At 37.6% G+C, this 60,948-nt stretch overlaps 2 protein-coding genes and 3 pseudogenes across 2 annotated transcripts; 4 read left to right on the forward strand and 1 right to left on the reverse strand.

Moving 5' to 3' along the window:
* The first annotated feature begins 1,657 nt into the window (after nucleotides 1-1,657).
* LOC148692894 (uncharacterized) lies at nucleotides 1,658-2,732 on the forward strand. Its single transcript, XM_088680255.1, has 2 exons — nucleotides 1,658-1,779; nucleotides 2,042-2,732. Exons 1-2 carry the CDS (start codon nucleotides 1,658-1,660, stop codon nucleotides 2,730-2,732), a joined length of 813 nt encoding a protein of 270 aa, XP_088536381.1.
* Nucleotides 2,733-16,373: 13,641 nt separating this feature from the next.
* On the forward strand, nucleotides 16,374-21,853 carry LOC137742628 (uncharacterized; annotated as a pseudogene).
* A 7,777-nt stretch (nucleotides 21,854-29,630) lies between these two features.
* Nucleotides 29,631-30,440, forward strand: LOC137743040 (uncharacterized; annotated as a pseudogene).
* An 11,373-nt stretch (nucleotides 30,441-41,813) lies between these two features.
* LOC148692895 (uncharacterized) lies at nucleotides 41,814-42,480 on the reverse strand (annotated as a pseudogene).
* Nucleotides 42,481-49,125: 6,645 nt separating this feature from the next.
* Nucleotides 49,126-52,537, forward strand: LOC137743498 (ATPase complex subunit). Its single transcript, XM_068483401.2, has 7 exons — nucleotides 49,126-49,369; nucleotides 49,491-49,531; nucleotides 49,621-49,684; nucleotides 50,116-50,310; nucleotides 51,223-51,294; nucleotides 51,823-51,998; nucleotides 52,102-52,537. Exons 1-7 carry the CDS (start codon nucleotides 49,232-49,234, stop codon nucleotides 52,217-52,219), a joined length of 804 nt encoding a protein of 267 aa, XP_068339502.2. The 5' UTR covers nucleotides 49,126-49,231; the 3' UTR covers nucleotides 52,220-52,537.
* Nucleotides 52,538-60,948: the final 8,411 nt, after the last annotated feature.

Raw genomic sequence — 60,948 nt, forward strand, 5'->3', positions numbered from 1 at the left:
CAAAATATTATTTCCTATTTAATATCTTAAGAATATTTCTCCATAAACCTTGGTCAATAGGATGCTGCGATGTGTAGGGTAAAACCCTAACACTATGGTCGGCCCTCTCCCCTACATATATCCCATATTCTACCAAATTTTGGAGGCTTTTGTTATCCTTTTACTCTCCACAGAGAAACTAACTTAGGCATAAAAGATCCATTGGCCTAACCCCCCACCACCTCGTGGGCACATGAGGCTTAGGTCTTTGATCAAAGATGTTAATTGTTTTGCAGGTGCATTTTCATCAAGACTAAAGACGGTGGAAATTTGCATCGACAAATTGGTGCTTTCATTGAGAGCTGATTCAAATACTCAAAGAAGCCTCTTGCATTTGGTTTCTAGAATTTCTGTTACGTTGAATTTCTCACACGTCGTATCAATTAATTTTTCCTAGAAAAGTTTCTTGATCAGTCCCTGAAGAAAGGATACAATGGTAGGAAATTCAAAAACCATGACAAACGGAACCCCATACATACAAGGATTTAGACCAAAAAGTAGAGATGAGGACATAGCCCCACGACGACGATCTTTAAGGCTCAACGCGATGGCAGTAGGAGCCTCACAGTCATGGAGCCGCACTATCACCGTTGCCGCGATCCAGCAGCCACGGCAAGGCCACCAGGTTATGGCCCAAGCTCCTACAACGCTGCCCTTGCAGCGTTCTAATCCCCAAAACCCTGGGCAAGAGGCCCAGGTTCAATCTGTGGTCCACGAGGAGGAGGCCAAAAGCCTTGCAGTTGCCATAGTAGGCCCATGGCATGAGGCACAGCCTACCGCAGTAGCAAGCCAAGTTGCACTGTAGGTCCAGGCCTACGGGAGCCTAGCAGACTTGGCCCAGTCAACAGGAATAGCTCATGGGTAGGCAGCCAAAGCCCAGCTCCCTGCCAACCGAGCCTAGCCTATTCTCTGCCGAGCCCAAGCTCGTGAAGAGCAAGGTGCAGGCCCAACGTCAACCAACCTATGTGTACACTCCGACAACCCAGTAGGGTTGGCTCGTTTCGTGAACGGCTCCAACGACCCGGCCCGCGACCCAATCCAATCCGAGGCCATCTCTGGCGATTCAGATTCTGACCATCAGTCACGCGATAGACTTAGGGTTATTTTCACCTCACTTTTCTGTAGGAATACCCGCTTTGGGCTCAAGCTTTGTACATGCAGTCCACTACACTTCCACCACACATGGAGATGCCCATTATCCAGACTCTTCAAATCCAAATGGCAAGCACCATCTACCCCAGTGAGTCACTAATTTGACGAGCTTCCTCGCGCAGCAAACCACCTTGGTGAACCAGCTCCTTGAGCGCATCGAGAGGCAGTGCACCCTTGACGAGGTATCCCGAAGCAAGACAAGAGCAGAAGAATGTGTCTCATTCCAACGATACCCCGGCAAAGAGTGGTTCAGCCTACCACGAACCTTGCGTTCGGGTAGTGTGCACTCTCGTTTGGGCCCTCGGGGAAACATTTTCTCCCGCAGAGTAATGTTTATTCCAGACTCAACTCACGAGTCAGTGTGCATTCGAGGTTGGATTCACACCAGGACATTACATACGAAGCACCCACACGAGGCTAGGCCCACAAGGAGATCCTCTTATGAGGCACTAGGGTAGGCAGCCACATGGCAGACCAAGGAGAGCATGAGAGCAGTAAAGCTCAAGTTCCATTAGTAGCCCCTGCCAAGCGCGACGGCGAGCAGCACAAAATGAACCACTTGCAACGCAACCGCGGCATAGACGAACAGTACATATTGAAGAGCAACATGGACTGGTAGATCCATACCAGGGGTAGTTAGAGGCTCTATGACCCCACCAAGTGCAAATCTATGAGGAAGTACAAAGGTTCGTAATAGAGCAACTACGCGGATTCGAGTGCATTAATACTATCGACGATGCCCTTCGTAGAGACATGGCCAACATAGGCAGGTCACCATTTACAGACATGCACTTAATGCACTACCGAAGTGCCATGACTCTTTACGCCAAAATGACGTTCTCATATGCAGAATCTTTGCCACGACGCTCCAAAATGAGGCGCAATACTGGTTCTATACCCTCCCGCCAAGCTTAATTCGAAACTTCAGCAAACTTTTCTTGGTTTTCACTAAGGAATATTCGTCCTACCGCTCGATCAAAAAGAAGTTTGACCACCTCTTCAACATGAAGAATGACCTAAATGAGTCACTCCGCACATGGGTCAAGAGGTTCAAGGTAGAGAAGGTGAAGATCGTTGAATGTGAGGACAGCATTGCATGCTCAACCTTCCGAAAGGGGTTCCTAGCAGATCACCCATTTTTTAGAAAATTGATCATGGGTAAGAACTTGACCCTGGTAGACTTTTATGCTTTGGCAGAAAAGCACTCCCTCTGGGATGAGGCCAAGTGCTCCCACAAGCCGCTTGAGCAGCCGCGCAAATACGCAGAGCCAACTCAGAAGAAGGCAAGAGATAAACCGCTCAATAATAAGGACAAGCCAGGAAGTAGATGTAGAGACCGGTTATTCGCAAAGGAAAGCTCAGTGCCCAAGACGTACACCAAGTTCTCAGTCCTGATTAACCAAATCATTCGCGGCCTCAAGGATAAGCCGTGGTTCAAGATGCTGCTATCCATAAGAGGAGACACCACCAAGATGGACGAGACAAAATACTGCGCATTCCACAGAGGCCCAGAGCACACAACCAACGACTACACCATATAGATGAAGTTCCGTGATAAGCTTGTGAAGAAAGGCAAGTGCCACAAGTATATCGACAGGCCAGCTGCCCAGCCAAGGCGAGAAGCAACGCTGATGCCGAACCTCATCGAAGACGATATAAATCAACTATATCTTTGTTGAATTCGAGCATCTGGAGGCCACCAATAGTTCCAAGAAAAAGAAGATCCAGCAGGCGAGATTAGTCTTTCAAGTTCAAGCCATAAATGTTATACTTGGACCAATCGTCTGCTTCACCAAGCAGGATGAGAAGCGAGTAGACTTTCCCCACGACGACACCTTACAACTGTCAGTCATCTAGAAGATGGGCTTGGAAAGCATGATCAAATGCAAAGGAGAGGTCTTGACCGGATTCAACGAACTCACCTCAACTGCCATTAACATTATCACGCTCGACGTAACCAGCCCTCCAATTGTCTCATTGCAAACCTTCATGATCGTCAGCGACCCATCTCTCCATAATGGGATATTGGGATGACCTTGGCTAATGAAAATTGGAGTTGTGACCTCGATCAAATATCAGAAAATTGAATTTTGCATCCCGAGATGAGCTATCGTAGAGATCAAAGACGACCATGCCATGTCTCGGTGACACACTATACAAGTTCTCAATGAGACGAGGAGGAAGTCTTTCGCTCCAACAGTAGCAGCTGAAGTATAGAGAGACAGTAACAATTACAAGAAGCAGGTCAAGAAGATGGCGTTAAGGTCAACAATGCCCTAACAGATGAATCAAGATGGAAACCCAAAGAAAATATCGAGAACATCATTCTTCACCCCTACCAGCTAGAGAAGACGGCTAAGATTGGCTCATGTCTGAGCCCGAAAGAGAAGGGAGAACTCACGACTTTCCTTAGGGAAAATCATAATGTTTTTGCATGGTTACCCTCTAACATGCCCGATATCGATCCAACGATAACTTGTCATAGGCTGCAAGTCGATCTCGCAGCCAAACCTATGATCCAGAAAAGGCGACATTTCTTACCCCAGCGAGTAGCGATTATTAAGGTAGAGATCGACAAGTTACTGAAGGCCAGATTCATTGAGAAAGTGGCGCACTCAGCATGGCTGGCCAACGTCGTGCTGGTGATGAAAAAAGACAAGGGCAAATGGGGAGTATATGTGGATTACACCAACCTCAACAAGGCGTGCCCTAAAGATAACTACCCAGTTTCTCGAATTGACCTGCTCGTTGACTCAACATCCGGGAACCAGCTGCTCAGCTTTTTGGATGCATACTCAGGTTACAATCAGATTGCCATGCTCGAGCCTGATAAGGAGAAAACTGCATTTATGATCAAGCTAAGCACATACTGCTACAAGGTTATGCCTTTTGGCCTCAAGAACGCAGGAACAACTTACCAATGGCTCGTAAACACGATGCTCAAGAAGCAGATCGGAGTAACCATGGAAGTCTACGTCGATAACATCATGGTAAAAGGCAAGTAGCAATCACACCACATTGGCAACTTGACAGAGACTTTTGACATCATCCGAGAGTACAAAATGAAGCTAAACTCAACCAAGTGCACTTTTGGCGTCTCCTCAGGCTGATTCTTAGGGTACATTGTAACCCAGCAAGGAATTAAGGCTTCTCCAAGGCAGATCAAATTGATCCTGGACATGAAGTATCCCACAACGTCGATGGATCATCTAACTACCAGGGATCGAAAGCATGCCTAGTTCTTACTACCCTGGTCGGTTCGATGCTCGAGCAGGCGATCGCTCTAAGCTCAAGGCATCAAATAATGAAGAAGATTATGAAGTCCTACTAGTAGGTTTCCGATTGGCAAAAGACCTAGCCTTGAAGAAGCTCGCGATCTGTTCCAATTCCCTGCTGATTACCAACCAAACCTCAAGGAAGTACACAACAAAGCATCCAAGGATGGCTTGATACCTCGAGAAGGTACGAAAGCAGCTAGCAATGTTCTAGGCGTACACATTTACTTAGGTTCCACAAGCAGAAAATACCCACGTAGACGCACTAGCAAGCCTAGGTTCTGCCTTAAACCATTAACTCAGACGTTCCATCCTAGTCGAGTACTTGGAAAAACTGAGTATAAATCAACGCAATTCCAAATTGGCAAAATCCCATTATTGACTATATATTCAACGGAATGCTCCCTGAGGATATATTGTAGTATAGGAAGCTCTAGATGAAAGCAGCATGCTACTACACATGGAACGACATGCTTGTTCATAGATCATTCTCAAGACCACATATCTTCTGCCTATCGCTTCTTGATGACCTAAAGATTCTTAGCTCAATCCACAAAGGCTTCTGTGGAAACCACTATGGAAGTCGTTCTTTGGCTCAAAAAACTCTTAACGCCAGCTGCTACTGGCCTACCATGCATCAAGACGCCAAGGAATATGTACAAAGGTACGACAACTGTCAAAGCTTCAAGCCCTTGCTCACACTACCTGCTAACGAACTCCACTCGCAAACAAGCCCTTGCCCATTCATGCAATAGACGATTAACCTAGTAAGACCAATACTGCCTGCCACTAAGGGCAGATGCATAATGATCGTAGTGACCGACTACTTCACGAAATGGATCGAAACTGAGCCCATGACTACAATTACCCAGAAGGACATAGAGCGCTTCATATGGAAGAGCATCATCTGCCGCTTTGGCAGCTCTCTCTTCATCATCACAGACAATGGTCCGCAGTTCGTGGACAAAGACTTGGCGAATTTCTTCAAAAAATATGGCATCAAGTAGCATATGTCCACGCCCCGGTATCTGCAGGGCAATGGGCAAGCCGAGGCATCCAACAAAACCATTCTCGACTGCCTCAAGAAGTCCCTCTCAAACAAAAAGGGCAAATGGCCAAATAAGCTTCCCGATGTTCTGTGGGCGTATTGCACCACCAAAAGACGAGCAACTAACGAAACTTCATTCTCTCTAGCGTATGGTTCTAAGGCAATCATTCATCCTAACGTCATGGTGGTAAGAATCAGCACTGTACTGCCGAATTTAGAGCAGAATGAGAAGGAGATGGCCACAAACCTAAACTTGGTAGAGGAAGAGCGTGAGAAGGTTATCACCCGCATTGCAGCCTATCAACAGCAGATCCTCTCCAGCTATAATAAGAGGGTAAAGATCTGGTAGTTCTAGCCAGGAAACTATGTCTTCCAAAAAGCCTTCATAAGCACCCGTCGGGAAAGCTCCAAAAAGATGGCTCACATCCAGAAAGCTCCGTACAAAATTAGTCGAGTAGGCGGAAAGGGCAGCTACACCATCACCACTATGAGCGACAAAGAGATCAAAAAGCAATGGAATGCCTACAACCTGAGAAAGTACTACGTATGACCTCCCACCATTCCTTGGACCTTGTTTAACACACATAAAGTTCAAAGACTCAAGCAGCTCAACGAACAAAACCTCGCATACTAAGGATTATCACTTATTATGTTATTACTGCATACAAGCAAAGTTAATACATTTCTTTATTTTTTAAGGAATTATTCACAAGTCTAGACCAAATGCATAAACAAACTAATCACCCTGTGACAGCAGAAGACGCCCCTGCGCTTACAGACATTGCATGTGTGGGAGAGGGTAAACTGATCCAGGATATCCAAACGTGGATGGGTTTTATGACTGCTCAGTCCCCCCTGAATGCATTAACTACCTGCGACAGACAACTCCCAGAATTGGCCACAATAGTTTTTCTCCTAGAAAGGCTTAGCCGACTAAAAGATTCAATTTCGCGGGAGCCCAGGTCTTTAACCAAAAGTGATGCTAAGTGCAGGATTCCTGTCCATGAAAGAATTATTGTGACTAGATAGTTTGTCCTCGATGTGCAAATCTTTATGAACATAGCTTGGCTTTAAAGTGTTGCAATGCTAGTTAAGCGACCTGTGGAGTCAAGTTAAAACTCGAAAGGATATGGCCTCTGAGGCAAGATTTTGCCAACACTTTAAGCCTAAAATGCCTCCGAGAGCTAAGGACGATGCCTAAAGTGGTCACGCGAGTCGTCTGTTTCTGTAAGTCAGAGCCCGGCTGATGACCAACCTAAGGCAATTTGTAAGACGAAACTTACACCTGTTATGACTACGCGGACATGTCTATTAATTTAAAAGTAGCGTTTTCTACGGACTGTCTACGGTTTAAGTTTTGCAAGAGTTAAAGCTCAAATGTACAACTATAGCAACTACGCAGATTTCCTCTGCTTTCGACGAGAAGCATGTGTCCGACCGCTGACTCTATAAGTTAAAAATTTCGCAACATGCCCTGGGAGGGCTAAGGCTCATGTAACCGTTAAAGCCGAAATGTATGACTATAACAGCTACGCGGATTTCCTCTACTTTCTACGAGAAGCATGTGTTCGGCTGTCAGCTCTATAAGTTAAAAATTTTGCAACATGCCCCTGGAAAGCCAATGCTCGTGCAACCGCTAAAGCTGAAATGCACGACTATAGCAACTACGCGGATTTCCTGTGCTTTCTACGAGAAGCATGTGCCCGACCGCCGACTCTATAAGTTAAAAATTTTGCAACATGCCCCAGGAGGGCTAAGGCTAGTGCAACCGTTAAAGCCAAAATGTATGACTATAGCAGCTACGCGGATTTCCTTTGCTTTCTACGAGAACCACATGTTCAGCCACTGGTTCTATAAGTTAAAAATTTTGCAACATGCCCCTAGAGGGCCAAGGCTCGTGCAACAGCTAAAGTCGTACGACTATAGCAGCTACACGGATTTCCTCTGCTTTCTACGATAATCACATGTTTGGCCGCCAGCTCTATAATTTAAAATTTTCGTAATTTATGCCCCGGAAAGGCTAAGGCTTGTGAAGCCTTTAAAGCCGAGATTCGCAACTATAGCAACTACGTGAACTCGCCTGCTTCCTTTGGAAGTTATGACTTCGATTGTTGGCTCTATAAGTTAGAAATCTTGCATGTTTTCCTTTTGCAGGTAAAGCTTTTTGAGCATTAAAGCCAAGAGGAAAACCTAAATGACGACGTGAGATCGACTACTTCGTTGAAGCAGCTTATCCAGGCACCTGTCCTAAGGTAAAGTTTTGCAAAAAGACATGACGAAATAAAATGATGAAGCGAAGCAAGGAAAGTTGTTTATTAAATTTCTAGCAAATTGATAAACTGACTCGGAGGCTAACAAAGTTCAAATAAAGCGAAACGAAAAAGAAAAGAAGAAAATTCCTAAGTCTAAGCAAAAAGACTACTCATCACCAGCCTGCACAGCCACTCTTCTCTTGACTGCCACACTTTTAGCAGCCACACCGCTCTTAGCAGCCAATGCTTCCATTAACTCATCTTCAGTCGCCCCTACCTGGACTGTCTAACCCTCCATTGCTCCACCAAAGGTAACCTCAAACGAGAAGTCAAGCAGATTAACTGGAGAAATAGAGAAAGTCTGAAGTCCTTCTTAGAAAACTCATAATCTAACGACCTACCCTGAAGATGGTCTATATAGCCAAGCTTGTAGAAATCGGCCTGACAAGAAGCAAGCGCCACTTCGTGGCAGACTTTCTCATTTTTCAGCTGCACATTCTCCTCAACAAGCCGTGAGCACCCTACAGCTTATTCAGTTCCTTTTTCAAGTTCTCACTAACAGACAACGCACCTTGCAGATCCACTTCCTTGAACTCAAGCTTACTGGCAACATCATTGAGACGAGACACTTCAGCATGCATGAAGATAAGCTCATCGTCCTTAGAAAAACAAGTAGATCATAGATTCGAATTGACACACTCAAGGTCTTTGATCACTAGTGAAACACGATTGACTTCCTTATCTGCAACTTCCAACATCGCCTGAGTCGCATTAAGCTTAGCCTTCAAGTGAACGACTTCCTAATGAGCGGTTTTGAGCTACACAGAAGTGAGGGCAGAGACATCAGCCCCCTTCAATATGGCAAGTTCAAATTCGAGCTTCTCTATCTTTTCAGCAGTCGGGCGAAGCTAAGCCATCAATGCCACTTCGACCTCCTTAGTACAATTGACAGCATCCTGATCAACGCACATAGACTCAGTGATAGGAGCATATTTATGCGACTTTGTTAGCCTATTTCCTTGTATTTAGTGAGTTAGTTTCTATTTATTATAGTGATTTAAGCTGTTTTTGTGTGTTTGTAGGTTTAATTAGCTAATGCGGCAAGAAAAGGCAATTTGGAGCATTTTAGAGCAGTTTTGGGCTTGAAATGGATAACACATGCATGGAGCAAGATGGATGGACGAATCTGAAGTTCAAGAAGGGTTAGGAATGTGCTAAAGAGTTGAAGAAATTAATTCAAGACTTGGAAGACAAGGAATCAGCTATAAAGAAGGAAACATTATCCAAGTTACCTTATTTTGTCTCAACTTTCCTAATCTTTTCCTACCTAAGTTCTAGCTGCAAAGGGGATTCCTATTATATTGGGACCCTTAAATATATGATTCTAGAAGGCTTAATCCTATTCCTAAAGGGATGCCGCACCTATCCTTTCTAGAAGACCTTTTCCTTGTCGCAAATCCCTTTCCCTTTCTCTTTAGGTCCTACCGCATATCCCTTTCCCTTTTCCTCTTGGATTCTGACATTTATTTACCATTTTTCATTGAGGATTTGGAGAGCAAATCATTCCCAAAATTAATTAATTAATGCCTTGCCTTTTCCCTTTTCTTTTATGATTGTTGCCGCACAAAAAGGGATTTCCTGACCATAGACCATTCATCCATCCTTCACCAATAATTCACACCACCCATCCATCATACACAATAACCCAATTTCAGCCACAACCACCCTTGTGCCGTAGCCTTGCAAGGAGAAAGGAGAGGAGACCCTTTGAGCCGTGCCTACCATTTTGGATAATTGGAACGTTCTTAGGTGTATTCTATCTTTTGTTTTCAATGTTTAATTAAAGTTATCTTTGTTTGATTGCGAACATGAGGAACTAAACTCGTTTTGGCTAGATGATGCGAAATATATAAGCACACAAATTAAAACCCTCTTTTGACAATTGTAGTATATGTATAAGTAGGGATCGTTCTAAACCGGGGATTAGGAGGGATTGCTAAATCACTTGAAAACTGACTCAAAAACGTAAAACAAAGGTTAAAACACTAAACTAGACTCAAAGAATGCAAAACTAAACACTAAAACAAACCAAAAGACTCAAAACAGCAACAAAACACTCAAAACTGCCTTAAAAACACAATCTGGGCAGTTTTGAACACCTAACACTAATTTGGACGAATTTGGGTTATAACTTGAATCAAAACCCTTAGAAACACAAACTAAGACACTTTCTAACTAAATTGAAACACTAAAGTAAAGAGGGATTTAGTTTTGACGAAATTAAAACAAAGAAAACAGATTGTAATGAAAACAGATTGTCAAAACGAATTTGATGAAAATATGGATGGAACGCTAGCTAGAAGGTTCTTCTCCACACATGTCACACTTGCATACAAGATGATTTTCAGTTGGTCTTTCGATGAATCATGAAACTCAACACCCCGGGTTAATTAGGTTCGCTTAAATTAACCTTCAAATTCTCCTTAAGTTAATGAATTGGATGGGAAAGCGCATACAACAATTCAAAACATTCTCCAAAAGTCCTTTACGTGAAAAGCACAATAAAGATACAATCAAAGATCATTAAGCAACATGAAAACTATAAGTGTTGACGAGGCATTCGTTACTATGATGAGCATGAAACTAGTGCCAAGAATTCATTTAACGCGATCGTTTATAAGCGACCTCCACTACTAGTGAATATAAGTTTGTAACTATTAGGTGAAACTCCCTTATATTCTAGCATCATATTCATGCATGAAAACTAAGCGTGCACTCTCAATAAACATACACGAATAAGTTATCAATCAAGTAGTTAAACAAATTGAATCCACAACTCATGAAATTCCAACTGAAGGTAATCAATTTATATTGCAAGCATATACATGGTTTTGAATCACCCCCTAGCTAACTAGGGGTTTAGCCTCTCATGTTCACAGAAAGAGAAACAAAATTGAAATTAAACATAGAGAACAAAAGATTGATTACACCTAGAACGCCCAACGATTCTACTTTGAATTTCTGCACGTTCAAGCTCCTCTTTCTTCTTCTCCTTGCTGCGGCACAGAGGTCTTAGGGTGATTTTGGATGTGATTTTGGTTTAGGAAGGGATTTAGGATGGTGAAGGGTTGCGGCATAGAGGTGGAAGGTGGCTGCAATGGTGTGTAAGTGTATGGAGGTGTAGAATGATGGCTGGAATGGATGGAAGGTTGCGGATTGAAGGTGGAAGAATAATGGTGGCTGCGGCAATGTATGGAATGATGAAAGAATGATCCTCGGGTGCGGCTTAAGTCCAAGTATTAAAAGGGTTTTCAGAAATTAAAACCCTAACTTATTTTGGTTAACTAAAATTAAGTCAAAGGCTTCTAGAATTAGGAAATCAAATCAGAAACTAAAAGGAAATTGGCTAAAATATGCGGCTAGGGTTTTATTTGAAAGGGGAATGTGTTTAAGTGCAGAAAATAGGAAATAAGGACCCCCCTTGCATGGCAAGGGAAAATGAAAGGTTAAGAGGTGCGGCTTAATGCTTTAGGAAAGGTGAAGTGTCCTAAAACTGAAGGGAAAAGGGGTCTCTTGAACGGCAAGGGATGGGGAGAAAGGGAAAGGTGCGGCAAAGGTCCCTAAGGGGTCTAGGGCCTTTGTTTTGTGTCCTAAAGTGCATACGAGGCCTTCAAAGTGGCTGGAAAATAAGGACTTTTAAGATTAGGAAAGGTTACCAAAATGGGAAACCTTGGCTTAACTTTCCTACTTCAAGTAGGAATCCTTGTTGGAGTAGGAATCCTCATGTGAGTTGGAATCCATCTTCAATTAGGAATTCATATTTCTTCAAGTCTTCAACTCATTCATTCCTCTTTTGCTCCAAAAGACTCCAATTTGCATCTTCTTGCACACTTTGGCCTTATAATCTGAAAACACACAAAAGTGACTTTAAACACTAAAATAACTAAGGAAACACAACATAAATGCACGGAACAAGCCAATTAAGTCGCATAAATATGCTCCTATCACTAGACGAGAATTCAAAGCCATGAACACATGATATGAATTGATTTCATCCAATTATTGTTTCGTAAAACATGAATGTGATTTGCTTAACTGCTTGATTGATAACTTATTCTTGTATGTTGATTAAGGAGGCCTACTTAGTTTGCATGCATGAATTTGATGCTAAATTATAAAGGATTTTCACCTAATCGTTATGAACTTATATTTGCGAGCAGTGGAGGTCGCTAGTCACGATCGTGTTAAGTAAATTCCTGGCAAGAGTATCATGCTTTTCATAGTTACGAATGCCATGTCAATGCTTATGATTTCCATAGAACTTAATGATCTTTGATATGTATCTCTATCATGTTGTTCATATAGGGAACTTGATAAGAATAATTTGATTGCGTCGTTGAGTCCAATTTAATGAAATTAGGGAAATCTGATGGTTAATTTGTGCAGTTCACGATTAACTTGGGGCATTGTCATTCATGGTTTATTGGAACAATAATTGGAAATCGATTTGTATGCATATATGTCATGTGTGGAGAAAAACCATCTACTAGCCATTCACCCATTAAAACACCAAATTTCGTCCAAAGTTGTTTAGAGTCTTTAAATATGTTTGCCTTTACTTTAAATTCATCAAAACCAATACCCCTTTTAATATTTTGTGTTTACTTAGTTAGAAGTTGTTTAAAACTATTTCTTTTAGTGTTTTGAGTCTAAGTTAAGTTGAAATTCGTCCAAAATTACCTTTAGTTTATGTTTTGAGTCAATTTGCTTGTTTTGTGCTGTTTTGAGTCATTCTAGTCTAGTTTTCTATTTTTGAGTCTAGTTTAGTGTTTTAGAGTTTAAATTTGTGTCGATTAGCATCCATTCTAATCCCCGGCCTAGAATGATTCCTACTTATTCATACTATAACTACATAAAAAAGGTTTAAATTTGTGTCACTAGCTGGCAGGATCAAAGCCTTATGCATTTTAGCAAGCAATGAGGACCTCATCGAGTAGGCAGGACGCTTCGTAAAAGAGTCTGAGTGAACGACAACTTTCCCAACACTGTTAACAAATTTGGTGCATGCATCAACATCCTCAAGCAGGTCAGTCTTCAGCAGTACACAAACCTGGGGAAACTCCCCAACCACAGACTCAGTGGATCTCTCACAACTTCCTGTGCAAGCAGACTTCCCTTTCTCAGCAGACGAATCAGTTGCAACGAAATGAGGAATAGGCCCAGGCACCACCTTAGCAGCATAATCCACATTCTCGCTCTTTATAGAGGCGAGCCTCTCAGAAGCCGAACTGGACTTAGCTCCCGACGCAAGCTTTGACAAAAACCCAAACATTATGGAGCACCACCGAACCTTTTTGCTGGCCACCTTTAGAGCAGCGAGTTTCACAAGCTCAAACTTAACGATCTTTTTCGTCCCCTTGGGAGAAGTCAGATCGATGACAAGCTTCTCAGTAGCAGACAAACCCCCGAAAGAAGTCATTGGCTTATCCTCAGCCGAAGGCTCATAAACAGGTAAGGACTTTTCTTTCCACCTTCATCAGTAGCAGCGATCTGACGAACAAGCACCTCATCTTTTATCCGTTTTATCTATTCCTTCAAAGGCAGCTCGTCTTTCTCCTGACAAAGAGAACTAAGCAGCCAGCGCTACTCACGGTACTTAGCAGGAATGCCCAAGGTGATGTGCACTTTCTTTATATCCGCCGAAGTTCTTGGAGTTGACCCAAACTCCGAATCTACACAAAGTAAGAAGGACGATCAATAAACTGAAGTCATAGAGCGGCTCAACAAAAATTCAAGCAGACCAGGAATGAAGCAGCTCACTTACCACTGATAAAGACAGTCGGAACACGAAGCTCAATAAGGAGTTAGACTTCCACTCTCCATTTACCTCCAAAGTATCTCTCGCCAACTCATGATCACCTTTGCAGGAAACATTAAGTAGCCTATGGCGAGATCTCAGCTGCCCCACGCCTTCTTTGTGGCTGATTTCAAAGAAGTACCAAAACTCATTTATGGTTAAGCCAAGATCAAATAACCTGCTCAAGTTTGAGAACCCTACCATCGCACGAACTGCATTGGGGAAGCACTGAGGAGACGCGTATTTCATGGAACAGATCACCTCCTGGAAAATACGCGAAATGGGAAAAGTAAATCCCAGCATGAAGTAATACAGATGGAATTTGATAGCCCTCTTCCTGGCAGTGGCACCCTCGCTGCACGGTTCATGACCGCTATCATCTTTTACTCGCTTGATGCGAATCCCGGACAAAATCGTATGCTTGTACGTCTCAAGAAAATCCTAAAATAGCTCATTGAAATTGATCTTGACATGTGCAGCCTTGAAATAGCCTACCTTGCCGGAAAAAACCACATTAACGGGACAAAGGTGGAGGATACTCGTCACTTTTGCGATTGAAAAAAGACATCTCAGAGTCCTTACAAAAAGTACGAAGAAAAAATATTTAGAAGGCTGCTCGCGAGAAGACAAAAAAAAAAAAAAGTAAATGACCTCAGAGCCCAGCACCAGGCCGCACAACCTAACCCTCTCTCTTACGTAGCACGGCCCAATATGGGGAGAAGCTCGCGTCTTTTCTCCCCTCTCCTTCACGGGCCTAGCGCACCACAAAGGGCCCAAGGCCTCTAGGCCTAACATACCAGTAAGAGAGACCCGGCCTATGCTGGTCTCTCTCTCCCTTACGCTCACCAAAGCAGACCCGAGCCTGTTCCTCCATGCTTAGCCCATGCCAAGCTTAACCAGATGGGCCAAAGCCTCACGGCTTGCCCAGCCCAGCGCCCTAGTGCACTGGCCACCTAGGCCCTAACCGAGCCGATCACCTGGCCCACGCCAGCCGATCCCCATGTCGCGCCACCAGCAGCCCCGTGGCACCTTTGCCACGTGTTTCACACATCCTCAGCCCCCGCCGAGCCAATTTTTCAAGTCCCAAGACTCCCAAAAAGTCAAGAAGAAGGAAATTCAAATTTTTCTTACCTTGGTGTGGCACGAAGAAGAAGTACAACAACAAGAAACAACTCTTTACAAGGGCAAGAGAAAAAGAAAGCTAGGGGAAAGGGAAAAAAATTTCCTATGGCTTCTCTCTTTTCCTTTTTGGAATGATGATTGTTCTCCAAATTTATTTAATCCCCTGTTTAAGGCAAAATTAAATAGGTATTGGGGGCAATTGGTTTCCTTTTCCTAGAAGAAGTTTATCTCCAAATCAAGAAATGAGATCAAGTTCAAATTGGGAAATAACCCTACAGGCTCATGCAACTTGGGATTTCTACACCTACTACCTTTTTTCTATGTGCAGCCCAGCATGTGTGTGGCCATTTGTGGAGCCTAAAATAATCCCAAAAATTCTAGAGGTGACACGTGGACTTTTGCTCAAAAAAAAAAAACAAGATTGCCCTCAATAAATGGGCAAGCTTCTTAGATACTCCCACGTGCAGTTCACACCCCTCAAGGTCCAGCAGCTGAATACAACTACCCACAGCTCAACTGCCCTTGGCAAGGAAAAGTCAAAGCATTAAAGATAAGGATTAATTACCCAAATCCTATCTTTAATACATTCCCAATTGAAGATTGACTCCATTCAAGTAAGTAATCCCTATTTAATTCAATAGGGGATAATTACTTCATTATCTCAAGATATTATTTCCTATTTAATATCTTGAGAATATTGATCCATAAACCTTGGCCAATAGGATACCACCATGTGTAGGGTAAAACCCTAACACTATGGCCGGCCCTCTCCCCTATATATACCCCATATTCTACCAAATTTCGGAGGCTTTTGCTACCCTAAAAAAGCCCTAAACACATTACTCTCCTTAGAGAAACTAACTTAGGCATCGAAGATCCATCAGCCTAACCTCCTCCCACCCCCCCCCCCAACCTCGTGGGCGCATGAGGCTTAGGTCTTTGATCAAATGTGTTGATTGTTTTGCAGGTGCATTTTCTTCAAGACTAAAGATGGCGAAAATTTGCATCAACACAATACTTGAGGATTCATCAATGTGAAAATTCTAAAAGATCCATCAATTTAAAAAGAAAAATACTAGATACAAAGATGATGGGCAAAATGTGCCAAAAATTATGTTGTATGCCAAAATGTGCGCTTATTAGGTCTCCTCAATAAATTATTTGCCCTGAATGCGTTTTTGCTCACAGTGCTAAGACAAGGCTTGAGAGAAAAGGCACATGCTAGCGTTTCATTGTTTGATGCTGCCAACAGACAGAGTGATTAAGTGTTAGTGTGCGTGTGTTTTGTGCATTTCATGAATTTCTAGACCAAAAAATTATGCTATGAGTGGGATTGGTTCAGTCTGGGTTTTAACCCTCAAGTGCTTAATTAATTTTTTAGTCCTTACATTATAAAAGAACTATCATTTACTTTTCCCCTCTTTCCATGAAATGATTTTTTTTTTCTCTATTCTTCCTTTTATTAAATTGTAGGAAGAGCGATAATTTCTATAATTAAATACTGTCGCCGGCCATTATATAGAAGTCAAAACAAAGCCATAATCTCTTATTATATATGGCCGTGCTTAGTCTAAATTAAAACTCAACTGAAACTCTCCAATTAGCAGCATTCTATCCAAAACCTAGCCATGAACTGTCTCATATCTTTGCTTCAATGCCTTGTACTAATTATTTCTCTCTTTATCACAATCTCAGTTTCTGCTACACCTTTAAACATCCCGCTGCTAAGTCCGAATGCTGGAACATTTGTACAAGGAAATTATTTTGCACACGACCACCCAAAACCTTTGTCTGCATTTGATCCAGCTACAGAATTTGAAACATTTTATTACAACCAAACACTTGACCATTTCAACTTCAGGCCTGATAGCTTCAATACTTTTCAGCAAAGATATTTGATCAATTTCAAGCATTGGGGAGGCTCCAATATCAGCGCGCCAATATTTGCTTACCTTGGTGAAGAAGAAGCCATTGATGCTGATCTATCTATTATTGGCTTTCTTAGTGAAAACGCCAATCAGTTTCAAGCTCTCCAGATATTTATCGAGGTACGTAAGAAAGAGTTCCATGCATATCGCCATTTTGAGTTGTTTGTATTTTTAGAAATGTTCTCTTGCCAGACTTATTCACATCTACTTGATTATCAACTTAAAAAGTGCTTATCGCAAATATGGGGTAGGCCAATTTGTCATGGCAGTACGTTCACTTATTACTGGGTTCGACCATTTCAATAGATTAGAGTAGTTTAAGATATCATACTGTCAACATAAAAATATAAAATGTTTATCAGGTGAATTCTTACCTTTTTTATTGTTACTTTGAACTTTTATTTTTCTCTTTATAGCACCGTTACTATGGGCAATCAGTCCCATTTGGATCAAGGGAAGAGGCATTTAAAAATGCAAGCACTATTGGGTACTTCAACTCAGCTCAAGCAATGGCAGATTATGCAGAGATCCTCATACATGTAAAGAAGCAACTCCGCGCTGAACATTCTCCGGTGATTGTTATCGGTGCATCATATGGTGGAAGTGAGTGATTCCATTTTGTGAATGTTACGACTAATTAATTAATGTATAAGTAAATTTTTTTGTTAATGTTTTAATTTTCCCTTTCTTACACTTGATGCAGTGCTTGCTTCATGGTTTCGGCTAAAATATCCCCATGTCGCTCTAGGAGCTCTAGCCTCATCAGCTCCAATTCTGTACTTTGATAACATTATTCCACCAGAAAAAGGATATTACTCAATTGTTACCAAAGATTTTCAAGTAATATATCTCTTTTACTTTGTATATTTTGTTTGCAAACATATGACTTTGGTTTTATCGAAGAAATTCCTATTCAACCCAACCCTCCTATGCTAGGCTTCTGCTACAAAACATTTTAAATCGTATATTCAAATTAGTAGTTAATGTATTTGTCTTAGTAAACAAACGATTAATTGTGATTTATGGGCATGCATGTGCAGGAAGCCAGTGAAACTTGCTACCAAACCATAAAAAAGTCGTGGTCCGAAATTGATGATATGGCTTCCAAGCCTGAAGGCCTCTCATTTCTTAGCAACAAATTCCACACTTGCAGGTAGGTGCTTAAAGATTGTTAGCTATATAATTTTGAGGGTTATAGGTAATATTAATTTAAGGAAATTGTTATTAGTATTTTAAAAAATTCATTCAGTTTTCTTTCAAAGTATATTTATTATACCAGGGAATGTATAGTGACTTTTTCTTTGACATTTTCATGGGGATGAGATGGTCAAATTAGTTAATTCTCCAATACTTCTGTCATTACTCATTTGCTTTTTCTTTTTTATAATTTTGCATGGTGGTCTATACAATGTCCATAATATTGAAATAATTCCACTCTTACTCTTTTGTTTTCTTGTCACATCATGGGTAGATATGATGGTTTCATCGAAAATGTTTAAATTTAATCATTCATTTAAACAGTGTATAAAGTCTAATGATTAATTTGTCCTTACGTACTTGTTTCTTTGTCATTTACATGCTAGAATTTTCATAATAATAAGAAATAATTTTAACAATTTTGTCATTAATCTTTTGTTTTTCTTATCATTTACGTGAATTGAAAGTTTACATAAACAAGAAACATTGCTGATAATTTAGATAATTAGGTTACTCATTTCCCTGTTTGTTTAATTTCTTTTTTTTTAGTCCGTTGACCACGTCGTCTGAGCTGAAGAACTACTTGGATGGTTTGTATTGTGGGGCGCGCAGCTCAATACAATAGTCCACCAAGTTATCCAGTTACTGTTTTCTGTGGCGGCATTGATGGAGTGTCTTCTGGAAATGATACTCTAAGCAAAATATTTGCAGGTGTTGTTGCATATAGTGGAAATAGGTCATGCTATGTTAATGAACCCAGAAACCTATCTGAAACAGATGTAGGGTGGAGTTGGCAGGTAATTAAGTATAGGGTTCTTTAGATATAGACCCTTGAAACTCCTATTTTCCAAATAAAAACCCATCTAAATTTAAACATTCAAATAAAACCCAAATTTCAAATAGCCTACCATGTAGACAAATATATGACCAACTATTACAATACAATTACAACTTATGCCATAGAATCCTAATTTGGTCAATAAATGTTATTACTCATCCTAATTATGATGAGCAATTAAATCCATATGGATATTTTACCTTTCTTGTATCATAAATATTAGCAACATATATAAATTAATTTACCAAATTTAAAAGAGAAAGACAATCTTGTACGGAAAAAATAATATTGTTTGAATTATGTAATTACCTACATACAAATTAATTTACCTACTTATAAAATATTATACTAATAAACCTTCATTTTGAATCATGTAATTACCTACATACAAATATTATACTAATTTACCAACATTTAAATTAATTTACCTACTTATAAAATATTATACTAATTTACCTACATTTAAATTAATTTACCTACTTATTAATATTATACTAATTTACCTACTTATTAATATTATACTAATTTACCTACATTTAAATTAATTTACCTATTCCAAAAAAAAAAAAATTTGTGATATTAGATAATGTTCGAATGTTGTGGGTTTGTGCTTGTAGGCAATTAAATAAAGTTTTAATCTAATGCACATAAATCATGTAGGTAAATTAGACCATTTTGAAAGTAAACTAGACCCTTTAAATTTTGGTTTGATGTAATAGGTAAATTAGACTATTTTGTAGGTAAGAATTGTGCGGAACATACAACTTTTGTTTTGTGTATTAGGGATTGGAATATTAGCCGAAGCTGTTTTAGGTTTATTGTTGTGTTGGTAGGTAAATTAATTTATATATGTAATGCACAAAATTATGAAATTAGTATTATTATTTTTCAATTGGCACGTTATAACAATTTGAAAGTTAATACATTGAATATACAATGAATGGCATGAATTATTTTGTAAAATATATAAAATTAATTAAATGGATATAACAAGTAACTGATCCAAAAACCTCATCCAAGTATTAATAGGGGTAGTTTAGGTATTCGAAAAATACACAATTTGAAAAGTCAAACTTAATTAAAGAATTTGTTTAATTGGAGAGTAGTCAATGGGCTTTATTCAAGAAAACAAAAGGAGATGGGTTTTAGTAGAGGAAAATATAGTTTCAAGGGTTTTAGTAGAGGAAAATATCCTCTCACTTTATCTCAATTGATTAATTATGACCTACTTAAAATTTATTAACAATGATTTCAATGACAAAACCAACTTATAGTTCAGTAAGTTCGACTATACCAATTTTCATATTAATGATCAAATTTAAAGTTTCACTCCGTCCTGATTTAAAACATTATTTATTAATATAGCATGTATACATTGTTTGTCAGATAACGTGATACTCAATTGTAGTTGTCATCTCCATAATATTTTTGTCTAAAATAAATAGATAAACATTTATGGTTTTTGGTCCAGATAAGTTAATGTTCTAGATATGCTGATTATGCCAAAGGTTAATTACTTAATAAAAATCTTGCTTCGAAGTGATCATAAACATTGACATGCACACATGCTAGGTTATTGCTTAACTCGGTTTACTCGTCCATATATGGTTGTCATTCAAAGAGGATCCCTAAAAGAAACTCGACTTCGGGGAATATTGCTTTTTTCTTTGTTAAATGTTGCTTCACATATATTGTTGCAACTTCTATAAGCAAGTTTATATATATATATATATAGATATAGATATAGATATAGATATAGATATATTATAACAACTTGTACAGATACAAACTATTATTCAATGAGTACGTATGAACCTCATTATTCATAGTTAATAAGCATTATTAGTACCCTAGTGCAAGTATTTCAAGTTCTTTAATTCCCATATCATGATTGATAGCAATATTCTACATTGTTTATACACATAATATTTTGCATTCAACTTGGCTAAATCTATGTAATTCTGAAATGACTAAATCAACTTGGGTAAGTCTAATTCTACAAAAATGCACATAATATTATTACGAATAACATTTGTTCTCTTTGTATTATTGATTCAGATTTTTAATATAAATGAGTCACATACAATAATATGACTCAACATTTTATTAGAAAGCGCATCAATGTGATCAGTTTTGTTTTTTGATTTCTGCATTGTTGTTTCAAGAGATCATAAAACTGCCACTAATCATATATGCGATGATGGACGGATATACTTAATGTGTACTGTACCACGCAGACATGTAGTGACATGGTGATTCCCATAAGCGTCAGCAACGATTCCATGTTCCCACCTTACCAGTTCGATCTACAAGAATACATTGAAAACTGCAAGGCAATCTATGGTGTCCCTCCTCGTCCTAATTGGGTCACTGCTTACTTTGGAGGCCATGTATGTTTTTCATCTAATAATAACAACTTTTCAAACCATTCTTTTAATTTCTTCATATATAATGCTTCAATATATATATATATATATATATATATATATATAGGGAATTGTTATTGGCACTCAAAAAATCTCATTTTGCACTTCAAACTTTCTATAATTAGAAAGAAAAATACACTTGTAAGGAGTGTAGAATAAGATTTTTGAAGTATTATATATATATATATATAGTTATTGCCTATGCTGACAAAAATTCTGCTAAACAGGATATAAAACTGGCACTTTACAGTTTCGCTAGCAATATTATTTTCTCCAATGGGCTACGAGACCCGTTCAGTGGTGGCGGGTAAGCACATGAAAATTCCTAAACCGTTCGATTTTTAAATTAACAACGGATAGCAAGTATGGTAAGTTAACTACTTGATTTTATTAACTCTAATCGCAGGGTTTTGGAGAACATATCAGACACTGTCGTTGCAGTCCATGCAAAGAATGGTAAATCCCGAAACACTATTTCCACTAGAAGGGTTAAAGCCAAAAACAAAAAACAAAATAAAAAAAATAAAAGAGACATCAATAGTTCTTTATATTAACACAAAATGAACATTTATTATACAGGATCTCATTGCTTAGATGTACTTCGATCAAACAACATTACTGATCCAGACTGGTTGGTGGAGCAACGAAAAACTGAGGTGAAGATCATTGAAGGATGGCTGGCCGAGTACTATAGCAAGCTTCGGGCATTCAAACAGTAATTAGACATCAAACGATTAATTAAGATAGTAGAAAAAGTTGATTATAAGGGTAAATATCCTTAGGCCAATTATCTCTTCTTTTTTTAACAAAAGGTATTATCTATGCTAAGATGGAGGAGAGGTGAACTTAACCTTACAATGGGCTAATAATAATGTGATTCATATTCGTATTTCACGAGAATCAAACCTAAGACCTCTTACTTACAGGTGAAAAGAAATATCACTAAACCATAGTACTAAGTGGGCAAGTATTCTTACGCCAAGTATCTGTTTTATTCCTTAAGAAAGTCATCCACTAGAGGTGCAGTCATGTGCTGTATCCTCAAACTTAAGAATTCGAGAAAGTCATCCACTAGAGGTGCAGTCATGTGCTGTATCCTCAAACTTAAGAATTCGAGAAAGTCATCCACTAGAGGTGCAGTCATGTGCTGTATCCTCAAACTTTATCTCAAGTATCAGTTTTATCGCGAATGTTTCTATTGTTTTTATCCAATGTGGTTCTTCTAAAGATTACAGGTATAAAAGACATACACGCTCAAGCAAATAAGGAATATTCAATAATCTGTGTAATCTGTGATCAGTAATATGCTTCTTCAATTCAATCCAGCTACACCCAGGCTCCTTAATTACCTGCTCAACATCTTCCCTCATGCCCAAGGAAGTATATATGCTTGACAACAACACATAAGCTGATGATTCTTGTGAGCCCAACTCCGTTAACCTCTCTCCAACATAGGCTCCCAATTCGTAATTACGATAGTTCCGAAAGCACTTAATAGAATACGCCATAAACCCATACAATGATCAATAGTTGTTGACTCTATAAACTCTTTGGCTTCATCTAAGCACGGCTCAATACATCAACCATGCAAGCATAATGTTCCACCCTTGGGGCTATGCCAAATTTATTAGACATCATCTTAAAATATATCCCAGCCTCTCTCGACGGATCCCATATGGCTGCAAGCAGAGACAATATTCACAAATGTAACATAGTCCGGTTTTGCGTCCTCCAACCGCATCTCCTCAAAGAGTTGTAGAGCCTCGATGCCCTTCCCATTTTTTGAAAACCTGATACCATTAATTGCATTCCAAGTTACTGTATTCCTCATTGGCATTCTCCTAAACACCAAATTGCCGTCTTCCAAATTCCCATGCTGAGCATTTCCAATTGGTGCTACAAGATTGAACCCATATTTGATGGTACGGGCATGGATTTGCTTTCTTTGTTCGAAAGCACTTAGACTTAACATGTTTTGACGACTAACCATAGTTCATTGGGCATGCTTCCCTCCCTTTTTTTTTAAGAAAAACTAATGAAAAGGGCTTGAAAACTTTGAGTTTTAATGATAAAGAAAAAATAAAGGGTAAAATGAATAGTACCAAGATTGACTTTTTAGTGTAAAAATGTGGTTTTTCGTTAAAGTGAATAGTACCATAGGCTTTTCGTTAAAACTCCATTTTTTTTAATGTTTAATTTTTTTTCTTTAATATTTTCTTTTTCTATATAATTATAAGAACTTTCTTTATTATTTGTGATTTCTTTCTATCAAAGAATCATATGAATGGTTGATTTCTACGTAATACACTTTACTTTTGATTTTATCAAAAGAGTTTTACCAATTCCATCAAAATTAACTTTTAAATTTTAAATTTTATCAATTTTATTCATAAAAAGTTTGAAAGAAAAAAAAAAGTTCTCTGTACTGCTCAATGGACCATGACTTCTTTACTTTATAAGGCTTAAGAGGGCTTTGTCAAGGTTTGAAACCCTAGACTCTTCATTATTTCGGGGGAAGCACTTAGTAGAGGTTCATCTTCTCTCTTCCAAAAAGAATTTTTGGGATTCAACAATTTTGGCAGATCATCTATCTTCATCACTCATTTGTTATATCATATGCAAACGATACTATAATAAAGCAACTAGTAGGAAGTGTTAGTATAATGTCTCAACCATGGGTAGACAGGGAACTGCTTTAGCAATCCACTACGCATCAAGAAGAGGAAAAAAGAGGGGGATAGATCCCGCCTAGATCAAGAGCGGGATCTTTTAGAAACAAAATTGGGACGGGAGTGTGTGTACTATGTGTGTTTATAAATTCATCGGAAACCATTTTTCCGAATCGGAGTTTTTCTCTTTGCTTGTGATGAAACATCATAAACACAATAAAATGTAAATCGCATCACCTATTACAACATAAGCTATCAAAATTATGCTCATTGGGCCCCTAGATTTAACATATTTGCTCTAGGTAACGCCACAGGATGGCACGAGAAAAAGAGAGAATAGGCATGTCATTGTTGGAGGCTGCCAATAGACAGTGATTGTGTTAGAGTGTGCAAGTGTTGCACGTAAAACTAACTTCTTAACAAATTGATTGTGCATAGAATGAGACGCTGATTCAGTTAAGTTCATGCAATGTACTTCTCCATGTGTTATCCAAGAGAATTTATGGTGTAGAGAGAACATTGCCACGTAGGGGTCGAGTCTGTGAAAGATTGAATTTAAATGGAAATTCATTGAGATTCAATTTAGGTATTTTGGTTCCAGTTCCTAATCAACCTAACTATTCAAATAAAACCGTATTTGTTTAAATAGTTTGATCGAGGTCCCTAACATCATTTAAGAGATTTAACTCCTGCATTTATGCATTTAATATCCCACAAATTATGAAATTTAAACAAAATCAAATAATATTTTTACAATATAACAATTACTTAAAAATCAATAATAGAGTAATATTGTTCGTCACATAGTTCTAGATAAAAAAATGTACCCATGTAATTATTAATGTATTTTAAGAAATAAGTATGATATATTTTAAAATATAAAATAGATACATATAATTAGCATGGGTACCTTCACAAAAAAAATATATATATATATATATATATGGGTACCAATTAAATTAAAATTATCGGTACATATTAAAATTCAAAATTATGGGTACAAAATTAAAACTAAAAAGAATACTGGAACAAATTACAAATAGAAATATATGAAAAAAAAATACTAAAAAGATATATTTGGAAATGATAAATAAGTTTTTCGTTTTCTAAATTTACAAATGATAACTTGTAAAGAATTTAATATTCTAATAATGACATGGAGAAAAGTTAAGGGACCTTAATCAAAAACGAAAAAAGAATAAGGTTTCAATTAATGAGAATAAAAACAAGGGATACTACCTAATTTATCCTTGAATTTAAGTAAGATTTTCAATAAGCCACTCAGTACTACGGTCTGGTGGTATTCTCCCAGAAATTCAGTTTACTACCCTCATGTTTCATGGTTTTCAACATTTAGTACATCAAGTTTTGTTTGTCCCAGAGTCATACCTAAAGTGTAAATTTTGGGAGAATCTCATACATCCATTAGTCAAACTGTTAAGTGTCTCGTTAAGTGATGACATGGCGCCCATGTGAACAATGATTGGGTGTCACGTGTCATTAAGGGGTCCATGTGGATTTTTTTTTGCTTTCTTTCTCTCTTTCTTCTATTCAGAGGAAGGGTTCAGTTAAAAAAAATGCAAAATTCAAAATTCAGAGAAGGGGGACAGTTAAAAGTGAAAAAGTGAAAAGTGAAAACCACTTTTCACTTCCCCAGAAATCGCGATCCCCCATCTCCGTCCGAAACCTTATCAACGCGTCGTCACTCCACTTCGCCTTAGCTCGACCTCGCACGTCGTCGTACGTTGCACACATCTTTGCACATCAAAGAAGGGGCACCGTTTCTGGGCAAGGTTGTCTTAAAGCCATCGCTGGCAATGGGGTGGGAAAAAAAGAGGATTGAAGTAGCTGAAACACCGGTTTATTGTAAGCAACCTACCTTTTTCGAAGTGTAGATAATATGAGTTTAGGTTTTTCGATTTTTCAATTTTGAATTTTAGGGATTAGGGATTTGTGAGTTCCAACCCCATTTTTTTCTTTATGGTTTCTAGAATTGTGTTTTGTAGTGGGTTTTCTGCATTGTTAATTATTTTCAATGTGCATGTGGTTTTGTCTTCATTCGTGGTCTCAGTTGCAGTCTTTAAATAACCCTGTATTCATGGCCCCCAAGTCCCTATGTTTTTGTTTTCACCTTTTTTCCTCATGGTCCTACTCGTATTTTGGGTTAACTTTTTGGGTTTTAAAACCTTTTTCCTTGACTTTGCAGGCATGCCTGAATTATTTAGCCTTAAAATTAACCATGGTCGGAAGTGGTTTGAAAATGCATATACAGAAGGGTTCGAGGCTTGGTTTGATTACGTAAACAAAGACTTCATGTCTTTTTTCGAGATCGATGAAATGGTTAAGGAGCTAGGATATGATGGGTTTATATTGTATCACTATAAGATTCCTGGGATGTCTTATAGGGAGGAATTAAGGCTTATTGAACGGGACCAAGATGTGGGTCAAATGTGCAAGTATGTTCCAGAGACTAAGGAAATAGAAATCTACCTAGAACATCTAAGTTCGAAGCAAGCTGCCTTGAAACATAAGCTTTTAATGAATCTAAATGAGAATGGCATATTAAAAAAAGGTGTCATTATAGACGATATTGAGGAATCGAGGGTGGCGATTTCGATTACAATGGGAAGTGGATCAAAACTGAAGAAGGGTAGAGCAAAAGGGGGTGTTGATCACTTAGAAAAACGGCTATGTCTTTTGAATGACATAGCCTACAATGGTGATGATGAACATGAGGCTAAAGATGGTTCTCTCAATGCTGATAATGAAGGTGATGAAGATGATGAAGGTGATGAAACTGAATAAGGTCACAAAACTGAAGAAGTTAATGAAGGGGCCGAAGTAGAAGCTAATGAAGGTAAAATTTTTGAAACATTTATTTTTGCAATTTTAATTTCAGTATTCAATTATTTTTGCAAAGTTTAGGTTTTTAACAAATATGCATTTTTGTGGCAGTAAATGCAGAGGATGATAGTACAAAAAGTGAGTTTGTGGATAGTGACTATAGTTTGGAAGATGATGATCATTGTGCAGTAGATGATACAGTTATAGAAAGTGTCATTAGAGATGCTGAATGGGGTGAAGGGGTTGGGAACCAACATCTAGAAGATATTATTGATGCAAGGGATGTAGAAGACATTCCCCTGGATGATGAGAGACAAGATTCAAATGGCCTGCACAGTGTGGACGATTCAGGTTCAGAATGTGATGAGAATATCATTTACCCTAAGTTCAATGAAGAAGCTGATGCGAGAATTATACGCACACAAATTAAACCCTCTTTTTGACAATTGTAGTATAGATATAAGTAGGGATCGTTCTTAACCGGGGATTAGGAGGGATTGCAAAATCACTTGGAAACTGACTCAAAAACGTAAAATAAAGTTTAAAACACTAAACTAGACTCAAAGAATGCAAAACTAAACTTGAAAACACTAAGACAAACCAAAAGACTCAAAATACTTTAAAAACACAAACTAAATTGATTTCTAACTAAATTGAACAATAAAGTAAAGGGGGATTGAGTTTTGGACGAAATTAAACTAAATGCACATATTGCAATTTAAAGCAGAATGTAAATATGAATTTTATGGAATTGAATGGATGGGAAGCTAGCTAAGGGGTTCATCTCCATACATGTTATACTTGCATACGAAACGATTTCCAATTGCTTTTCAATAAACCATGAATTCTCAATGCCCCAGATTAACCGTGAATTGCACTAATTAACCCTCAGATTTTCCTTAACGTTATTGAATTGGATGATTGCATACGACAACCCAAAACATTCCCCACAAGTTCCCTATATGAATTGCATAATAGAGATACAAGCAAGAATCATTAAGTTCTTTGAAAACCATAAGCATTGACGAAGCACTCGTTACTATGAACTGCATGAAACTTATGCCAAGAATTTACTTAACGCAATTGAGATCAACTTTTACTACTTGTGAATATAATTTCATAACGATTAGGTGAAATTTCCTTATATCCTAGCATCCAATTTATGCATGATAATTAAGCGTGCACTCTCAACCAACACACACAAATCAATGTAATTCACATAGATAAGTAAATTGAATTCACAACTTATGAAACGCAATTAGAAGTAATCAAATCATATCGCAAGAATAAACATGTATTTCGAATCCCCCCCTAGCCAAGGGGGGGTTTAGTTCCTCATACGTACAAGACAAAGAGAATTGAAATTAAACATTGAAATCAAAGGAAAAGAAACACCTAAACATTCCAACAACTCAAACTTGAATTGTATGAACGTTTAGGCCCTCTTCTTTTCCTCTTTGTTGCGGCACAAGGTCTAAGGATAGGTTTTGGGGTTGTATTTGTATGTGGAATGGAATGGGGAGTGGTTGGAGTGGCTTCAATGGAGGAGAAATGCTGGAAATGGAAGGTTATGCACGGCAATGGTTGTGTGATGGTGTGAAGTGTGTATGAATGCTGGAATGGTGGAGGAAGGCACGGCACAAAGGGCTCTCCTCTTGTTGGTGAGGGAATGCATGGTTTTATAGGGAGAATGGGAGGATATGTGGCTGAAATAATGAAGGAAATGCATGTGAGTGACAGCTAGATTTGTTGGTGGAAAGCTGGAATTGCAAAGGGGAATGCATGTGGCTGCAAGGTGAGTGAATGATTATGGGTGCATGTGGATGTGGCTAGGTTGGAAAGACATGTGGAATGGCTGGAATGAAGGGGGAAACACGGCACAAAGGTGGAGAATGAATGTGTGGATGCATGGTTGAATGATTAAGAGTGAATGCATGTGGAATGACAGCTAGGTTGCTTGGTGGAAAGCTGGAATTGCCAAGGTTATGCACGGCAAAGGCTTGTTTGGGTGCATGTGGCTGATTTAAAGAAATGGGAAAGCATGTGGCTGCAAGCTAGGGTGAATGATGATGAATGCATGTGGATTAAAGAGGAATATGGAAGTTAATGTGCTGCAATGATGAAGTGGGAAGCTGGAAATGCAAAGGGGGAGCCACGGCAAACAAGGGAAGTTGCTGGAATTGAAAGGTTTTGCACGGCTAAGGCTTTGTTTGATTGGGCTAGGCCCTTTGTTTTATGTCCTAAAGTGCATACAAGGCCTTCAATTTCGTCCAACACTTTGGCTCCAAGCATAAGCTATCCATCCTTAGCCCAAAAGTGCTCCAAAAGGCTCCAAAATGCACTTCTTTGCTCCTTTAGCCCTTAGAACCTGAAAACATACGAAAATAACTTAAAAGACTTAAAGAACTAAGAAATAATAACGTAAATGCACAAGAACAAGCCAACTAAGTTGCCTAAATATGCTTCTATCAGAAGCCGATAGGGATGATCCAAAGTTTGAAAAGGGATTGAAGTTCAGAGATGCAGCACAGTTAAGAGATGCAATGTGGTCTCACTCCATTAAGTATGGTGCACCTTCTATTAAGCTAAAAAGGAATGAGAAATGGAAGATTAGTGCAAGGTGTGAGAAAAATTGTCCATGGAGATTGTATGCTTCTAGGATGTACAATGAAGATTCAATGCAAGTGAAAACCTATGTTGGGAAACATGTATGTCTGAGGATTTGGAGGGAAAATCCTAACTACAAAGTGGCATGGCTTGTGAAAAGGTATATGGACAAGTTCAGACTCAGCCTAAGCATGCCTATCACTACATTTATGGAGACAGTGAAAGAGGAAAGAATGGTTGAGATCCACCTCAAGACAGCCTACAGAGTGATAACATAGTGTTTGAGAATCCTTGAGGGGAGTAACGTGGATCAGTACACAAAGTTGTGGGGTACTATGATGAGCTTAGGAGGACAAACCCGGGTAGTACATTTCAAATGAATGTGTTGCCCTATGATGATGTTCATGTGATATTTTAGAGGATTTATATTTGTTTAGGGGCTTGCAAAAATGGATTTAAGAATGGATGTAGGCAGCTTGTAGGGTTGGATGGTTTTCACTTGAAGATAGTGTTCAAGGGCCAATTACTGTCTGCAGTGAGAATGGATGCAAATAACCAAACTTAGGTTATTGCATATGCCATAGTAGAGCTCGAGAATAAGGACAGTTGGGTTTGGTTTCTAGAACTGTTAGCTGCTGATTTGGAAATTGTGAACCAGCGTGCTTGGACTTTCATTTTTTACAAACAAAAGGGTTTAATACCAGCTTTTGAGAAGGTACTACCTAATTGTAATCATCGATTTTGTGTTAGGCACTTATACACCAACTACAAGGCAAATGGGTTAAAGGATGCCTTGTGGAATGTTGCCAAGGCAACAACGATCGCTAATTTTAAAGAGAGTATGGCTGAGGTGAATATGCTGAATGTCAAAGCTTATAAATGGTTGTTAAAGAGACCAGCCTTCCATTGGAGTAGATCACACTTTGAGACACACACTTAGTGTGACATTCTCTTAAACAACCTCTGTGAGAGCTTCAATTCTTTTATCCTAAGGTATAGGGACAAGCCTATTATTACCATGCTGGAAACTATAAAAGTTTTATTGATGAAGAGGATATGGTTGAGAAGAGATGTAATGAGGAAGGATAAAGAAGCTATCTGCCCAAAAATCCAGAAGAAGTTGGAGGAGTACAAACTGAAAAGCTCACACACTATAGCTACATGGTCTAGAGGAGAAAATTTTTGAAGTGCATGAAGGCAGAGGCAATATATTTGTGGTGGATTTGAATGGGTGCACTTGCTCATGCAAAAGATGGGATTTGACAGGCTTTCCTTGCATATATGGTTGCTCGGCCATCTATTATGCAAGGAGACAGCCTGAGGAATTTGTTTCTTCTTAGTACAAGAAGGAGAAGTACTTTGAAGCTTACGAAAACTTGATTCAACCCGTCCAAGGCATGAAATTTTGGGAGCCATCTGAAAACAAATTCATTCTTCCTCCAACTTTTAAAAGACAGCCTGTGAGACCAAAAAAGATGAGACATAAGGAGGGTGATGAAAATGAATTCAAGTTAAGTAAGAGAGGGCAAAAGAGTGTGAAATGTAGTGTTTGCAAGGTCTCAAGACACAACAAGGCCAGATGCCCAACCACTCATCCTCCTTCAGTTGCTAGAAAAGGAAGAAAAAGCAAGAAAAATGAGGTATAATTTTGATATTTTTTGTTGATTTTTCATTTCTTGAGTGAATTTGTTATTTGTGAGGTGTAGTATATGTCGATGCTAATGCTATATGGGTTCATTACTTAGGCCTCAACAGCTAAGGCATCGCAACCCTCTCAGTCATCACAACCATGCACTCAAGAAGCTCCACAACCTTCATCTCAGCCAACTCAAGCCTCTTAAACCACTTCAAAGTCTATGGCAAGAGGTCAGAAAAAAGAGGAGGAATGTTTCAAGATGCTGCTTTAATGCTTTAGGTTGTTTAAGGGTTCATTTTGTTATAGTTGAATATGCCCTTAGTTTTTTTGGAAACAACTTTCCGATAGATGTTTAGTGTTTTGGACAGATCTTTGGTGTTTTTGGTACTCTTATTTTGGTTTTTTGGAAGAACACCTTGACCCCTTAGTTGTTAAAGTTGTTGTCTTTTGATACTTTCATGTGAATTGGAGGGTGTATATTGAACTTTGTTGTGAATTCAAAGTTGTTGACAATTGAACTTTGTTGTGAACCCTTGAAACTTTGTTGGTAGTTGGTAGTTTAAATGATGAATTTGCTGATTTAGAATTCAAAGTTTGTTTGGAATTGAATTTGCAAACTTGGAATACAAAGTTGTGGTTTTTTTCCTTATTTTATTTTATTTTATTTTATTTTTTTTCATAACCGAACCCCTCCTCTGAAGAGAAGAAAGGAAGAAGAAAAAGAAGAGAGAGAGAGAGAAAAAATCCACGTGAACCTCTCCTCTGAAGATAAGAAAGGAAGAAGAAAGGAAGAAGAAGAAGAAGAAGAAGGAAAAAAAATATATATATCCACGTGACCTCTAAAGAGAAGAAAGAAAGAGAAAAAATAAATAAAAATCCACGTAGACCCCTTAATGACATGTGGTGCCTAGTCATTGTCCACATGGGCGCCACGTCATCACTTAACAGGAGACTTAACAGTTTGACTAACAGATGTATGAGACTGTCCCAAAATTTACACCTTAGGTATGACTCTAGGACAAAAAAAAACTTGATGTACTAAATGTTGAAAACCACGAAACATGAAAGTAGTAAACTGATATTTATCCAATTATAAATAAAAATATATGAAAAAAAAATACTAAAAACATATATTTGGAAATGATTAATAAGTTTTTCATTTTCTAAATTTACAAATGATAACTTGTAAATAATTTAATATTCTAATAATGACAAGGAGAAAAGTTAAGGGACCTTAATCAAAAATGAAAAAAGAATAAAGTTTCAATTAATGAGAATAAAAACAAGGGATACTACCTAATTTATCCTTGAATTTAAGTAGGATTTTCAATAAGTCATTCAGTACTACGGTCTGATGGCATTCCTTTTCACTTGCAAGTGAGAGGTCTTAGGTTCAAATCTCATAGATGGTGAATTCGAAACCAAATTAGGTTGCCTATTGTGTGGCTTAGTCAAACTCCCTTCTCCCCTTTAGTGTAAAATATACCATTGTACTAAAAAAAAGTGAAGTTTCAATAATGGTATTGAGGGGAGGCATAGTGTTATTACTTCACCCAAATTATAACACCTTCTTGGTTATAAGTGTTCAACTTCACATAAAAATTTCTCATGTTAACACATACATGAAAATTCAAATATAATCATAAGAAAAATCAATATGCGACCTACTCACCTTTTTAATTTGACTTATTTATTAATTTGCCTCCTGAAATTGTCTTTTTGTTTTATTTTACCCTCTGAAATTGAATTTGTCTCATTTTACTCCCTGAAACTACCAAAATGGAGTCATTTCACCTTTTTTTTTTTTTTTTGTTAAATTAATTTCACCTTATTTTCGTCAATTATGTCTCACGGACATTAAATGAATGGGCAGTCTGGACAATTCATACTATGCTGGCAGAGATGAGCCACTGTGATTGATGAGGTATGAAATTTTCATACTACCATAAACCTCTACAACTGCCAGATCTCGGCCAATACTGACATAAATAAGGTGAAATTATTTGATTTTGACAGTTTCACAGGGTAAAGTTAGACAAATCAAGCTTCATGGAGTAAAGTGAGATTAAAGGGCCATTTCAGGGTCAAATAGAAAAATTAGCCTTTTTATTTTGTAGTTATTTGCAAACAAAAGTTTTTCTTGCAAATCCTTTCCTTCCTTAAAAATTTAAAATGACAATTGAAGTATTCCCCCCTCAACTCAATCTCTAAGAAAACGTCATCTCTCCCCGAAGCCACTACGCAGACGGCAGCTCTCGAAGCAGATACGGCCACATCACAATTCACAGGAAGCCACTTCAATTCTGCTGCACGTCTACATTTCCCAGTCTCACTCTCTTTGCAACTTTGTGAAACCTTGTTTTCCTTGCCATTTATGTCTGCTTTAATTTGCTGTTAAAACATATTTGTGGTGAAATTGAATTATTCATGGTTCGTAATTTGTGTGGATTTAGGGTTTTAAACTCGCCTATTCCGTGTATCGAAAATCAGAAATCTTTTGTGTGTGCAATTGCGATGGGGACGAAGGAATTGGACATGAAGAAAGCCCTTAAGTTGGCCATACGTTCTCTGCTCACTTCCTGTTTTAAGCAGGCCTCTTTTTCTCTTTCCAATTTCATCTTCTTTACAATGATTTATGCTGCGTTGCGTCTGCGATTTTCATTTTAATTCTGTGCTTCTTTTGAGTTTATGCATTTCTTCCTCGCGAATTCGTAATTTGTCTGGCTTTGTTTTGTATGATGAATTGAACACTTAAGGAATTCTGCCAAGCATTTCCGAATTTTACAATTGCCGAGCAAGAACGCCTTCATAGGCTTTTTATTCAGGTGCGTATGAATGTATATCTCGTTTTACAATGGAGTCAATGAGCCTACACATTTTGTTTATTTTCTCTGCAATTTATAGGCAATGATTTGTATATATTATTATCAACAAGATATTTTTCTCTTTTATTCTTATTGTTTTGAGTTTAAAATAAGAACAATTGCTCGTTTATGTGTTCAGGTCATCGCTTCTTTGCACGGAAATTCAGATCAGGTCATCGCTGATCTGATCCATGACCAAATTGACCACAAGCACCGTTTCTCTGTTTCGATAAACAGAAATTGTTTTGGGGAAAATATAATTTTTTTTTGACAAGTTGCATCTTGTTAATTGATAGGATTTTTACCACCTGCACAAAAAGGGTTAAAAACACTTAAAATACTTACAAAAGAAACAAGGTTATTGTAGTGTAGTTGGCTCAAGTAAGATCGTTCTTCACAGGGATTAATTTAAATAGATTAACGTGAAATCAATTCCCAACAAATTAATTAGACCAAAGTTTTGGAGAATGGTGACTTGATGACCTAAATTAAGACAAACGAATTTAATTAAAAAGGTTAACTAAAATCTGCAATTTTAAAGAAGGGAAGAGGAAACAATTTTTATGATTCAAGTTGAGAAAGTACTAGGGTTCCACCGTCACCCTAACAATCCTATGTAGCTGTTCTAATTACTTATGAATTACACATGCATATTTTGAAGGTTAGGTTTTCCTAAAATATATCCTAATTGGAACCTCCAACATAGAACGTATATCTAACATGCAACCCGTTCGTAGTGTCCAGATCGAATGTGAACATGCAAGACTCATTAAATTTTGTAAAAACTTTTTGAAAAACCATATAACCCTTAAGACGTGTCGTCCATCCTAAGAAGTTACACATATTAACCACAAAAAGCCTTGGTTAATTTTAGGGACAGCCATCGGCCAAAATTGCATCAAATTACTTTTCTAAATATCCTAATGGTCGCGAATCACTAAAACAAATAGATAGCTTAAACCGGTGATTAACAATTCAAAACTTGCGTGCATAAATTCATAAGCAAATTAAAAAGAGACTACATATTTTTTCTAAGGATCATGGCCTCATCCTAGCAAAAAGAGGATTAGTTACGCATATTCATAATAGAAATCACAAAGTCCTTATCGAAATAGAAAAAGAAGGAAAACACCTTCACCGCCTAGGCCGATTTTTGGAACACTGCTTATCCGTAATGCTATTAATGATTAAAAAATAAATAATTAAATAATTAAAAAAAAAAACTCCAAAATTAAGGTGGTGTTATGTGTTTAGGATTGGATTAGAATGATTAATTCACTTTATTCAAGGATGATGAAGAAATATATGAATTTTTTTGTCAAACTTGAAGGTCGAAAATGAATTACTCATTTAGAAAACTCATGCATCCCACTAAAAATTAAAAAGCATTCATGTTCACATACATCGACTTTGATGAATTATCAAATCTATTCAAATCATATACACCAAACGAGACATACGCGTTGAATTGTAACTGTGAGTACAAAAATAAATGTTTTACTCAATTCTTCTCTTATTCGTACATTGATGTTCAATGACTTAACTCCTTTCTGCAAATAATGATTTGGTTGTCCAACTTCTCTTTTTTAATCAAATTAATGTAAAGAAATCTAGGTTAGTTAGACTATAGCTTATAAATCGTGAGTTAAAATTTAAAATTTAGGCTTGTACGCTTTTATTAATAATAAAAAATAATAAAAAATCATGTCAGTGTCAAGATCAAAACCATTTGTTAGATATGTTAGGTCAAGAAAGGCGTGATAACATGTCGGTCCACCAACCAAGGTAAATGGGCGACAAATTGAACGTCTACACTGTGATGACCCGTCCCTAATTTTCACTATACTTTCCTTTCCATTTGTGTAATTTGACATTTTTACCCTTTTTGGGGAAAAGTGTAATCTGACGTGGACTTTGTTTTCGGTTGTTGTTTCATTTTCCGAGTTTCGTACTTAAATTGTACTTGTCTCTACGAACACGTGAGCACGTGTTAGACTCAAATCGGATCTGTAACCAAAAAAAAAAAAAGTTACGCTCCGTTAAAGTACGATAACCACAGGTATTTTGTACACGTGCGTACAAATTATCAGTGTTTGAAACACTGTAGGAAATCAGATTCCTATCCCTAAAAGGTGGATCCATGTCTCCCGATCAACAACAAATTATATTTGTTTTCCACCAATCACTTCCCTCCATCCTTTTTCCCGGTTTCTCTCTTCACCACCCAATTATATTTTTCCTTCTCTTACATAACCAACCAGTGAGTTACCCACTCACACCCACCACCAATCAATTTTTAGAATTCACTCTCTATTCATTCTCACTCTACAACTCACTCAAACAAACACTAAACCTCACCAACGTGACCTGTAAACTACATGGTCAAAGTCCCCTCACCACTACGAAGACAACCGTGTTACTAGATCGTGATTTGACCGAGTTTTGGACGTCAAACTAGGAAGGTCCAAACTCATTGAGTTTGGGTTCAATGAGTTTCAGGCCGAGTCAAGGAATTTTGAAGGTCGGGGAAGCTCTCTTACAACTCCCCAAGACTCTTAGGACAAGTTTGAGGAAACTTTGACGATAAACAACCCGGTTTCGAGAAGTTCCTATTTTGACCATAACTTTTGAGGCTTTTTAGTCCACCTCTGTCCACTTTTTGGACTTCCAAGAGGTATAATCTTGTTCTACTCTTCATAAACTTCATTTCCATATAAATTTTGTGAAAAAAGGTTGAGAAATGAGCAAGTTATGAAGTTTGGAAAATTTTCCTAAAAACCGGCAACTTTTTCCAGAATTCGACGAGTTCAGACAGCGGCGACCAACAAGGACCAACAGAGAAGACTATGGAATATTCCATCAACTCTAAAGGTATATTCTTAACGGCTATTAAGGCCTCCGTCAGCCTCTGCCTATGCGTGGTGGCATGTATGGCCGTGCCCTAGGAGGTGCATGAGGGCGCATCCGGCCTCCGTTTTACCTTATGTCAATTTATGTAGGTCCGCGATGTCGAGCAAATCGATTTCGTATATTTAAAACCCTAGGTTTGAGCAAACTATGGGGGTTTTATTTAAATTTCCGTATATGTGTTTTTAATTAATTTAAAATAGTTATTTCATATATAGGGGAAACATATCATGAGGACTATCATGACATTTATACATAATTGTACATGCTCATCATTGCTGCACCCCGGTGTTAGTTCTTGCCTTAGGGCCAGAGCCAGTCCTTCACGTGTATGTTCACATCCGCATTGTTTGCTCGCCTTGGATCCAAGTTAGGTGCCAGTCATGTCGTACAGATTGCATTAGGCAATTATGGCTCGTATATGAACGTGCTTCGGCACCAACCTTCACGTGATCATAGCACTAGAGTGTATTGATTACACCCAGTCCTATTTGTGTCAAAAATTATCTGTACGAACTCGTGTGTCAGCTTAGATGGATGAGCACTTGGTTATACTTGATTATCACATGATTATATTATTGCGGCATTTGATATATCATGACTTAGCATATTTCTAGTTATATTGTTGTTGTACTTTTGTTTACATACTTACGTAGTATGTTTTACAGAAACTATACTTGTTTTACAGTGAAGGGTTACTATGCTCGAAAATAAAGGTTTTCTTACAAACATTGTTTTATTGACCCACTCAACTTTATTTTTCGCCCCTCTAGGACCTAGATAGTTGTACTCTTTGTGGCATTCGAGGAACCTCCGGCAGTTCTGATATTAGCTTTGTTTAAAAGTATGAACTTAGCCACTGTTGTGTAATAAGTGTACTTTAACTACTTTGACTACTTTACTGTAGTCATACTTTAATAATTGTACTGCGCACTCTTTCACTGTTTAGTCTAAATTAGTCCTAGTTTGGTTTTAATTTAGTCACTTTTTCACATCACTTATTCTTATGGTTACATCACCTTCCGGTGATGGCCAGCGTGCTTCAACCTCCACCTCGTAGAGAGCCACGTGTTTTAGATAGTCCTGCACTTCCTAGTGTGTTTTAACTATTGTTTTTCTTATGTCAGAATCATGCCACCTCGTAGAGAGCCACGTGTTCCCTTTGAGACTAATTTTCCAGACTTTGATCAACTCGGCGAGGCTATCGCCAATGCCATTCAATCCTGAATTCGTCGATCCCAGAAGACTACCTTGGAGACTGTATCTCACCTGCAAATACAAAACTTTTTTGACAACGAAGGACCTAAGAAATCTAAAGTTTGGATCGATCACGTCGAGAAGACTTTCCATGTCATACAGCGATAGGAAAATATTCAGGTCCTTAATCAAGAGATTGTTGGATTATGGGAGAGAACAAAGTGAGATCAAGGAAAGCTCAGCCAAATAAATGGCAAAGTGGGGAGAAGGGACTTCAGGCACCAAAGATAACCAAAGAAGGGAAATTTTGGAAGAATAAATAAAGGCAACCATCCACATGGAAAAATGTATATATGACTTGGATTGGCTAGAGGATAAGCCTGAGGCTCCAAAGTCAGTGAAATTTTTGTCTACAGAGCTCAATAAACCAGCACCCAAAGTTCGAGACCTTAGAAACCATTAATTTGGGAATTGAGGAGGATCGAAAGCCAATACAACTCAATGGCCTGCTAGAAACAAGAGATCGAGCAAAGATAGTTGATCTTTTACACGAATTCAAAGATTGTTTTGCATGGAATTATACAGAAATACTAGGATTATACTCCAATTTAGTAGAGCATAGAATATCTATTAAAAAGGGTACAGACCTGTAAAGCAAGCACCGAGGAGGATGTCAAAAGAAGTAGAAGAAAAAGTCAAAGAGGAAATTGAGAGATGTAACTAATGCCAAATAAGTAGAATGGTTGGCCAACATTGTACCTATATTGAAAGATGTAACTAATGTCATTCGATGTTGTGTCGATTATAAAAATATTAACGAAGCAACTCCCAATGATGAATACCTTATGCCTATGGCTGACCTATCCATTGATGCAATTGCAAAACACAAAGTTTTATCTTTTATGGATGGAAATACTGGATATAATCTGATAAAAATGGCTACAGAAGACATACATAAGACAACATTCAGATGCCCATGACATATAGGAGCTTATGAATACGTCATCATGCCCTTTAGGCTGAAAAATGTTGGTGCTACTTATCAAAGGGCGATAAATGCTATATTTTTATGATTTAATCGAGCATAGCATGGAGGTATACATTGATGACATTATGATGAAGTCTAGAACTGAAGATCAGCACCTAGAAGACCTCAAACAAGCCTTGTTGAGAATGAGAACCCATAAGTTGAAGATGAATCCTAGAAAGTGTGTCTTTGGGTTTAGATTGGGCAAATTTCTGGTGTTCTTGGTCCATCAAATAGGTGTGGAAGTGGATAAGAACAAGGCTAGGGCTACAATGGAATCACCTACCCTCACTAACAAAGTGCAATTGCAGAGGCTGCTAGGGAAGATTTACTTTTTAAATAGATGCATTGCTAATCTTGTGGGCAAGATCCAACCATTGACTCCTTTGTAAAGATTGAAGAATCAAGACAAGTTTGGGTGAGGGCCTTAATACCAAGAGGCCTTTGATAAAGTGAAGACTTGTCTAGCCTCTCCTCCAGTGCTCATGCCTCCCCAGAGGTGGAAGCCTTTGAAGCTCTACATTTCAGCATCCGAGAAATCAATAGGGAGTTTGTTGGCCAAAAATAATGAAAGGGGAAAAGAGCAGGCAATATACTATCTCAATAAGATCTTTACCAAGGCAAAGACAAGATATACCCCAATTGAAAAGTTATGCTTAGCCTTGTACTTCACTGCCAGCAAATTAAGGCACTACATGTTGCCTTGCCATATCCATATAATCGCCAAAACTATTGTGATTAAGTACATATTGTCCAAGCCAATGCTAATTGGAAGGATTGGGAAATGGATCCTAGCAACTTTATAGTTCAATTTTCAGTATGTACCTCATAGGGCAGTAAAGGGACAAGCAATTGCAAACTTCCTAGCTGAGCACCAAGAATCCAATGAAGAACTTGTCAATATCCCTAGAATTCTGGAAGTAACTAGCCTCTGGATCCTACCTAGTAAGGCTCATTTGAGCAAGGATGAATGGATACAATAAGAAGTAAAAAGAATAACTAGCCTATAGATCACTCCCTGGAAATTATATTTTGATGGATCTTGCACACAACATGCTGCAGGAGCTGGAATTTTCATCATTAATCCAAATGGAATCCAGCATTGGTACTTATTCCTTCTCGATTACAAGGATACCAACAACAGGTCAGAGTATTGATTATTGGCTTAGAAATTCTAATAGAGTTGGGGGCAGCTAAAATAGAAGTATATGGTGATTCTAAGTTAGTGATTAATCAATTAAATGTAGAGTACAAGTGCAGACATATCACAATGGTAGGGTATTACCTGGCAGCTACTCAATTATTAGATTATTGGGGGTAATGAAGCAACAATTAGCTATATTCCCAAAGAAACAAAATTGATTGCCAATGAAATGGCACATAAGGCTTCTGGAGCACAAGTTCAAGAGAGAGGGCATGAGATGAAAGTAAAGATACAAAGGAGAAGTTTCTATTCTATCTTTGATTGGGGATTTAGCCTGGATGTAATGACTAAAGAGCCTGAGATAAAGGACTGGAGAATATCTATCATCCAGTACTTGAATAACCCTTCTCTTCCTACTAGTAAGAAGATCAGACGACAGGCAACTAGGTTTGTTATGTGGGATAAAACTTTGCTGAGAAGGACTCCAAATGGGCTTTTGTTGAAATGCTTGGGCATGGAAAAATCAATAAGGGTGATAACTGAGGTACATTAAAACACTTGTGGAGCACACCAAATAGCGACAAGGATGAGATAGTTACTGAGAAGATATGGCTACTTCTGGCCCGACCTGGAGAAAGATTGTAAAGCTTATGCTAGAGGATGTGAAGAATGTCAAAGGCATAGGCCTCTCCAACACACATCATCAGTGCCCTTGAATCCAGTATGAAAAGGATGGGCCATGGATTTTATCGGGCAAATATACCCAGCTTCCAACAAATGACACACCTTCATAATTGTGGCAACTGATTACTTTATTAAGTGGGTTGAGGCATCAGCTGTGAGGACCATTAATTCAGCTACTGTGAAGAAGTTCATTGAGACCAAAATCCTACACAAATATGGGGTGCCCAAAACGATTGTTACAAATAGATAGCCATCATTTATCTCAAAAAAAGTTGAAGAGTTTGCAGCTAAGTTCAAGATAAAGATGATCTAGTTTAGCCCTTATTATCCCTAATATAATGGTCAAGCAGAAGCTAGCAACAAGATATTGGTGAACATCATTAAAAGAATGGTGATAGACAGCCCAGAAATGTGGCATGAGAAGTTGGGAGATACTATTTGGGCTTATAGAACCTCAAAAATAGTAGGAACTAAGACCACTCCTTATGCATTAACATTCGGGCAAGATACAGTGCTCCTTGTGGAAATCAATGTGAGTTTTGTGAGGTTTCATAACCAATTTGGCCTACATAGTGATGAATTTATTCAGGTCATGTATCAAGGAATTGAGGATTTAGATGTTGCCCAAATTGAAGCTCTAAACAATATCCAAGAAGGAAAAAAAGTTGTTGCCCGAGCTTATAATAAAAGAGTAAGACTAAAGACTTTCAAAAAAGGAAAATTGGTATGGAAAGCAATTTTGCCCTTGGAAGCTCAAGTTAGAGGTTTTGGGAAGTGGAGTCCCACTTGGGAAGGCCCATTTACAATTACCAAAGTATTAAACAAAGAAAGGGTATTACTTGGTAGATTTAGAATGAGACTTACAGAAACATCCAATCAATGCTAAATTTCTAAAAAAGTACCATCTAACTTTTTGGGATGTTAGAGACTGTTATAGTAGTATGAAGTTTAATACATAGAAAAGAAGTGAAGGCCCTTATTGTATGTTTGAGGTAGTTGTTGTTATTAGAGAATTGTAAGTAAGTAAGTAAATAAGTAAAGTAAATTAGTAAAGCAATGAAAGATCTTTTCATTTAATAATTAGGGGAAGTACAGAGGCCTTAGCCTAACAAGTTTACATCTTTAACCAAGACAGCTATCCTAGAATGATAAGTCTGCATGATGGTGAAAATTCGACATGGCTCTTCTAAAGCTATATTACTGTTGGCTAGCTGAGCTTCAAACTCTTCTACTTCAAGTTGACTCTCTTCACTTCCTCAATCTTCATGTATAGCTTGCTCGAGAGGGTCATCAGCTCGGTCTTGAGAGCAGAGAATTGTTCCTTCAGCTTTTGGATCTCAGTAGCTACCACCATTATCCGATCCTCAATGGTCTAGCCTTCTTCCACTAGTTGCTGCATAGTAGAGGTCCTAGTGTGTTTCTCCTCATAGCACCTCACCCTATTGACTTGTCCCTCTGCTTTAAGATACTGATCCCTCAAAGCCCTCAAATTTTCAAAAAGGAGATGAATGACTCATATTGCATCTTAGTCATCTGTTGGGCTTGATATAAATCATTAAGAGCTCTCTCAGCATCTTGAAGAGCCTTGTGGTTGAAAAAGACAGAGAAGTCCCTCATGCATTCTCTGAAAACCATATGCTGATTTTGAAGATGTTGAGGCTCAAAAAGGCGCATTGGGAATCTTAACTTTGTCCTAAATTGCCCAAACTCTCTAACTAGTTCAGGCAAATAAGCCATGGCCAGAAGAGAAGCCAGATGAGGAGACATCACACCAGCACCGCCAAAAGCAGTAGCAGCAGTGACAACCTCAATAGGGATGGAAGGAGAGGATTTAGCCACAGCAGCAACACCCTTTTTAGGTTGAAGGATTGGGATCCTTGAGATTCCAGTAGCTCGAGGATGAGCTGCTCTATTCGTAGCAGGTTGAAGAGACCTACCCGAACCCTCACCAGAGGTATATCAATACACAAAGAAGACAAGTTGATAGAGCAGTCTGGAGCCAAATGAGGAAAAGAAAATATTGCAAGCATGTTTGTACTTGAGATGAGCCTGGGAGAATGATGTGTTGCTATAACTACCTTGGAAGGAGTTGGTTGGTTTACCTGAAGATGAGCATAAAAAGCCTTGGGACTATTCGCCTCTGAGACAACTGGTATCTCAGTAACTATGCGCTCATCAGCGGCTGATGTTGGTTGATTGGTAGTCTCTAGCATAGGGGAAGAATGGCAACATAAATTCAAAATGAAAAGACATTAAGGAAAGCTAAAAAATGGCTTAAGAAAAGAAACTTACAGAATCACTGTCATCTTCCATGAAGTGGAGTATCTCTCCAGTTGTTTGATTGAATTGGGAGCTGGGAATCACTACCATTGCTGAAGGGATAAAAAAAGAAGAAGAAGTTGGTGTTTGCCCGACCTGAGGTGCTGGGGTACCTCCCCTTACCTGGAAAATATAATAAGTAAAAGCCAACACCTAAAACTTAGAAATACAAAGTTGACAAGTTTTGAGAAGAAGAATTTTACCTCTGAAGGCTCAGCCCAAGGAGAAGAAAGATGCACAGGTCAGGTTGGAGGTAAAGAAGGTTAGGCTTGGGAAGTTCCTTCTGCTTTGGAAGCCTATTTTGGAAAACAATGAAAACTAGTTGAGTACAAGAGAATGATTTCAGAAGTAACTAAGTACTCAAAGTTCAAGAAAACAACCTTCAACTTCTCCAAGATCTTGGCAAAGACCTCCATGTCACTTTACGACCCTTCCACACCCGCCTGCATCTCCAGAAGAGAATGATCAAGCTTCTTGCTGATAGCAGGTCCTAATCACAAGAAAATGCAGGATTAGCTCAAAACTTAAGGAGATGAAACTAAATAAAGAAATCAAGTTCGAATCTCATATTGGCAGACTTATGCTTTTTTTTGCCCGCTTCAATTGCAAGGGCAGAAAGAGATCTAGAGGCTTATGAGGTTTGAGACCTAGTTCTTTTCTTGGTTGGAGTGGCTCTTAGAGCAGGGGGATCAAGTCTAGCTTGGGGCCTCCCCTCGAGCTCAAAGTTAGAAGATTCTACAACAATAGATCTTGTTCGACGAGGAGCCTTGGTCTCTGCTTCTGGCCCAGCTTCTATCTCTGATTCATTGAACATTTCAAAAATGTTCCCGGTATCTTCAGGAACATGGTTAGAGCCCGCTTCTTGCCTAACAGCCTCAGCAGCAGCCTCCTGAAAAACCAAGGCATTAGCAACCTCTTCTTCTGGCCTGACATCCACTTTATCAGGATTACCTTGGCCTACAAGTTTAAGGAAAGAATTAGCATTCATAAACGATGAAAATACGAAGTAAAGGAAAGAGGCAATAATGCAGGTTACCTATCATCAAAAGTTGGTTTTTTTATTGATGGCCTCCTTCCAGCTTTCAAATTCTTCTTTCTTAGGAAAGAACTTGAAGAAAACCTACCCGAATATCCTATCATGGGCTTCTCTAACATCTTCATCATACTTTCTATACCACTTGGCCTCCCACCAGGTGATGAATAGAGACGTGTACTTAAATTTGAGGGTTGCAAGCTTTTGAGATATCTTACTCATTACCTCCAAGTTGCGTCTGTTGCCCAAAATGTAGCATTTGAAGGAAAACGGAAGCGATAGGAGGTTCCACACTAGACTGAGTCGAAGAAGGGGACCGAGATTGCCTGACTACACCCTAGTTGCCTACAACAGAAGTTAAGATAGTAGACCTCTAGCACGCGTTCATAGCCCGCTTGGTCACTCCTAACTCTCCATGCCAAGTCCCTCTATTGGATGCAGCTAATAAATTTCTCCTTGCATAAGCTGTTGGCATCATCTTCAAAGGAATCTTGGAATAAGTTGTTCGAGAACCAAAGGTACCTCCTGAGCACTAAGGCACCTCACTCCAAATCCACCTGAGTCTTACAGATTTTGAAGAAATAGAGGCTTCTAGGATAGTAGCCTTTGAAGGAAAACGGAGGTGATAAGAAAAACCACACTGGACTGAGTCAAATAAGGAAATTGGGATTGCCGATCTAAAGCCCATTTGCCTACCATAGAAGTTAGGATGGTAAACCTCCAGCCTGCATTCATAGCCTGCTCGATCACTCCTAACTCCCCATGTCGTCTCTCTATTGGATGCAGTTAATAAATTTCTCCTTGCAGAAGCTGCTGGTATCATCCCCAAAGGAATCTTAGAAGAGATTGTCCAAGAACTAAGGGTACCTCTTGAGCATTGAGGCACCCCACTCTAAATCAGCCCGAGTCTTACAGATTTTGAAGAAATAGAGGCAGGCTAAGGTAAAGTGATTGGTGATGGGAGCCTCTGCCAGAATTCAAGTAGAAGCTACTCCCTCTGGAAACTCTAAGTTAGCAGCCCGGAACTCTGGGAAGTACCATTAAAGTCAAAGTTGCACCATCCAAGTAGCTATGTTGACATTAGTCTCGAAAGGCTGGTCCCTTGTCATTTCATAAAGTAGATGATAGAGATGTGCCATAATGAAAGGGCCGATGGTGACATCATCGAATGAATGCAACGTCTCTACCAAAATGATCCATTCCAGCTTCACTTCTTTGGATTTGTTGGCGAACACATACTTATTTAACCAATAAAGGAGAAAGTACATGTGTTCCTGAGCTGGGTCAGTAGTGGGAGAAGGAGAGCTGAACATCTTCTTGGTAAAAGGAATGAAGCCCGCAAAAGAAGTCTCATAACTCTTAAAGGTAGTAGGGTTATACTTCACTTCAAGCTAGTGATCAACTGAGAAGCCTCTGAGCCTTCAGCAGCAAGACAAGAGGGGGATGACCAGTTGTGTGTAATGTCGACACACCTGCCCGATAGCCTCAAACCAAATACCTGAGCCATATCCAGAATGGTGGGAGTCATGGAACCCACTCTGAAATCGAAAGTTTAAGTTTTTGTGTTCTAGAAGCGAAGAGCTGTTGAGAGAAGCTCGTGCTTGATGGGGATAGTGGTCTTAGACATCATGATAAGCTCATAGATGCCATTTGCCATCCATTTATACTTCCAGATAAGCTCTAATTCATCCACCCACTTGGATCAGGCTTCGTCCTTCATTAAGGGGAAACCCCTCTTGAAGTTAGACCACTTGGAAGTAGAAATTCCAACCTCAGCAGTGTAAGGATTGGGAGTGAATGAGTTGGCAGTGGGTATGTTGCTTTCCACTACAACAGGAACTCGTGTAGTCCAAGAAGGCCCCAGTGAGTGTACTCCCTCTTCCCCAAAGAAAATGGACAAATTGAGGCTAGCATGAAGACAATGAAGGTCGTTGAGCCGACGACGCATAGTGACAATACCTTTTTCAGACTCACATGCAAGGCGCTATTTGAGAGCCATTAGTGAATTCAATAGGAAGGGTGAAGAGAGGGCTGAGAATGCAAGAGATTTGGGAGTTCAGAGAGTCAAGTTTGTTGAAGGAGTTGGCCGAGTTAAGTGGAATGGAAGTTATCGACGGATTAGTGCAAATGTTTACTTAAAACGGCTAATTAAGAGTCACTAATACCCAGTTTCAACAAGAAATTGATTTTAATCATTATCAATGTCTTGATTAGCAGACTTAACAATGATTAAAGGGGGCACTGTTTGAATGGATATTTAATAGTGTGATTGGAAGCCCAAGAACGCAGAAAGTAGAAGGAGGATTAAGCTCGAACTAGTCAACAGTCCAGGAAGAATTAAAAATTACTTTTTGCCAAGGAATAGACAAGAACCCTATATGAGAAGTGACATTTAGAGGGCAGCTTACCCCCAGCAAAATGTACTTTTCAACGCATGGATAGGTAGGTGTACTATATGTGTTGTCCATTTATGTATGCCAGTTCCCTTTTTACGGTGGTTTCGTTGTCCTCGTTGAGGATGTATTTGTGTTCTATTCACTTTTAAATATGAAATATTCTGTTGTGCTATAATTTGAACTGTTATCTTCTTTGCTATGTAGGGAACTGGCAGGCCTGCGAATTACCATGTCTTGTACGATATGGACAAATTCATCGCAAATGGACTGCAGATGCTAATGAACAACCTATGTTACACGTAAGCAAACAATAATTTCAATTCTTACTCTGGCTTTTGCATTTGTACGATTCCAATTTGAAGATAATATATTGTTTGCTGACTTTCTAATCGTATGTTTTTCAGGTATGCAAGGTGCACTCACTCAGTTTCTATTGGTATGCACTTGAGTTGGATTCATACATCTGTTTTCTAAAATTATACTTTTTCCTGGTCATACCACTAATGTTTGTGTTTTTTCATGCAGTTCCTCCTGCGTACTATGCTCACTTGGCTACCTTCCGTGCAAGATACTACATTGAAAGCGAGTATTCAAATGGAGGTTCTACTACCGGATCTACAGCTAGGGGTTCTAGTGATGTATAAAAGTCCTTGTAGTTCTGAGGGTTTTGTAATCGGTTCAATATTTTCCGTTCATTTCGTTTTTTCAGGAAAATGATTATTGACAAGTACTTTCACGGGATAATATTCACAATTGGCGCTATGATTAACAAAATCTGACAAGATTCTAATAGTTGTGCGAGAATCATACATTGACAAGGTTCTAAGATTCATCAAACAACTTGTTGGGTGATGCTTAGCCAAAGCCAAGGTGAACAATATACATCGACTTTCGACTTCGGATAGGGGCTTGTTCAAGAAGCATTGCCCACCGAAAATATATATTTCCGACGAAGCTTCACATATCTTATGGCTGCAAATTCATTTCAGATTAAAACTTCATTCTGTAGGGCTTCACTGTTTTCGTTGTAAATTGAAAGGTAAGTGTTAATCATGCATCCTATTTTACCGCTCACATATTTTGTTAATTTTTTCATTAATCTTTTTTAATTCATTCGATCCGACAGCCGAAAAATGTATGAAAAGTAAAAATTGGTGTGAATATCACTACCCAGTTGAAATATCCATTGAGATTAAAACCTCATTCCTTACGGCTTCAAATCCAAAAGGTTTCAAACACCAAAGACATGAATGCTAGAAAGTATTGCTCAATGTCTCAGACACGAGAAATTTTTTATTGTGATCAGAATACAAGTAGTACATCGCGTATTTTTATACAAGTGATGGGAAATTTTATTTTTTAAGTTATTAATTTTTTAACACACATATCTCATCATTTGTATAATGACACATAATGTACCACCTCGTATTCCGGTCACACTAAAAAATAACTCATCATGCACGTCAATTTTCCTCGTACCAACCAACTGTGTCTCTAACATGGCTGACACGTACGATTACAACGAAGAAAGACCATGCCATCCAATTGGTTAAAAAAAAATTAAAAAAAAAAATTGTTTCCAATGCAAACTATTCAATCTCCACAATATTTTGTGTATTAATCATTGAATACCTTACACACGTCACTTTCAAGTTCGCTCTTACTGATCATTTGACCATGCTCGAACTCAGATATCATTTTGCTCTACCAACAATAAATATCATGGATGGGTCAATATTCTATCAAGGCGCTAAATATCAACATCAGACTTCATGCTTTAAACCAAATTTGTAAGCTCAAAATTAGGACATAGATCAAAATGATATTGATATTGAAGCCTGAAGTTGATATTGAGCACCTTGATAGAATATCGACCCATCCATGGTATCTATTGATTAGCTGATGATTAATAATACAAATCAAATGCAACGTAAATTTTGCACAAACGCCATAATTTTCTTGACCTTCAGTACTTTACCCCACAAGTTTCAGCAATACCATAAACTCATGCCAACAAGAAAAACGTAGATACAGTTTGAGATTTTTCTTTTGTTTTTGTTTTTGTTTTTGTTTTTGTCAAAGGTATAGTAATTCATTAAACAAAGTCCAAATAGATATAAACAACTTCCAACAAACCCTAAAAAGGGATTGACATAAACAAAAAGAACCACTACCGATGCAAACGAAGCATGAGTAATGGTTTCTCTATGCAGCAAGTACAAAATGGTAAATAACAAAAATGCAAAAGGGGTTTCAACCCAAAAGAAAATACCCTGCTAACCGGCTCAACCAATAGAGGACCAAAAGTGGATTTTCTTCTCTAGAATTATACTCATAAGTGATTTTACTAAAATTGCAAATATTAAAAGCTTTGTTAAAAGTACTTAACAAGTGTTTCTCTAAAAAAAACACTTCTATGGTCCAATAGCATTTTTTATTTTTTCTTCCAAACGTGAAAATACTTTATATTGCCAAATTTTATCCCTTGTGGAGGGAGAACAAGTATTTGGTGCATGGATCAAATTGATGGGTGCAAATAAAAGCATCTCTAATCCATATATAAAGCCCAATTTAACAAGTAGAGGCCCATCATTTTGAGTGAGCTTCGGCCCACTGCAAAGCCTACAGCCCCTGCAAATCACCACCGCCTGCGGTACACACACGCTCGGAGAATTAAGTAGTTCACAACGTCACAAATTCTGATACAACAGGAAAAACCCTACAAATCTTTGAATTTGAATTTAGGGTTTTTCCCAGTGAGATCGAAATTATGAGCCGATTCAGCCGAGCTTCCATATTTGCTTCCCAAATCTTGAGGCCCATTGAGAGCAAGAAGCAGCATCTTCTTCCAGCTTCCCAGCATTTCTTAGCTCAAAGAAGCTCCAATCGTTTCTTCGACATTTACAAGGTACCCCATCTCTTATTTTACTCCCACCAATTCAACAGTGCAATTATTTATTTATTTATTTCGAAATTCGCCAAAACCCAGTATTGTTAATGGAAATTAGTGAACCCCATTTGATTTGCAGCTTGGAAACAAGGCAGCTATAGAGAAAGAGCGTGCCCGGCTGTAAGTTTTTGTACCAATTTATTTGCTTTTCATTTTTTGGGGGGCAATGTATCAATATTAATGCATTGAACTGTTGTAACTTAGGGCAGTGCAGATGAGTTGAATAGGGGATATTTTGCTGATATGTCAGAGCTTGAAAAACATGGTGGGAAGGTAAGGAAACACTATGATAAACCCGGTGCAAGTTTGTTACTTTTAAATGTAATTTTGCATCCATAGTTCATTTATGGGGTGGGATGATCAACCCGGTACATTGTCGTGCCGAAAGGAATACCGTTTGATTTTTCTCAAAATTTGGAATTGGGGTGGTAAGTAGTACTAACTGATAGCAATATTAGCCTGTTGGAGGAAGCATTATGCTTTTTTAAATGTAATTTTGCATCCATAGTTCATTTATGGGGTGGGATGATCAACCCGGTACATTGTCGTGCCGAAAGGAGTACCTTTTGATTTATCTCAAAATTTGGAATTGGGGTGGTAAGTAGGACTAACTGATAGCAATATTAGCCTTTTGGAGGAAGCATTATGCTTTTTTAAATCATGCTGATGGGGTATGATTTTATAGAAAGCTATTCTGTGTGTAGATTTCTGTGGCAAATAAAACCATAGTTCCTGCAACTGCAGCGGTAAAGTTTCCTGACTTAGAAGTTAACTACTCTGATGGAAAAATATTAAAGCTTCCCGTTAGCTCCAATGGGAATGGAAATGTCACTGAAGTCAACAAATTGGAAACCCCCAAGGCTTCTTTAGTTTGCCTTTCATTTCGAGCAAGCTCCCAGGTATGCAATTAAGTTATTGTTGTAGTATTTTTTTATACTTTCTAATGCACAACCCCGTCTTGAATTATTTGCAATACCTTGAGGAATTCTTATAGAAGACTTATGCACTCTTTACTGTGTACATATGTATAAGACCTCTCTATCAGTGAGAATAAGGCCAGTAGGACTGTGATGTGAGAAAAGGGAACTAGAAGGATAGAATTATGTTTTGCAATTTATTCATTCTCTTATGAACATGAAGAGTAATACTGTCTTTTTTTTTTTTTTTTACAAAAATCTTCAATAATAATAATGATAGCAAGACAATGTCTAGGAATTGAAGGTAATCTTTCTATCGTCTGTGATTGGATAGTTGTAAAGCCATCGAATAATGGCGAGGCACACCTTAGCTGGAATTTGCTTTGTAAACCTTAGAACATAAGATGTACGTGGGAGGTGACAGATACAACCGATCACTATTTTTTTATATTTATTTTTTGGTTTGGAGAGGGAAATTCAATTGATCGTTATCCTAGGTAAGCTGATTTGTTTGTTAGTGTAATCCTGAAGATCCATCTCAACTGACTTGTGGATCTATATGCCAAAAGATGCATTTAAGTCAACCCTTTAGCAGGGGAACCACTAGAACTGCGTTATTGATGTTAAATTTGTTTGGTGCTTACACATCTCAAGCGTTTGTACATTGTTCAACTGACCTCAGGGTGGTGTCTTTTTTTCATTTCCAATATTCAATCTAGGTAATATGTAAGTTAGGTGGCAACTTTGTACCATGTATTGGTACTTTTTCATGGATGCATTATGTTTGGCTCTTGGTATGGAATGTAGATTGTTCGTTAAACTTGTTATGTTATTGCATTTATGGTTTCCTGTTACTGTTGTTGCTACAAAAATTAGTTTCTTTTTCCCTGACAGGGAATGATTAATTCTTGGAGCGCCCCTTTTTGTGATGCTTTTAGTGGTTCCAAGGATGTTCAACTATACGAGGTATAGGTAGTTTTATAAATCTTCATCATTTATTCAACTTTCTGCTTTTAGCTGTAGGTATTATACGTCTGTGATGCATTGTATGTCCCATACCCATTTGTGCTTGCATCAAACACTAGTATCTTGAATTCTGTAAGTTTAGATAGAGTTTCGTGCATTGTGTGATGCAAGTGTGATGTAACCCCTCTTCTTTTTATCTTTATTTGTTTTTTCCATTGAAGGACCCATAGGAGGAGCATGGTCTCTTGTCCTCAATGTTGTTCGGGGATGTCCTTGTGCTATAGTTATTTTTTCCTCAACTAAATTGTAGCTTATGCATATAGTACACTCTGTGTGTGTTGCACGCTCGGGCAGGTGGGCAGGCGTGCGTGCGTGCGTGCGTCTATGTGTTTTGTTGGGGAAGTGGTGATTAAAATCTAAGGCACATCAACCTTGTCTTTTTTTCTCGTATTATTCAGTAATATATCAATTGGCAATTCGTTTAAACATTATCATTACATATAATGTAATTAATGAACCTTCCTCCAGGTATCATTAATAGACTCATGGTTCTTATGTCGGAGTCCAATTAAGAAGCTTTTGCTCCGGATTATGAGGAAACCAAAGCATGATGAAAGCAGTGAACCTAAAAGGCAGATTGTATATTCATTTGGTGACCATTATTACTTCAGAAAAGAACTTAAAGTACTGAACCTTCTGACCGGGTACGAAAGCTTTCTATTGCCATTGAATATAATGGTTCTGTGAATTGTTGCTATAGTATAATTTTTTTGACAAGTTGCATCTGTTAATGTTTCCACTGAATAGGTATATATTCCTGCTCGATAAATTTGGTAGAATAAGATGGCAAGGCACTGGATTGGCTACGGAACAGGAGTCGTCATCCCTTCTTTCGTGCACGAAACTGCTCTTGGAAGAGAAATAAGGCGGTGGAAGTTCATCCCTTGACATATACATCTTCAGGTGATACGAGCTCATAATTCAAGGATGCTAGACTCGAGCAATTTAACTCATAATACCACATTTCTGTATTCCGTGTTTAGTTTTAAAATGTACATTTGCCGCTCCAGTGCATTTTACTTCTTTAGTTGAACCCTTTTTGAAGGGTTGGGGGACGCTTTAGTTCAACTTAGAAATTGAAGTCGGCAGTGATTTTGTCATAACAACCTCGTCATGTGTCGAGATTAAGGTTAGGTGAAGAGTTTTCGTAGTAACAATAAAAATGAGAACGTGTTATGATTCAGTTCTTTGGTCTGTAAAGCTTGAATTTTTCGATTTAACTCGTGTAGATTTTACTAAAGGGTTGCAACCTGAGCACCTCAAACATGGTCTTAGCATTGATTGATTTGTATTTGATTACCAAATACGATTCTTATAAATATTTGCACAAGATGTTGCCAAAAAAAAAGCCAACAGTTGGAAGGCCAAAGAGTGGAGACCTATGTTTTGGCACTCTAAAATATAATTTTTTTTTACTGTGAAATCTTAGCTATCTTTTTCCCCTCGCTAACCGTAAAAGCGAGAGTAAAAAAATTGGAAGTCCATGTAGGCTCCAGAAAAATTTTGTCGAAGGGCTAAACTTAGCCAGCTCAAGAGCTACAAGTAGCGAACCGGAGGACTACTTGTAGCTAGTCCTACCTAGTGAACTAGGGTACCACCCTTTTGCTATAGACGTATTTTGCACATATTTGGGCATGGCTAGAGATAACCTAATATTTGTATTTACAAAGAAAACTACAGTTAGTACTCTCATTTTATCTTTATTCTTTCAACTAAAAATTCATTGTCATTGGTCCATCAACTCATCAAAACGTACAGCTATGATCCCTCAACTAAAAATTCATTACCATTGATCCCTCAACTTTAATCTACCTGGAGAAATGGTCCTTCAACTTTAACCCAATTGAATCAATGGTCCCTCAACTTTAACCCAATTATAGCAATGGTCATTCCAACATAACTCATGTTGACAAAATTCTGACGAAGTTGACGAAAAGGATCATAGGCTACACGTTTTGATGAGTTGAGGGATCCCAATTATAGCAATGGTCATTCCAACATAACTTATTTTGACAAAATTGTAACGAAGTTGACGAAAATGATCATAGCTACACATTTTGATGAGTTGAGGGACCAATGGTAATAAATTTTTAGTTGAGGGACCATTACTCCAATTTGATTAAAGTTGAGGGACTATTGGTACAATTTACTCTTTATTTTGGTTATTTACTAATCTTATTTATGTTGGTAAAGAAACATAAACACGTTGCTTGACATGAAGTTTCGTTCCAAAGTAAACAAAAGACAGTAGACCCGACCTTTTCATTTTGGCTTAGCGTGATTTTAGAAATCATATTTTTAATTATATTTTGTACGTCACATGATGTATCGATTGATAATTAGATTTTATATTTAAAAATTATAAAGTAATACAATCATCAATGGTCTTAGCTTATAATTTACAAAATATTATCTAAGATAAACTCTTTACTATTTCTATTTGAAAATATTTTTACTCACCATTCTCAAATAATGGTGATACACACTACTCTATTCGTAACTGTTTAATTAATCTAATTTTGAAATATACATTTAAATTTTAAATTTAAATTTATCCAATGTTAATAAATATGACAATGAGCATCCATTGTTACAATTTTCCCTTAATTTATGGGTATATGGAGATGGTCCCAATCTATGCGTTTTCTGACATCACATGGCCTACGTCATCCAATTTTCTATGGAATAGCTTAGCGAATGGCGTCAACCTGCCGGCTGGTCTTTGTCTTTTTGTTGGAGCTAGGAAAGCTGCCATGCAATTTCCAACACATTTTTCAACATTTCTTATCTGCTGTTAAAAGTGTAAGAAATGTTTAGAATTAAAAGTGGAATATTTTATAAACTTTTGTAATGTCACAGTTTAATACTGATTTTTAAGTTAATGGTGTAAAATATTGTGATAAAAATGTGAGAGCTTTACTTTTAAAAATGTCTCCTTAACATTTCTTTAAAAGTATTGCAACAAAAATTAAGAAATTTTAGTTCACTATGTACTCAAGAATGTCGAAGAAATGCATGAAATTGTTTTGTCAAACTTAAAGATGGAAGATGATTTATTCATTTCAAATCACGAAGATGAAATATTCATAAAAAAATAAAAAATAAAAAAAATAAAAACTTATGCATCCCTTTCAAAATGAAAAATCATTCACTTTCACCGTACTTTGACTTTTTTAATTTACTCTTTTCTTTTCTTATCCGTAATTATATTAATGATAAAAACTCCAAAATTAAGGTAGCTTTATGTGTTTAGGATTCGATTAGAATGATTAATTCACTTGAATGATGAATAAATACATGAATTTTTTTTTGTCATACTTGAAGGTCGAAAATGAATTACTCATTTAGAAACTCATGCATCCCACTAAAAATTAAAAATCATTCATTTTCACATACATTGACTTTGATGAATTATCAAATCTATTCAAATCATATACACCAAACGAGACACGCACGTTGAATTGTAACTGAGTACAAAAATAAATGTTTTACTCAATTCTGCTCTTATTGTACATTGATGTCCAATGACTTTAACTCCTTTGTGCAAATAATGCTTTGGTTGTCCGACTTCTCTTTTTTAATCAAATTAATGTAAAGAAATCTCTATTAGTTAGGCTATAGCATATAAATCGTGAGTTAAAATCTAAAATTTAAGCTTGTACGCTTTTATTAATAGTAAAAGAAAAAAAATTATGTCAGTGTCAAGATCAAAACCATTTGTTAGATATTTTTGGTCAAGAAATGAGTGATAACATAATGGGCGACAAAGTGAAAATCTAGACAACATAATACCATGAACGTTCGGATAATAAGATAACGTGTTTTGTTTTATTAGTTGAAGTTACAAGCTCTCAAATTAAAAATAGCTTTTTGTTTTTTGCTTGAATAATTAACTTTACTATTTAGGTCAAATGATAACGATCCACTACTTTGCCAAAACATTAAAAAATTCATAATTTGACTACCATATAAGGACAAAGAGGTTTGGTATGCTTGGAGGCCCACTGCTAATTTGGTAAAAAGAAAAAAGAAATGTTCTGGTCACTCTTTAAAAAATATGAGTATTCATGAACTCGATGAAATTTCACAGTTAGCGTCAATTCTCGTACCAATATTACAAAATATTTGTGCTAAAAATATGAGATATCAGGATTTATGAAAGGTTCCACTTTTGAAAGAGAGTTCCTAAGCTTTCTCAATAGGAAAATTTTATATCCAATATTTTCATGCCATTGGCCAGCGCAAATACTTCCGTTTTGCATTCTACCAAAGAGTTGTGTCCCACATGGCGTGCTAGTACAATACCACTACAAGTTATCACCTCGACGGCATGCTGGCTAGACTACCTTTACGCCATATCGTGTATAATGTTTTAAAGCGGTCTAGATAGTGCTAGGCGGGTTGGACGGCTCAGTGACTTTACTTTTGTAAAGAACTTACACATTCTCTCTACAAATTGTTTAAAGCTGTCCATGCAACGTTACTTAGTGGACAATTAATCCTACCTTCATTCCCACCAAAGAAAAGGTCAGAGCTTTCCTTAAAAGAGGGAGCTTGTGGAACCCGCATGTGCAAGGCACACCAAAAACCTTCTACCAAGTTTGCCCATGACTGTACGGAGCAGAAGAATCCAATAGACTGGTTTTCAAAGCTATTACTTTTGGGATAAAGATATAATCTGCTGCAGTGACGGTCCACGGATATAAATACTAGATACGCGCGGGACACGATCATAAGTTTTAGCGGGTTTTGAGTCCTCGGTTTGTGGGGCCCGTCCTAAGGACGTTTTAGGTCTAGAATGATTGCTTTCTTCGTTAAATCAAATCACCTCCCGTTTAAAGTTTTCCATGGTAGTGACCGTTTGTTTTCATTTCCGATCAACATCTCTCTGCCATTCTGCAATGATTAGACATATACTTTGTAAATTTTACAAGGTTATTATTTCACGGATGCGATTGCTGTATCGGACTTCAGATTAGATTTATTTTATAGATTAAATTGAACTGATTTTACCTAAATTAAGTAGTGTATAAATAATGAAGCGTTTGATGCAGGTTATAGAGTATAATATTTTTAAACTCAATAAATTCTTTTTTTAATATTTTTTACCCTTTTTAATTTCCTCAAACTTTCCTAGAAACTTCTTCCCATGCATTATTTTAATTAATTCAATTAAAAAATGCGCAGATTTCAATTTTTTATTTTAAAGCCATCACTAATCTTGTAATTTAAAGATCAGAAGAAGAATCTCTCCAAGGTATACCCAAAACCATAACTCCCTTTTCTCCTTCATCTAGTCCTATGTGCGATAGTCTGATTCAAGCGGTGGTGGGACTGGGTCACCGTAGAATAGCTGCTATGGTGGCTTCTACTCGGTGGAGATGATGTTGGGGGAAGATGAAAGAGGAGTGATGTAGTCCTAGCTAATGCCAAGTGAAAGTTTGTACTAAATAAGAGTACTTAGCGAGGAGTGGAGTACAAACGAATATGAGCTAGTCTCATTTAACATAATCCTTTACCGCACTAACTGTGGGGTTATAGTCCCAGCTAGTATACTTCCCCTTATCGAGTGTAACAAACAGGTTCTAAGTGTCGGAAGATGGGACACATAGCAGCCAATAAACATACACTAAAATTAATGTAGGTGAGCAAAATACACCCTAGTAACTACTCAGTACTATGATGTAGTGGTATTCTTCTTCACTTGAAAGTAAGAGGTCATAATTCGAATTTCATGGATAGTAAATTCGATACAAATTAGGCTGCCCATTATGTAGCTTAGTCGAACTTCCCCTTCCCTTAATGTAAAAATATTGATGTGCTCAAAAAATAAAAATAAAACACACCCTAGTACGAGGGTGACATTGTAATTTAATATTCGAGTAATAATATTCATACCATATTTTTATATCATCTTAGATGGCATCTGATGTGGATAGCCACATCATTTGAAAATTTTGAAAAACCCAAGAAATGAAGGAAAAAGACTCATCTTATACCACAATCATCATTTAATTAATTAGTTTTTCTTAATTATTAATTTATTAAATAATGAACTAAATTTAATAATCTAATTAATTCAAATGATATGATTGTCCACATCAGATGTCATCTAAGATAATATAAAAATATGGTACAAAAACATAATTGAATGACTAATGATATTCTTACCACAATTTTATACCACATTTATTTACCATCTTAGGTGGCAGATGAGTTGGACAATTTACATCATTTAATTTTAATCTTTTTATTAATTAAAATACTTAAATAATCTTAGGGGAAGAATGAGACTCTTCGTATATCACAATCATCATTTAATTAACAATATTTTTATTAATTATTGATTAACATTTTAATTAAATGCTAATTAATTTAGATGATGTGTCTGTTCAACTTATTTACCACCTAAGATGGTAAAAAAATATGGTACAAAATTGTGGTAAGAATAGCATTATTGTAATTGAATAGCATTACTCTTCATATTCATATGAACTAATCCAAATTCGAAACGCGTCACCTCAAACCTGGCTTCTTTTTCGTTTTGGACTTAAATTCTACTGACTTTTTAATTTAATAGTCTTTAATTTATTAGATTATAAAACTGCTCTGCTGTTTTTTCTTTGGAGTCCAATTTTTTCTTTTACGTGGAAAAGGAGCAGTATGACATAAGCCATGCCTGAATTTTGATTACCACGCGTCAGGTTAATTGCACGTTTACATATGCTCTGAGGGTTTTTTTAAATTACACAATCAGCCTTAAAGTTTTGAGGTTGTTCCACATAATCTCTTGAAGAAAAAAGCACTAAAAACAAGCATGATGAAAATAATAAACCATCCTTACATTGCCAAATTATTAACTTTTTTTAATGAAAATTTTGATACAAGAAACTTAAAGTTTATTTGTTTAAAAGAAATTCAACCATGGTGTTCGATCGCCATGTTTTATCAACTTAATTCTTTTTCTTCCTTTTTTCCCTTTTATTCGTTCTACAACTTGGTTTATGATAAATATTTTTTTTCCTCCCTGAATTCATGAAACTCAATTTCTCAACCAAATTCAATGATCCACTTTCATACATTAACCAAATTCTCATATGCAAACCCATCTGACTGCCCTCCTCATATGTCTAGAAGGCCTTGTTCGATAGAGACGATTGACATAGATATGACTATTTAGTATATTGAAGGCATTTTAAAAGGAATGACAAATTTCTTATTTTGTCCAAATTGAAGATTACTGGTGAAGAAAAATATCCCTACTAATTTCCATAAAAAATGGTAGAATTAAAGGGTAACTATTCTTCACGTGTAATCTTCAACTTGGACAAAATAAGAAATTCGTCATCCATTTCTTCTTTTAAAATACCTTTGATATAGAGTCCATCTGAGTTAATTCTTTCTACCAAACGAGTCTTAAGTGTTTTAATATTTTTAGTAAAATCTGAAGTTTGTGTTTTACACCTAGCTATGGCTGTTGTACAAGGATTTATTATTGATGGTTAGTACACAAAGGGGGCTATGGGAAACAACTCTAAAATCCTAGGGATGTTAGTGTAATTTTCAAAACCTCAACGGACAATACAATAATATAATAAACCTAATGGCATAAGTGCAACAAGGTTCATAAGTTATTCCATCCCACATGGCACGTGACTTGCACAATCGCGTCGAGCTCGCATGACCGAAGCCAATGAACAAGGCAAAACCGCCAAAAAGAGTCAAAAGACTCGTACGGACGTTGGGCCCACCAAAACAACCATCTAAGTCGGATTGTATCCATTCATGGGTAAAGTTGAATAATCAGACGCGGTGGGGCCCAGGGAAGACAATACCGAAAATACCGGGACAGAGTGATGATACGTCCTGCAGCTACCTTCTGACTGATATTTCGTTGCTGTTACTCTGCGTTCCAAACTTTCTTAAACAAAACAATACATTTATAAATAGTGCAAATAAAATTTTCAGAGTGCCACTTTTTAAAAAATACGAAATATTTACTTTTTGATTGTACTGATCTCTCGTTTGTTCTTAAAATTTCTCTTTATAAATTTATTTTCTTAAAAAATACCCTTTCACATTAACAATTTTTATTTTATTTTTTATGGACGTTCATTTTTAATCAGGCACATTATACGTTGATCGATATATGTATGAAGAAGAAAAACAAGAATATCAAAACTGAAATACAAATTTACAAATGATGGGTACCGAATGATTAAAAAATTGATATTAAAAAGCCTTTGGGTTGCACATATCCTAGTTATATTTTTTTTTGGGTAATTGTTTTTTGTTGGATGCTAGTTATATTATTAAAAATAATTAAATTATGACAAGAAGAATTTAGTAGTCAGGCTACTGAAGTAAATTATTTTCTTTTCGTTTAAAGAGATTAAAAAGAATTCGAAAGCCCAGACCCATTCTTCTGGATCTTCATTAGTCCTATTTCAGGTGCAAAGCCTATTCAATAAAGACCTCTTTCTAGCATAGTCCAAGCGAACCCACTTAAAATCTTTACTGAACTATGACCGGCCATCATATTAGCAAAGCTATCAGAATAGGAATCGCTATTCGTGGAAGAAAACCGGACTCTCTCTTATGGATTTGTATGGCTTTGCCTGCCGCCTTTCACCCGCTTCTCTAAGGAAAAAGTCTAATGTCATGTTGATGCCATCAGAATCTAAAGGATTGATCGAAATAAGGGCCCGTAGGCAAAAAAGTCTTCCCTCGGCTTGGTAGCTAGTTTGGTGATGGCAATGAGCATCCTTTCCTCGCTTCGTTCCTTTACCTGCTCAACCAAGATTTCTCTTCCTGTAAGAACAGATGCTAGCACTAATAACAGCTATGTTGTCCAATCTGCTCATTAAGAGAAATGAATGTCTAACTACCTGCATCCACAAGACACTAAATTAGCACCACCCTAGCGGCCAATGATTGTCAAACTTGTTTTACAGTCATGAGGTCGCCCGAAGGCGATCACGAAGCTTGGCTGCCGAACAATTAGTAGGAACCCATGCTTAATAGTCAATGTGGTTGCTCAGCAGTTTGACGCATGTCCACTCCTTTTCTCTTTTCTAAAAAAATTATGCAATATTAAAAATAACTATGTAAAAAACTAGAATAACCTTTTTACAAAGCTTGAATGTCCTAACCCCGTTAAAATTATCTAGTTCTTTTCCTCTGTTTTTTTCTTCTTCTCATTTTCCTCTTTTTTCTTCACAGGCGCTGATCCAAAACAAAAGAAAAGTTGAGGAGTTTAAACCTAATCCGAATTCACAAGGTTTTAGAAACAGTTAATGATATCTTCTTCTTTAACCAAAAACCTCGCCATTTGAATGTAGTAACTGAAATCCTCAATTTCAATTTCAATTTCAATTCCAATTCCAATTCCAATGTTTCTTCTTCTTCACTAATAAAGGGGAAAAGGAAATGGTCATGGTTGCTCTGGCTCACACCCTGCTCGACATTCCACCCATTGTGGTCTTTACCAAGTCGTCAATCCCATAGACAATTACAAGCTCTGGATTTGGGGGTTTTTCAGAGCAATTAGTCGCTACGGAATCTCCATTACTAGGGTTTCGACAAAGAAGAAGG

Source organism: Pyrus communis, chromosome 11 (assembly GCF_041283825.1).
Source record: "Pyrus communis isolate YQ-2024b chromosome 11, ASM4128382v1, whole genome shotgun sequence".
Taxonomy (NCBI): domain Eukaryota; kingdom Viridiplantae; phylum Streptophyta; class Magnoliopsida; order Rosales; family Rosaceae; genus Pyrus; species Pyrus communis.

Bases quoted from the DNA above. Each gene is read 5' to 3' on its own strand.
- LOC137743498 (XM_068483401.2), top strand. From the start codon at position 49,232: ATGAGCCGATTCAGCCGAGCTTCCATATTTGCTTCCCAAATCTTGAGG. The intron at 49,685-50,115 runs GTAAGGAAACAC...TTCTGTGTGTAG, and splicing joins TTGAAAAACATGGTGGGAAG to ATTTCTGTGGCAAATAAAAC. The intron at 51,999-52,101 runs GTACGAAAGCTT...TCCACTGAATAG, and splicing joins GTACTGAACCTTCTGACCGG to GTATATATTCCTGCTCGATA.
- LOC148692894 (XM_088680255.1), top strand. From the start codon at position 1,658: ATGGCAGACCAAGGAGAGCATGAGAGCAGTAAAGCTCAAGTTCCATTA. The intron at 1,780-2,041 runs GTACATATTGAA...TCTCATATGCAG, and splicing joins AACCGCGGCATAGACGAACA to AATCTTTGCCACGACGCTCC.